The sequence below is a fragment of the Vombatus ursinus genome, unplaced genomic scaffold, assembly GCF_900497805.2.
Source record: "Vombatus ursinus unplaced genomic scaffold, bare-nosed wombat genome assembly UNPS02012156.1, whole genome shotgun sequence".
Lineage (NCBI taxonomy): Eukaryota > Metazoa > Chordata > Mammalia > Diprotodontia > Vombatidae > Vombatus > Vombatus ursinus.
The window spans coordinates 190085-262173 of NW_020951934.1; the positions used below are offsets into that span (position 1 = coordinate 190085).

Here is a 72089-nt window from a genome sequence, read left to right on the forward strand (position 1 = left end):
GAGAGTGAATCCTCACAATTCCAAAGCAGAAAAGAGTGCATGTGGTCACTCATAGAGCAGAGCACAGGCCAGGAAAGGAGTAAACACCTTGCCCCTTATCATACCACCTTGGAAGAACTGAAAATTTACAGGTCCGTAGAAGTAGCTCTGAAAGCAGCTGTACAAACCCCCGAAACTTGGGACAGTACACTCTTCACATTGGAAGCAGACTTTTACCTTAACAAAGAGTTTAAAACTCAAGTAATTGGCTGAGATCATGAGCAAGCAGTGCAAAAAGAGTCAGACTATATTATCTTACTTTGGTGACAAAGAAGATCAAAACATACAACCAGAAGAAGAAAACAAAGCCAAAGCTCCTACATCCAAAGCCTCCAAGAAAAATATGAATCAGTTCCAGGCCTTGGAAGAGCTCAAAAAGGATTTTGAGAAGCAAGTAAGAGAAGTAGAGGAAACTGAGAGTGATGCTAAAGGAGGCCCCCCAAAATACTGAAGAAAATAACACCTTAGAAATAGCCTAACCCAAATGGCAAAAGAGGTCCAAAAAGCCAATGAGGAGAAGAATGCCACATTAAAAAAAAGCAACATTAGCTAAATGGAAAAGGAAGTCCAAAAGCTTACTAAAGAAAATACTTCCTTAAAAATTAGAATGGAGAAATTGGAAGCCAGTCACAATTTGAGAAATCAAGGCACTGTAACACTAATCCAAAGGAATGAAAAAATGGAAGAGAATGTGAAATGTCTCATTGGAAAAACAACTGACCTGGAAAATAGATCCTGGAGAGAGAACTTAAAATTGTTGCACTATCTGAAAGCCATGATCAAAAAAAGAGCCTAGACATCATCTTTCAAGAAATTATCAAGGAAAATTGCCATGATGTTTTAGAACCAGAGGGCAAAATAGAAATGGAAAGAATTCACTGATCACTTCCTGAAAGAGATCCCCAAAGGAAAACTCCTAGGAATGTTGTAGCCAAATTCCAGAATTCCCAGGTCAAGGAGAAGATATTGCAAGTAGCCAGAAGGAAACAATTCAAGTATTGTGGAAACACAATCAGGATAACACAAGATGTAGCAGTTTCTACATTAAGGGTCCAGAGGGTATGGAGTATGATATTCCAGAGGGCAAAGGAAATAGGACTACAACCTAGAATCACCTACCTAGCAAAACTGAGTATAATCCTTCAGGGTAAAAAATGGTCATTCCATGAAGTAGGGGACTTTCAAACATTCCTGTGGAAAAGACCAGGGCTGAATAGAAAACTTGACCTTTAAATACAAGACTCAAGTGAAACATGGAAGAAGTAAACAGGAAAGAGAAATCATAAGAGACTTAGTAAAGTTGAACTGTTTACATTCCTGCAGGAAAAGATGATATTTGTAACTCATGAGTCCTTTGTCAGTATTAGGGTACTGTGAGGGAAAAAATTATATGTATGTTTAGATACATAGATAGAGGGCACAAGGTAAGTTGAAGATGAAGGGGTGATATCTGGAAAATAAAATTAAGGGGTGAGAGAGGATTATATTGGGAGAAAGAGAAAGGGAGAAGTAGAATGAGGTAAAATATCTCACATGAAACAGACAAGAAAAGACTTTTACAGTGGAGGGGAAATGGGGGAAGGTGAGAGGGAACGAGTGAATCTTATTCTCACAGGATTTAGCTTAAGGAGGGAATAACATACACAATGGGGTATGGAAATCTATCTTACCCTACAGGAAAATAAGGGGGGAAAGGGACAAGAGAGCAGGGGGTTAGTAGAGGGGAGGGCAGATTGGGGGAGGGGATAATCAAAAGCAAACACTTCTGAGGAGAGACAGGGTCAAAAGAGAGAATAGAATAAATGGGGGGTAGGATAGGATGAAGGGAAATATACTTAGTTTTTCACAACAGGACTACTGTGGAAGTGTTTTGCATGGCTACACATTGATAACCTGTATTGAGATGCTTGCCTTTTCAATGAGGGTGGGTGGGTAGGGAGGAAGGGAGAGAATTTGTAACCCAAAGTTTTAAAAACTTGTGTTAAAAATAAAAAATTAAAAATTAAAAAAACAAAAACAAAAACAAAAAACCCTGGAGCTTGGGACAATACATCCTCCACCCTGGAAGCAGACCCCTACCTTAACAAAAAGTTTAAAAGTCAAGTAATTGACTGGGAATGTGAGCCATTAGCGCAAAATAAAGTCAGACCATAGACTCTTACTTTTGGTGACAAAGAAGATCAAAACATACAACCAGAAGAAGACAACAAAGTCAAAATTCCTACATCCAAAGCCTCCAAGGAAAATATGAATCAGTCCCAGGCCATGGAAAAGCTCAAAAAGGATTTTGAGAAGCAAGTAAGAGAAGTAGAGGAAAATCTAGGAAGAGAAATGAGAGTGATGCAAGAAAATTATGAAAAACAAGTCAATAGCTTGCTAAAGGAGACTCCAAAAAAAAAATACTGAAGAAAATAACACCTTAACAAATAGACTAACCCAAATGGCAAAAGAGGTTCAAAAAGCCAATGAGGAGAAGAATGCAGAATTGGCAGAATTGGTCAAATGGAAAAGGAAGTCCAAAAGCTCACTGAAGAAAATAATTCCTTAAAAATTAGAATGGAGCAGATGGAAGCTAATGACTTTATGAGAAATCAAGAAATTATAAGACAAAACCAAAAGAATGAAAAAATAGAAGACAATGTGAACTATTTCATTGGAAAAACAACTGACCCAGAAAATAAATCCAGAAAAAATAAATTAAAAATTATTGGACTACCTGAAAGCCATGATAAAAAAAAAGGCCTAGACATCATCTTTCAAGAAATTATCAAGGAAAACTACCCTGATATTTTAGAACCAGAGGGTAAAACAGAAATTGAAAGAATCCACCAATCACTTCCTGAAAGAGATCCCCAAAAGAAAACTCCTAGGAATATTATAGCCAAATTCCAGAGATCCCAGGTCGAGGAGAAAATATTGCAAGCAGCCAGAAAGAAACAATTCAAGTATTGTGGAAACACAATCAAGATAACACAAGATTCAGCAGCCTCTACATTAAGGGATTGGAGAGCTTAGAATATAATATTCCAGAGGTCAAAGGAGCTAGGATTAAAACTAAGAATCACTTACCCAGCAAAACTGAGTATAATGCTTCAGGGGGGGAAAATTGACATTCAGTGAAATAGAGGACTTTCAAGCATTCTTGATGAAAATACCAGAGTTGAATAGAAAATTTGACTTTTGAATACAGGACTCAAGAGAAGCATGAAAAGATAAACAGGAAAAGAGAGATCATAAGGGACATATTAAAATTGACCTGTTTACATTCCTACATGGAAAGATGATGTTTATAACTCATGAGACCTTTCTCAGTATTAGAGTAGTTGGAGGGGAAAATATATATATATATATATATATATGTTTATGTATGTGTGTGTCTATATATAATCATATATATGTATGTATATATGTATGTGTGTGTTTGTATATATATCATATATATACATATATATGTGTCTGTATATATATATATATATATAGACAGAGGGCACAGGGTGAGCTGAAGATGAAGGGATGATATCTAAAAAATAAAATTAAGGGGTGAGAAAGGATTATACTGGGAGGAGAAAGGGAGAGATAGAATGGGGTAAATTATCTCACATAAAACAGACATGAAAAAGCTTTTATAGTGTAGGGAAAGTGGGGGAAGGTGAGAGGGAATGAGTGAATCTTACTCTCATCAGATTTGGCTTAAGGAGGGAATAACACACACTCAATTGGGTATGGAAATCTATCTTCCCTACAGGAAAATAGAGGGGAAGGGGATAAGAGAGAGGGGGATGATAGAAGGGAGAGCAGATTACAGGAGGGGATAAGCAGAAGCAAACACTTTTGAGGAGGGACAGGGTCAAAGGAGAGAATAGAATAAATGGGAGGTAGGATAGGATGAAGGGAAATATAGTTAGTTTTCACAACATGACTATTATGGAAGTGTTTTGCATGACTACATATGTATAACCTGTATCAAGTTGCTTGCCTTCTCAATGAGGGTGGGTTAGGAGGAAGGAAGGGAGAGAATTTGGAACCCAAAGTTTTAAAAACAAATGTAAAAATTGTTTTTCCATGCCACTGGGAAATAAGATATATAGGCAATGGAGTATAGAAATCTATCCTGCCCTACAGGAAAATAGAAGGTGAAGGGGATAAGAGAAGGCAGGGGGGTGATAGAAGGGAGGGCAGATTAGGGGAAGGAGTATTCAGAATGCATGCTGTCTTGGGATAAGGGGAGGGGAGAGATGGGGAGAAAATTTGGAACTCAAAATCTTGTGGAAGTGAATGTTGAAAACTAAAACATTAATTAATTAATTAAAAAATAATTTGCATTTCTCTAATCAAAAGTGATTTAGAACACTTATTCATATGCCTATAGATAGCTTTGATTTCTTCATCTGAAAACTGCCTGTTCATATGCTTTGACCATTTATCAATTGGGGAATGACTTGTATTCTTGTAAATTTGACTCAGTTTCCTATGTATTTGAGAAATGAGGCCTTTATCAGAGATACTTGCTATAAAGGTTGTTTCCCAGCTTTCTGCTTTTCCTTTAATCTTGATTGCATTGGTTTTGTTTGCACAAAAACTTTTCATTTATTTATTTATTTATTTATTTATTTATTTATTTATTTATTTATAGTTACATATTTAATTATATATATATGTATATAGTTATACAGGTATATATACAATTATATAACTGTATAAAGCCATGTAGACATAACATATTGATTATGCCCATATCCCTTCCATATCTTTTTCCTTGTGTGATACATGCAATAAGCATGTGTTAAGTGCTAAATACGTGTTAGGTGCCCTCAAGCTATGGTTTGCCCTCACGTATGGCACCAGAAAAATGGATGTAACAAGGATTTAGTCTCAGGAGTCTGAGCAGACCAGTGGGTGTCATTCCATTTAGTTAATATAGATAGTAGTGAGTGAGTCCTGAGAGTATTGGAAGTAACAGAATCAAAAATTTCAGGCCAAACTGGAGAACAGGGACAGCATTCATGGCACAAGAGCTAAGACAGGGTTAATACTTTGATAGCTAAGCCAAGAAGTGTGCCAAGGTAAAAATAAAAATTTAATTGTATAGGTAAGGATGGGCTCAGGAATCAAGCCAGAAAGGGAACAGAGACCACATAAATATACAAAAGCTTTTAAATTTAATATGATCAAAATTATATATTTTACATTTTGTAATGCTGTCCATCTCTTGTTTGGTCACAAATTCTTCCCTTCTCCATAGATCTGACAGGCAGACTATTCCTTACTCTTCTAATTTGCTTATGGAGTCACCTTTTATGTCTAAATTATACCAAAGGTCTGTCATATCTAACTTTTCTAGTATTCTATTTAACTCCTTAGTTTCTTTTCTTAGTTTCTTTTTTGTTTGGATTTATCCAGTTCTGAGAGGGGACAGTAGAGGTCCCACTGTAGTTTTGCTGTCTACTTCTGGTAACTCAATTAACTTCTCCTTTAAGAATATGGATGCTTTTACCACTTGGTATATATATGTTTAGTATTGCTATTGCTTCATTGTCTATGGTACCTATTAGTAAGATGTAGTTTCGTTCCTTATCTCTTTTAATTAGATCTATTCTTGCTTTTACTTTGTCTGAGATCAGGAGTGCTACCCCTGCTTTTCTATATCAGCTGAAGCACGATAGATTCTGCTCCAGCCCCTTTCCTCTACTCTGTACATCTCTCTGCTTCAGGTGTGTTTCTTGTAAACAACATACTGTAGTATTCTCATTTTTGATCCTCTCTGCTCCAGCTTATGGGAGAGTTCATCTCATTCACATTCACAGTTATGATTACTGCCTGTGTGCTTCCCTCCATACTATTCTTCCTCCTGTTTCTCTTCTCTATCCTTTCATCCTTTCCCTCCTCGACACTATTTGCTTCTGTCTGCCCCGTCTCCTGGTCTGCCCTCTCTTCTGTCAGTCCCTCCACTCACTCCCCCACCCCACGTTCCCACACACCACCTTTACTTAATTTCTTCTCTGTCCAGTAAGATAGATTTCTATATTCAACTGACTGTGTATATCATTTCCTCTTTGAGCCAATACTAATGAGCATAAGGTTCAAGCAATGCCCATCACCCACTCTCCCATCTTCCCCTCCACTTTTGAGCCTCTTCATATGAATAATTTACTCCATTCTACCTCTCCCTTCTTTCTGTACCCATTGTACTCATCTTTCTCATCCCTTAATTTTTTTATGTCATTCCCTGAAATAAACCTTATACCTGTACCCTCTGTCTATGTATATTCTTTCAGCTATATTATTAGTAATATAATTTTTAAGAATGACAAGTATCATCTTCTTGTGTAGGAATGTGTATAGTTTAGCTCTATTGAATTCCTTCTGTTTTATTTTCCCATTTTACCTGTTTATGCTTCTCTTGAGTCTTGATATTGGAGGTCAAATTTTTGGTTTAGTTCTAATCTTATCCTTATCAAAGCTTGAAATCCTTCTATTTCATTGAATGACTATTTTCCCCCTTGATGTTTTATGCTTAATTTTGCTGGGTAAATGACTCTTGATTGTAGTCCTAGCTCCTTTGCCTTCCAGAATATCATGTTCCATGACCCCTGATCCTTTAATGTTGCAGCTGCTAAGTCCTATGTAATCCTGATTGTGACTCCCTGATATTTGAATTGTTTCTTTCTAGCCACTTGTAGTATTTTTCCTCAATCTGATAGTTCTGAAATTTGGCTATAATGTTCCTTGGAGTTTTTATTTTGGAATCTCTTTCCTGAGTTGATTGATGATTCTTTCAATGCCTATTTTGCCCTCTGGTTCCAGGACATCAAGGAACTTTTTCTTGATAATTTCTTGAACAATGCTGTCCAGATCCTCATTGTGATTATGGCTTTCAGGTAGTCCTGTGATTCTGATATTGTCTCTACTGGATCTATTTTCCAGGTCACTTCTTTTTCTAATGGGGTATTTTATATTTTCTTCCATTTTTTTTATTCTCTTGAATTTGTTTGATTGATTCTTGATGTCTCATAGAGTCATGAGCTTCCACTTGCCCAATTCTAACTCTTACAAAGTAGTTTTCCTCAATTAGCATTCGTACTTTCTTTTCCATTTGGCCAGTTGTACTCTTTAAGGAGCTGTTTTCTTCAGTGGATTTTTCTCCTTTTCCATTTGGCCAGTTCTACTTTTCAAGCACTTTTCTAAGCTGTAGACTCTTTTTTTTTCATAATTCTCTTGCATTACTCTCATTTCTGTCTTCATTTTTCTTTCTACCTCTCTTATATGATTTTTAAGCTTTTTTTTCTCTTCCATGAGTTCTTCCTAGGGTTGAGATCATTTTTCATTTTTCTTTGGAGTTTTTCCCATAGGTGTTTTGACATTGTTGTCCTCTTCTGAGTTTGTGTCTTGGTCTTCCATGTCACCATAATAACTTTCTATGGTTAGATTCTTTGTTGTTTTTTGCTCATCTTTTTCTTTTTTTGCCTTTTTTCTTTCTTTTAAATTTGAACTCTATACCTGGGGTGGAAGGAGTACTGTCTCAAGCTCCTTGTGCCAGTGGGTATAGGCCATGGCTATTTACCTGGTGCTGTGCTGATGTTGTCCTGACACCCCCAGGGGACCTTTGTGTCTGATGCTGTGCTAAGGGGTGGGGGTGGGGTGGTGGGCCCTGCTGGAAGCCATAGGGTTCTGGCAGCTTACCTGGTGCTGAGCAGGGTCTTAGTGCTGGTGTTGGGGTGTGTGCTGAGGCTTGGTGAAGTGTTTCTGCATTTCCCTGGAGCTACATACATGGAGATCTGGCCTATGGAGGATGTCTGTTTCTCTGGGGCTATGCTGAAGTATGTGGTGATTCTTGGACCTGGAAACTGCTGGTTCCCCTGGCTATGCTAAGACATGTGGGGAGTCCTGGTGTTGTTGTTTGCATGCTCCACCACACTGGGCATCAGCTCTTCTGCTGATTTGCTAAGGTGAGGTTTGCTGCTGACTTGCTGGGACACTTCTTGTATTGGAATGTGCTCCCCTTTTACCCAAGTGAGATGGACCTTTCTTGATCATCTTCCAAGTTTCTTGGGCTAACATTGTTTCACCCCATCTTTTTGCTCATTCTGCTATTCCAGAATTTTTTGAGGTGGTATTTTATGGTTGCTTGGAGGTAAATATGGGAGAGTTACAATGATTTACTCTTACTCCAGAATCTTGGCTCCAGAACTCTTGTTCTTTGACTTTTCCATTATTATGGATTAAGTTATGTAGCCTGCAATTAATTTTTATTAATTTCTTACAGACCTTCTATTTCATTAAAGATTCAATTTCCCCTTGCAGGATTCTGCTTAGGTTTTCTGGATAAAGTGTTTTTGGTTGGCAGACTATGCCCTTTGTCTTTTGGAAGGTCATATTCCAAGTTCTCCATTTCTCTAAAGTAGTATCTACTAAATCTTGTTTAATTTTCACTGTGGCTCCTTAGTACTTGAATTTTTTCTTTATGACTGCCTATAGTACTTTTTCTTTGACCTACTACTTTGGTTATAATGTTCCTAGAAGTTTTCATTTTTGCATTTATTTCAGTAGGAAAGAACAGTGAATTCTTTCCATTTGTCTTGGTCCCTTGGTTCTAAGAAATCTGGTCAGATTTCTTTAATATGATATCTAGGCTTTTTTTTGGCCACGACTTTCAGGTTGTCCAATGATTCTCAAATTATCTCTCCTTGATTAGTTTTCCAGATCAGTTGTTTTTGATAACAAAATATGTATTATGTCCTTTTATCCAGTCTTTTGCTTTGTTTTAATATTTCTTGTTGTCTCATGGAGTCATTGACTTCTCTTTGTTCTTTCTAATTTTCAAAAATCTGTTGCTTGGGCAAGGTTTTATACCTCTTGGGCTAAGATGTTAATTCTCTTTCTAAGCCTTGCCCCCATAGCTTTTACTCTTTTCCATTTTTTTATGCTAGGACTTTCATTTCATTTGTAAAATCACAGTTGTTGCTTATGTTGCTACTTTTTGCTTATCACACAGTCTCAGGTTCTAACTGCTCCTCACCCACAGGTCCCCATGAAAAGCTTTGTCACTCCTAGGTCTGGGTCCCTTTCTCAGACGGCACTGGATCAGAGGCCCTGCTCTGGGCTATGGACAGCAGGAACTCATAGTTGGCACCTGTTCCTGAACATCATTAGGCCTTTCTATGCTGGATGACCTCTTTTTGCCCTAATGCAAAACTTCAGGCCTTCATTCATTTTTCTCTGTCAGGCTTCACACAGCCCCTCCCTCCATCCTTACCCTGTTACTTGATGTTTCTGTTTGTCTCCGTAGGCCACCTTGGGCTGGGAAAATAACTACTGTGAATTTTTTTCCCTTGGATTTCCTGATCATGGCTCAGTCTGGTACATTTTGTAGATCTTTGTAGAATAATTGTGAGAGGGAGCTGGGTTGTACTGGTCTCCAAAGATTGGATTTGAATCCTGGTCTTCTGACTCTAATCAGTGCCCTATATACTGCACCATGCTTCTTTTTGAGTTGAATGGAGACATCATGATATAATAGAAAGCATAGTGCACTTGAATTAGATAACTTGGACTCAAAGCCTGGCTCTGATGCTTGCTGTGTGATCTTAGGCAAGTCACTTACCCCTTTTCACCTTCAGTTTCTGTTTCCATATACATGGCAGGGCAGGAATGGTTGATCAGGGACATTTGAACAATTTCAAAACCCCCTCCTACCACTTGAAGAAATTAGAAAACATTAAGGGGCAAGTAACAGAAATAATGAAGTGCTAAGGTTTCACTCCTTGATTTGTTTTGCACACATCTTGTGAACCTAGGGAAATTTTATTGGCTCAGAACCCAAATGAATTGTTTGAAAATTTGTAAAGGGTATGGAATTGAGAATGGCTTATTTACAGATTGTAAAGCACGTATAAAGAAGTGTTTATACTTGGGTGTTCCTTTATGAGGTATGAAGAAATTCTTCCACCATTGTGATGAAATTCTAAGTGACTGGGTGGCTAAAGGATTAGGCATACAGGTGGTAGCCTTTGAAAAGTCAACCAGTTCTTTAACAGTCTCTAAGAACTCAGTCCTTACATGGTCCCTGTGTTAAAAGGACCTCACAGTAATTGCAGTACATACCTCACAGGATTGTTGTGAAGCTCAAATGAGGTAATGTATGTAAAGTGATTTGATAGCCTTAAAATCTTACATAAATGACAGTTATTTAGTGATGATGGAAAATAAATCAACACATCTTTGTGATTAAGATAAGGTTCTCCTTTTTAACTACATGCCCAAATGATTGATTACTATGTCATCATCATCTTCATCATCATCATCATCATCTTTCTGTCTCCCCCCCTTCTCTTATGTTCCTCCTGTCTCCCTCTCTCCCTTTCTCCTTTTCTCTTTTCTTTCTGTCTCCTCTACATCTCCATCTCTCTGCCTCTCTCTTTTCCTCTCATTCTTTCCATCTCTCCCTTCTCTCCTCTCTTTCCTCCTTCTCTCCCTTCTCTTTCCTCTCTCCTCTCTCTCTCCCTTGCCTCTCTCCTCTTCCTCCTCTATTCTCTTCCCCCTTTCCTCTTTCTCCTCCCCCTTTCTTTCTCCTTTTTCCCCTGGCTCCCTTTCTCTTTCCCTTTCTCCTCTTTCCTTTTCTCTTTCTCCCCTAACCCATCTCTCTTCCCTTCTCTCTTTATTTCTTAAATCTTTATTTTTAATTTCTCTCTTACACACAAAGCAAGTCATCCATGATGTCTGACTTTAAGCACAAATCAGGCAGTAAGAAGTTTAGAAAATAAAACAAAGAAAACTAGAAGAAGCAGTCAATTAGCCTTCAGTGTTTCAAATGAGATGTGGCCCTGTCGGCTGCTGGTGATTCAGGAAAGTTGCTTCTAGATGCACCCTGACATGGTGCTAATGTTTCCATCATTCAAAGATAGTCATGGACCATAAGCATTAGTAGATGAAAGCTTTTAGAGATGAGAGAATTTGAAAACCTTATCCTAAACTCTAAGCAGATAGTTCTTTGCAGAAAGTACATCTTCTGATTCATGCTTTATTATAGACTCAGTGAGCGATGGGGAGGCTCACTATTCTTGAGGCAGCTCATTCCAATGGGATAATACTTGTGAAGCGCTTAGCACAGTGCCTGGCACATAGTATGTATTTTTAAAATGCTTAATTAACATTTCCCTCCCATTCTACTTTTGGACAGCTTGAATTGTGAGGAAGATCATACATACATATATATATATATATATATATATATACATATATGTGTGTATGTATTACACATACACATACATACACATATGTGTATTATATATATCTCAATCCTAAATCTACTTTTTTCCAACTTCTCTCCATTGCTCCTGGTTATACTCTCTGGGGCCAACAGAACAAATCTCATCCATCCTCCACATGAAAGCCCTTCATATATTTGGAAGCAGCTATCATGTTCCCCCACCTCCCCACCTCCCTGAGTCATTTTTTTTCTTCAAACAAAACATCTCCCCAGTTCCTTCAAGCAATCCTTACATAACATGGATTCAAGATATTCTGCCATCCTGTTTGTCATCCTCTGGACACTCATTAACTTTTCCTTCTTTATTTGAGACGATCGGGTGACTTGCCCAAGGTCGCCCATCTAGTAAGTGTCTGAGGCTGCATTTGACTCAGGTCCTCCTGGCTCCAGGAATTGTGCTCTGTCCTCTGCACCACCTAACTGCCCCATCATTAGTATTTCAATGTGCTCCCAAACCCAGAACTGAACAAATAGTCCAGATGTGGCCAGAGGAGGGTAAAGAACAGAAGCATGCATGAGCTTTTTATTCCTGGAAACTACACCTCTCTTTATATAGCCCAAGACCTTGTTAGTTTCTTTGGCTACCACATCATATTGCTGATTCATATTGAGGTTGTAGTCCTGTAATACTATAGACCTTTTCAATATAAACTTCTAGTTTATTTAACCATGTCACGTCTACCTTGTATTTGCAGAGCTGAACCAAGGGAGAGCTATTATGAGCAAAAGAGAGGCATCAATATGGTGCTTCCCACCTCCCCCCACACCCATTTACCTAGAAGTAGACGACATTTTCTTTACTGCCATAGATACTGACAGTTGTAGAAACAGTAGCAAACTTGACCTTCCCTTTTCTCAATATCTTTCACTTTTCCACGCTTCCTCACTCCCAATGCTATAATAAAACAGCAAATACAATATCTATGTCTTCTCAAGGGAAGAGAGGTGGATAGTGTTGGATAGTTTAAAAAAAATCTCCTTTATGTGTTAATGTACTTTTATAGCCCCCTCCCTCATTCCTTCCAAATTAGTTTTTGGGAACAGGAGCTGACCACTGTATCCTAGTAATGACCCCTTTGGCATAGTCTCCTTGGGAGACATTCTGCCTGGAAGGCTCTCAGAGAACTCTGAGCTTCCTTTCTTTGTACAATCAGGACCATTTGGGTTTGGGGACCATCATATTAAAGCTAAAAAACCTAGCTTCTTCTTTGATAAAGTCATTTGACAGCCTCCCTGATTCTTAGCCCTCAGTTCCTCCTCCTCTTCTTGATGCTGGCCCCAGAGGTCTCTGGGAATGTTTCTCAGTTAATTGTTAATAGCTTATATTTCTGTAGTGCTTTAAATTTTACAAAAAACCTTTCTTTCACAACCTTGCTATCAGATAGAGAGAGCACACTTGAACTCCACTTTCTAAATGAGGAAACCGAGGCTCAGAAATATGAGATGACTTGCTCAAATTTTCATAGGTACTGAATTTTGGGAAGTAGGGATTTGAATCATGGTCTCCTGATGCCAAATCCAATGCTGTTACTTGGCCATACTGCTCTCTTCTGAGTGAGGACTGAAAAAAACAAAACATAACAGAACTTTCCCTGATACAGGAAATCACTAACCCAGGGATTCTTGAAATTTCTTTTATTTTGAGACTGAGTCTCCCTGTCTTTTCCAGCCTGCAAGTGCCACACTAACTCATAGTCCAATCCCACTACTGATCTGCATGGGAGCTTTGACCACCTCTATTTTTGGCCTGTGTATGGGAAGAAGAGTAAGTACCCTAAGGTAATGCTCACTGCTACTCCACATGTGTCTCCGAAAGAAGAAGCTAAGTTTTTTAAAGAGCTGCAAACATGGTGTTTATTGAGGAAGTCCTGGGGTAATTCAACTGGCATTTTTGGGGAGTGGTTAGTACCAAGTGTGTGTTGGGAGATAAGGCTAGGGCCAATTTTCTCAGATCTGGGGGAGATTGGGCCAGAAATAATGGAACACATCTTTCCACCCAATTCTATTAATACAGGTCATTTCAACCACAGGTTCCTTCACCTTTTCCTTTTGTTCTCCAATCACCCAGAGCTTTTAAACAAAGACTATTCACTCCTACCAAACACTCATTTCTATTTCTATAGGAATCAGCCAATTCTGGGCTAGAATAGATTGTTTTTTGTTTTTAGTTTGCTTATGCCTTTCTTTCTCTATCTCTCCTTTTGTAAAGTACTACATTTTCCTGGGCACAGGGAGATTAAAAAAGTATAAAATGGAATTCAAATTATCATTAAATTAGATGTGATGTGGTAGAAAGATGACCAGCCTGGGATTCAGGAGACCTGAGTTTTAGTAATAACTTTGGAATGATGTATTGTGTGATGTTGGGCAAATCCTTTCCCTTCTCTAGATCTTGGGAATCCTTGTGGGAGACAAAGAATGTTCCACACACTGACACTCTTGTACTCCCCTATAAGCATTAAGCATTCTCCTTGCATGATACAAGCAGCTCTGACTTTCTCCATTGGTGCATCCCCTGGCCAGCTTTACTCACCTATCCCATCACCTCTGAGAGATGATGATGCAGGGAAAGCCACAATGCTGTGCTCCATAATGGCCAAGACAGCTCCACCTTTTCCAGGCCTCTGAGTTGGGCCACCTCCCCACCCCCCAATTTAGATGTTGTCACTGGATAATTTACCTGTAGTGAGACTGACCTTCCTCGCCCAACTTGTATTAGCAAGTTGGGTTCCCAGAGAAAGGCTAACTACCTTTCTCTCTCTCAGGGTTCTAGGTGTATCCTTGGGGGTTAGGGATGATTCTCTAATGCTGTTCGTTATGTCATCTTCTAACCAAAATCAATTGCCAATGGTTAGCACTCCATCTGACAAATTAACATCGATTAACTACTTGCAAAAGAATATTTACTGAGAAAGTATAGTAAGAACAGAAGAGCAAACATTTCTTTCCAACACTTGGGGAGCACGCACTCCCCTATACCACCTAGATCCTTGAGACAGGTGAATTCAAACCTGAAGCAATTTCTACATCGCATTTATCCCACCAAGTTCACTTCTAAATTTAGCATAGCTGATGGATAAATCACGTAGTTCCCTCCTGGCTACATTTTATCTATGCCAGATCAAAGAGATTGCTCAGTATTTTGCTCCTCACTATCTTGGTTGATTTAAAAATCTGGCATAGACCGTTTCTCCCAGACTTCCGGTAGCTCATCATTCCATCCTTTCAAAGCTCACAGGGGTGTAGGTGTTTTTAAGGTTCTTTCACCTAAATAAATCCAGTGAAGAACAAATACAGAGAGACAAATAACAGGAGCCTATATTCACAGGTCACATGTAATCCCCAAGTGGAGAGAATCTGAGATCTTTCCTCATTCAGAGGCTAATAGCATGTTTCTCTTACTTGAACATACCCGGATAGGAAAGATCTGGTTCTGTCCTTTCAGTGATCCTCTTCCTTCTCCCAATTAGCTTTCCTTGTTGGTCTCAGCTCATTCTGAACCTTTAGCACTCTGATTCTATTTTAAAAGCATTGTGCTAGATATATAGATAGATAAGGCATTTATTCAGCATTTATTATGTCACAAGCACTGTGCTTGAGGATGGGAATACAAATACAAGCAGAAAAGATAGTTTCTACTCTCAGGGAGCTTACATTCTGATGGGAGAAGAATATATAAAAGTGAGCTGGAAAGGAGTATTAGGTGGAGAGTAAGGCTGCTGGTGATGATATAAAAAAGTTGGTAGAGTAAGGAATGGAACAAGGAGAGAAGTAAGCATGGATGTCCTAGGTACCTCTTGAAATGGTTTTGATTAGTACCATTTTGCAGTATTGTTTGAGACCTAGTACTTCTAGGCCCCCTTCCTAACCAGTTTTTTTTTTCATTATTTCCCTTGAGATTATTTACATTTTGTTTCTTCAGATGAATTTCATATTATTTTTTTCTAGTTCTATTATTTTCTAGTTTGGTATGGCACTGAATAAATTAATTTATGTATTATTGTAATTTTTATTATATTGGCATGACCTATCCATAAACAATTAAAATTTTCCTAATTATTTAGGTCCATCTTTATTTATGTAAAGAGTGCTTTGTGGGTATATTCATATAGTTTTTAACTTTGCAGAGAAAATAAGTCATATGAAACAGTGACCCTTGCCTACCTGGCAAACTCATAATACGACAGAAGCTTATCTCATTACCTCCAAAGAGACACATCATCCTGGACCAGGGTCCTTTGGGTTTTCTATATGCCCTCACCCATGAGGTAAGAGAAGGAAGAGGAATAGAGACAGCTTTCAGGAAGAGGTCAAACTCAGAGCCAGCAGAAATGGGTGGAGATAGGCATGGTCAGAGTCAGTTTTACCATCTCCCCAGAAGGGAAGGTGGAAAAACATTCCTCAGTCAATCTTCCTCCCACAATGACATCTGCTGGGTTATGATGGATTCATACTTATCCTTCCTCCAAACCCTTGAAAATCTGTTTTTAACAAACCTAGGGTTAATGTCAGACTATGCCTGGATTTCTTGTCTTTCTCCATCACAAAATCTAAGAGTATGCCGTCAGTTATCCCCAGCATTCCCATCATTTCTACTTCTGCAACCAGTTCCTTCCTTTTAGTGAGAATAAGATCTAGTATGTTTCCTCTGGTTGGTTCCTCCTTTTTTTGAATGATGAAATTATCATTAAGACAAGTCAATAAGTTGTTAGTAGCTATGCTTTTGACAGAAAGAGAGCTCCAACAGATGGCTGTATAATTGAAATCTTCCATCATCACTATATCATGCCACTATTTCAGGCTCATGATCTGTTTCCTAGACTTCTCATCTATTTTCTTGTTCTGTCCAGGTGTTCTATAATATGTTCTGATGACATAATTGCTTCTGTTTCTCTTTCCATTGATTTTCACCCAGATGCCCTCCAACATGCTTTCCCCACAGGGTTACTGGATTCCTTCACATAAGTATACCTTCTTAAATTACAATGATAGCCCTCTCTACCTTCTACATATTCTTTTTCTTTTGAATAAGGTGACCCATTCAGATTCATATTCTAGTCTGAGTTTAATCCCACCAAGTGTCAGTGGTAACTAAGAAGCTAAATTTATGTTCTCGAATTAAGATCTCAAGTTCCTCTTTGTGTGTTACTTAAACTCTGGGTATTTCAACACACACATATGAAGCCATGGGTTTGACTATTGGTGCCTGTTTTGGATTGCTTTGTCCTATGAATTACTATTTGTATTCTTTCATTACAGTTACCCTGTATCATTGCTAGCTTGGAATCTTTCTCCCTCGCTAATCCTTTTATTTTAAAGCTATTCTGATTATATTTGCATGACCCAAGGTAGTCTTTATGAGGTATACTCCATCTCTAATCAGTAGACTGATGTTATCCTTATATTTTATGACAAGGTGAAGAAATATAAAACTCATTCTCAGACATCACCTTCTTAGCCAGTGTTCATTTCTGAAATAAAATTTTTTCTTCTGCAACTTTTCTCTTTCTCTTTCCCTTGGCTTCAAAGGATAGTAGTGATAACAACACCACCAATTCTGCCATTGTCCTTGGCTTCTTGTCCATGATTTCATTGTCTTTGATAATATTTTCTAGGCTCCCTAACAGGTTGGCTTTTTGTCAAAGTGTGTACCTCCCTTGCTCATTCATACCTGCACCTGCACTATACCCATAGACATAGAGAACACCTAAGCTGAGAGATGCAGAGAAGAGGAACTTCAGAGATATATGGATTTGACCCACTAGAGAGGAAACCTTAATATATATGTGCCTCCTCCAAAGAACCCTGCATACCCAGAGATGACAGCATATAGAGGTAGTGGTGGAGAAGTGAGGAATGTCTGAGTTGAGGCAGGAGCTTCAGGTATGCAAGTTGGTCCAAAAGAAATGTGGTGGCAAAGTAATGCAGTTATTCCTGGACCAAGCTTGCTTTACCCATTTAAAAAATTTATGGACAAAGTGTGATTTGGTAGAAAAGGACAGAACCATGATGTGGGAGAGCCACTTGTACCTTGCTCTTCATGGGTACTATGAGTTATGTAGAATATTCAGTTCAGGTCAAAGGCAAAGAGTTTACCCTCCTGAATGCATTTCTTCAGAGGGAAGAAGGAGTATAAGCCCAGAACTTTGGTACCATGACATAAATTAGAAAACAATTAGAGTCAAAGGAAATAAAATGTTAACCGTATGATATCATGCTGAAATAATGGCCTGGAAGTTACTAAATACTAAGAAAGGAAGAATATAATTTGATTTGTTTTTGTTTTTTGGTGAGGCAGTTGGGGTTAAGTGACCTGCCCAGGGTCACACAGCTAGTAAGTGTCAAGTGTCAGAAGCTGGATTTGAATTCAGGTCCTCCTGACTCCAAGGTTAGAGCTCTATCCATTGCACTACCGAGCTGCCCCTTATAATTTGAGAACTTAAAAGAAATCTTTCAAGATTCTTAAGACTTTTTTTAAATTAGGGATAATAGAGAGGAATAGAGGGCATATCTTATGATTGTACTAGGTGAGGTCAAATAAATAGCTCATGGTTATAGAGTAAAGTTTGAAAATTTATGCTAAGGACCTTGGTGGCAACTAAGACCAGTAAAATGATGAATTCTGACCCAGAAAATGTGATGATACTATAACAAAGTTTTACCAATGCTTGTAAATATGTATAAAGAAGCTGAATGAAGGTGCCTTTAATTGCAATCCATTTCTGCCATGCAATGAAAATCCTGGTAGCTATTGTCTACAGATTCCTAGGTCATTACCTTTCCTTCCTCAATGCATTTAGTACATGACTCACATTTTTTCTCTCCTCCCCAACTCCTGTCCTCATACTAGAGAACTTCAACATGGCTCTCAAACACCTGAATCACTCAGTTCCTCAACCTACTCATTTCCCATGACTTACTCCTCTACCCCACCTTAGTCACACACAAAGATGGTTATACCCTCAATCTTGCTATCACTCACAAATATACCATCTTCATGTATAAGAATTTTGAAATCTCCTTCTCTGACCACAATATTTTGGCTTTTTATCTCACCCTCTGCTTTCCATTACCAAACTCTATTCTTCATCCACACTGTGACCTCTAATCTCCCAAATCATCCGTCCTTTCTTAAGTCATCTTCCCTGTACTAGCCACTCTCTTTCTTTTTCCCATAATGACCCTTTGGTGAACTTGTTCATTTGTCAGTACAGTGACCTCTTCTTTTGAGTCTCTGACCCCTCTTATTGCCAGTTGTACCTGTCAAACCTCAGTCTTGGATTATTTTCATCATCTGCTGCTTTTACTCCTAAACACATACTGCTGAAGGAAGGTAGAGAAAATCACACAACCATTCTGACTGGGTCCATTACAAATTTATGTTATACAACCTCAATGGGACCTCACTGCTGCTAGGCAATGTTTCTACATCTCTTTTATCACTATCCCATTTTCCACAGTGACTCTTCCAAACCTTTTCATCTTTACTCAAACCTTCCGTGGCTCCCCGTACCGTCTATCCTCTGAGCTGAGAAGCTTGCCTCATATTTTACAGAAAAATGGAGGCCATTCACCATGATCTCCCTCTTCTTTCTTCTTGCTCATCTCATTTCACTCAGGTGCCTTCTGTCATTCTCTCGTTGTTCACCCCTATCTCATATGATAAGGTGCTTTTACTCCTTGACAATGCTAGCTCCTCTACCTGCTCAAGTGATCCCGTTCCATCCCATCTCCTCTTTTAGTCCCACTCTATCACTTATCTTTAGTCTCTCCCTGTCTACCTACAAACAAGTCCATTACTCTCCCATTTAAAAAACTTCTTTGACTTTTTCCCGTTTACTTGAATGTTTAAGGATCTACTCTGTCATGGCCACTGAAAATTGAATTTGTAAGTCTACAGGCTCCTAAGAACAAAGACTAATGATCAGGAAGCACCTCAAATGAATTAGAAAATTCTCCCCTATATTCCAACCCAACAGAATCCTATTTAGATCTATTGAGATCCAAATTCTCTTAGCAGTCATAAGTTCTGGCATAAGTCAAGTCATTAAACCAGATGTGGGATTACAGATGAAGGGTGGAAATGATAAATTTTCAATTGGGAAAACCAATGTGATGAACAAATGGTTCATTTAAGAGATTAGTGTAAAACAAGTCTGGAAAGCTAGGTCTGGGCCAGATATTCTTGGACCTTAAATGGCAGAATAAGGTAAATGGACTTCAGCAGGCAAAGCACCATTGAAAACTTCTGAGCTTTGAAGCTTTGATAAGAACTAGACATTAGGAAGATTAATCTGGAAGCAATGTGACCACCAAATAGAGGAAGGAGAGTTAAAACTAAATTGCTTTCCTGTCATATTAATTCTTTTGCAAAGCTAATGGATCTGATGTTGATCAATTAATTGATGTCTCTATGTCATCTCATCATTCTGAACACAGGCTCCCTGTAGGAGTTTACACATTGCTTTCTGTGGTGGGGGTAGCATGGCAGGGGAAGTGCTTCTTTACACTTAATTCCCAGGAGTCTGCTTCAAAGTGTGTTTTGGCCATTGTGTTAAAATTATCTGAGGAATAAAATTTCTGAGTATAGTTTGGTTTAATTTGCAAAGCTAGCATTTGCATATCAAATCAGATCATCTGACTCCTCAGAGGTCAGAGAACCTGAATGATCTACAGAGTTGATTTTTGTAACAGAAAAGAGGAATTTAAAAAATAACAAAAACTTGTTTTGTACATAATTCAACTGGACAAGGCAGGTCACTTGACTAGTTATCTTTTCCCAGGCTTTCTTAATCCTGCCCAGAAGTCCTTGCCTTACAGATGGTTCCTTTTGTAACCCCTTTAATATAAAAATTTGACCATAACATTTCTTGGTGAGTTAAATATGGAATTTACTTCCATTGATGTTTGGTATATTCTGTTGACTTGTATTTTTCCATCTGAATCTAATAATTCTGGGTAATTTTTGTGTGTTAGATCCTGAAGTATTATGTGTAGATTTTTAGAAATCCTGTTTTTCTATAACAAATGTAATATTGAATTTGTCTTTTGCACTCTTACTTCATGTTCAATGTTCTCATTTAATGGAAAACCAGCGTTCTATACCTCAGCTGATAATGGAAGACTAGTAATGGTTTTCTATCACATTGACATGGCTTATAGCAATTGCTTATGAAGGTATATAGTATTCATTTGTAGCACAAACTACAGTTAGTTTCTTCCTCCCCTCCTCCACTTCCTTCTGGATAACATTATAAGAGAAGAAGAGGCGAGGAGGAAAAGAGAACTAATGTGGCTTCAGAGGACAACAAGAAGGTCTCTTCAAAGGAAGATTAATTGTGAGGATTCATTTCATAAAAGATAAGAACGATTGTCAAGCAAGAGACTGTGGTTGGGACCCTTGTTATTAATTCAATCAGGAAGAGCCCAAGGGATGCATTTACTGTAATTTAATCTTTTTGGGTAAGGAGCCTAATGTAAACTACAGAACAACAGAGAAATTGAAGAGTATTGGAGGGGGTTGTTTTTATTTTTATTTTTTTAAGATGGCATTATGCAACAAGGAGTGGTGATTCACTTAGGCCAAGACTAATGACTCTATTCATTCTCTTAATGAATGAAACAGGATATTGTGATGATTAAAAAGTTCTGAGAGACTGAGTTTCTGGGTAAATCAAAATCAGTTTTATTGACTATGTCTAGAAAGCAGTCAACAAAATAAACTAATTGACCCCTCAGTAACCAAAGAGAGAGAATTCCTTGAACCTTTGATATTTATAAAGTCTTTTGGAAAAGGGTCTCACCTGAGGGTGGAAATCAGCCCTGATTGATCAACAAGAGAGTGAACATTATAATGGGTATAAAATGAGGGTCTTGTGGTGCGTGATCTGTATCATCTAAATCTTGGTTAATAGGGACATCAATTTCCATATCACTTGTTGAGAGAGAAAGAGAGAATCAGCACTTCCCCATATCTGTCTGGATTAAAACACAATGAGCAGGATTAGCTAATTAGCCCATTAGCCCAAACGTAGAATTTTTTTTACAGTTTGTTAAGATCTTGGCCTGGGTAAATTTTCAAGAGAGATTTCCTACACTGGTTGGTTTCTGGATGAGGAAGTAGAAAAGTGGAAAAACTTCAGTCCTAATACAATAATTAGTTATTAAATATAACAGAGAAATATTTATTTCCCCACAATATGTGGGATATCAGCCTCTGGTTAAAGAAGTATTATGGCTAGTGACCCACACAGGGGGAGCCCCCTCTCACCAGAGGACATGTCTGTAGGATCTGGCTTCATCAAGAAGGGGCCTGACCCCTAAATGGTAGTGAAGAGTGTCATACTTTCACTCTCAGGCTTGTCATGTCCTGCATTATAGGGGACTGAGTCTTGTGCAGGGATAGTAACTCTGGAAGAGACAAAGTACACCCCATACAACCTCTGGTAATTATAGAGAAGTCACTGCTACTGAAAATTATAATCTCAGGGCCAACTAGGTGGCACAGTGGATAGAGTCAGGAGGACCTGAGTTCAAATGCGGCCTCAGACACTTGACACTTACTAGCTGTGTGACCCTGAGCAAGTCACTTAACCCCATTGCCTAGCCAAAAAAAAAAAAGAAAAGAAAAGAAAAGGAAATTTTAATCTCATCTGCCATGTATCTCTCTCTCTCTCTCTCTCTCTCACTCACACACACACACACACACACACACACACACACACACACAAAACACATATCCTAGTGAGATTCGTACCTAGAGTTGTGCTCTCTCAATCTGGGGTAGGGGATCTGAGAGTTTGAGTCAAAGAGAACAAATGATAAAAACGGGGCTCAGAATACAGAGGAGGAAATGGGGCAGATCAACCCTCAGATATTCAGAGATCACTGCCTATACAGCCATTTCCCAATCCTCTTGGCTCCATTTATTCAAAAGAGTATTTTAGTGCCTGCTGTATGCATAGTATTTTGGTACTTCCACTCTCCACTGCAGAAGAGAGCAGAGTTCACATGATAGCCAAATGGAGATATATATGAGAGAAATGATTATTAATAACCAATATCTTGGGGAGATTTAGTTCTCTTCCCTTTTTTCAAATACCTGATTGCAAAAAGTTCAGTCTCTGGGAGGACATTACTAATAACGAGATTAAATTAACTCTCCTCCATCTTGGTCAAACCCCTCCCAATCTTACAAGGAATTTATTCTAAGATGGGGAAGCCCATTGTGTTCTACTCAAGCTTAGGTAGAGACAGATCCTGTTGTCTTCTTGTAGGGCAGTGCCTGCATTTTCACCAATGAGCTTTGGAACAGGGGTTACATCTGTAGAAACCACTTTATTGCCTTGTCTGAGGTTACTACTCCTACATTTTTTTCTTTAGCTGAGGCATAATTGATTCTGCTCCAGTCTTTTATTTTAACTCTGTGTGAATCTCTATGTTTCATATGTGTTTCTTGTAAACAACATATTATTGGATTCTGCTTTTTATTCCATTCTGTACTGCTATACTCTTCCTTCTTTTGGGCTTAGTCCCCTCCATTAAAATACTTCACTGTAATTTGTGGTGACAATCCAGTACTCTTCCCAAACTTTTGTCTCTGTAGCCTGGGCCCTACTCAAGTAATGGCCATTTACCCAGTCACCACCAGATAACTCTGTGGTACAAGGTCCTCCAATTTTTAAAAACTCTCAAATTCTCCTGTTGGTCTATGCAAATGAGTGGCTGGGGAAAAGATGGGTAATCTATGCCTGGGGCTAGACTAGACCCCTGTAGCACCTGTGTAACAACAGATTAGCAGCCAGGGCCTGCAATCCCTGGCACAAGAAGCTTGGGACAGTGCCCCCTCCACCACAGGAGCAGAGCTCAACTTTAAAAGTATTGAAATAGACTGGAAAAAATGAGCAAAAAAAAAGGACCTGACCATAGAAAGCTATTATGGTGACAGGGAAGATTGAAATACAAACTCAGAAGATGACAACAATGTTAAAAAAAAAACCCTACATTCAAACCCTCAAAAAAAAAAAAAAAAAAAAAAGAGAATTGGTCTCAGGCCCCAGAAGGACTCCAGGAAGAATAGAGAACATTACAAAATGCAAAGTGAATAACTCTGATTACATTAAATTGAAAAGTTTTTGCACAAACAAAGCCAATGCAACCAAGATTAGAAGGAAACTAGAAAATTGGGAAAGAATTTTTACAACCAATGTCTCTGATAAGGGCCTCATTTCTAAAATATATAGAGAATTATGTCAGATTTATAAGAATACAAGTCATTCCCCAATTGATAAATGGTCAAAGGATATGAACAAACAGTTCTCAGATGAAGAAATTAAAACTATCTATAGGCATATGAATAAGTGCTCTAAATCACTATTGATTAGAGAAATGCAAATCAAAACAACTCTGAGGTAACACATCACGCCTATCAGATTGGCCAACATGACAAAACAGGAAAATGATAAATGTTGTAGAAGATGTGGGAAAATTGGAACATTAATGCATTGTTGATAGAGTTGTGAACTGATCTAACCATTCTAGAAGATAATTTGGAACTGTGCCCAAAGGGCTAAAAAAATGTGCATACCCTTTGTACTTCCAAGGCTGTATCCCAAAGAGATCATACAAATGGGTAAAGGACCCACATAGTACTTCTAGGGCTGTATCCCAAAGAAATCATACAAATGGGAAAAGGAGCCACATGCACAAAAACATTTATAGCAGCTCTTTTTGTGATGGCAAAGAATTGGAAATTGAGAAAATGCCCATCAATTGGGGAATGGCTGAACAAGTTGTGGTACATGAATGTAATGGAATACTATTGTGCTAGAAGAAATGATGAGCAAACAGACTTCAGAAAAACCTGGAAAGACTTGTATGGTCTGATGCTGAATGAGGTGAGCAGAACCAGGAGAACGTTGTACACAGTAACAGCCATGTTGTGTGATGACTAATATTGATAGACTTAGCCCTTCTCAGCAATGCAAGGATCTAAGATATCTCTAAAGGTGTCATGATGGGAAATGCTATCCACATCCAAAGAAAGAACTATGGAGTTTGAATGCAGATAGAAGCATACTCTTTGCTATTTTTTCTCCTGTTGTGTTTTGTTTCCTCTTTCTTGTGGTTCCTCCTTTTGGTTCTAATTCTTCCTTACAACATGACTAATGTGAAAATCTGTTTCATAGAAATGTATATGTAGAGCCTATAGCAGATTGCATGCCTTCTTGGGGAGGAAAGAGGGAAGAGAGGGGGAGAAAAATTTAAAGTTCAAAAGCTTATGGGAGTGATTGTTGATAAATAAAAATAAATTAATAAAAAAAAGAAAAAAAAAGAACTCCAGGAAGAGCTCGAAAAGGACTTTAAAAATCAAATAAGAGAGGTAGAAGAAAACAACTCCTTAAAAATTGGACAAATGGAAGCTAATGACTCCATAAGACATCAAGAATCAATTGAATAAAATCAAAAGAATGAAAAAGTTGAAGAAAATGTAAAATAGATCCAATAGAGATAATTTAAGAATTATTATATTACCTGAAAGCCATGATCAAAAAAGGGACCTGAACATCATTCTTCAAGAAATTATCAAAGAAAACTACCCTGATAGCCTAGAACCAGAGGGCAAAATAGACATTGAAAGAATCCATTAATCATTTCCTGAAAGAGATAACAAAATGAAAACCCCCAGGAATATTATAGCCAAATTCCAGAGCTTCAATGTTGCAAGCATCCAGAAAGAAACAATTCAAATGTTGTGGAGCCACAGTTAGGATTACACAGGATTTAGCTTCTACATTAAAGGATTGGAGGGCTAAGAATATGATATTATGGAAGACAAAGGAGCTAGGATTACAACCAAAAATCACTGTACTAAGCACTTTATTTTTTTAAAATAATATTTTATCCCTTCTAATTACATGTTAAAACAATTTTCAACTTGTTTTTTAAGGTTTTGAGTTCCAAATTCTATCCATGCCTTCTTTCCTTTCTTCCTCCCTGAGATGGTAAATAATTCCATATAGGCTATACATGTGTAATCATGTAAAACATGTCCATATTATTCATTTTGTACAATAACACTTGAATTAAAAAAAAAGGAAGAAGGTGAAAATTAGTATATTTGTGTTTATTCAGACAATATCAGTTCTTCCTCTGGAAGCATATAGCGTTTTTCATCATGTGTCCTTTGGGATTGTTTTGGATCATTGTATTGCTGATAATAGGTAAATCATTCACAATTCTTCATCATACAATATTGCTGTTTCTGTGTATAATGTTCTCCTGGTTCTGCTCACTTCACCTTGCATCAGTTCATGTAAGTCTTTCTAGGTTTTTCTGAAATCATTCTTCCTGTTATACCATAGCTATTCCCCAATTGATGGGCACCCCCTTGATTTCCAATTCTTAACTACCATAAAAAGAGCTATTATAAATATTTTTGCACAAATATTTCTTTGGGATACAAACCTAGCAGTGCTATTGCTGGATCAAAGAGTATGCACACAGTTTTATAGCCCTTTGGGCATAGTTCCAAATTGCTCTCCAGAATGGTTGGATCAGTTCACAACTCCACCAACAATGCATTAGTATCCAAATTTTCCCATATCCTCTCCCACATTTATCATTTTCCTTTTTTTTTTAATTAGCCAACCTGGTAAGTATGAGGTGGTACCTCAGAGTTGTTTTAATTTGCATGTCTCTAATCAATGGTAATTTAGAACATTTTCCATATGACTAGATAGCTTTCATTTCTTTGTCTGAAAATTGCCTGTTCATATCCTTTGATCACTTATCAATTGGGGAATGACTTGTAGTCTTATAAGTTTGACTCAGTTCTCTATATATATGAGAAATGAGGCCTTTATCAGAGATACTTGTTGCAAAAATTTTCCCTCAGTTTTCTGCTTTCATTCTAATTTTGGTTACATTGGTTTTGTTTGTGCAAAACCTTTTAAATTTAATATAGCATTTCATACTGCTTTCTGTGTCTTGTTTCATCCTCAATTCTTCCCTTTTTCATAGATCTGACAGGTAAACTATTTCATGTTCTCCTATTTTGCTTATAGCATCACCCTTTATGTCTAAATCATCTACCCATTTTGACCTTATCTTGGCATATGGTGTGAGATATTGATCTATACCTAGTTTCTGCCATACTGTTTTCCAGTTTTCCCAACAGCTTTTGTCAAATAATGTCACCCCATTAATTCTTAAACATTATTCCTAGACTTCTGGAAATTGTTTCATTTAGTGTATTTGCATCTTTAGTACCTAGCACAGTGTCTAATACATGGTAGGTATTTAATCCTTTATGTGTCTATGCTTAGTTAGATCTTCTCTTTAGCTAGGTGCTTAATTGCTAGCATTTTCCTCTCTCTTCTCTAGGAAGTCGTCTACTAATGTACCTTGAGCTGGTAACCTTGCCAACTTTCCCCTCTGCCCAAGAAATCTGTCTTTCTTCAGTTGTTTCCTATGTATTTTCTTTCTGAAGTAAAAATCCTGTCATAGGAAACAAACACTCCATAACTAACTTTTCTTGGTCAGAGTTTCATGAGAGAAAGAGAAAAAAATCAGTGTTGGGAGAAGTCAATAAGCTTTGTCCCTCCAATATTCTTTCTTAGACTACTTTTTGCCAATTTTGTAACCAATAATTAGTGTTTATCTATCTCTCTGATTTGATCAGTTATGACACAAAGTTTAAACACACACATTTTGTTGTTGTTGTTTAGTCATTTTCAGTCACGTCCAGCTCTTTGTGACCCCATTTGGGATTTTCTTGGCAAAGATACTGGAGTGGTTTCCATTTCCTTCTCCAGCTCATTTTATAGATGAGAAAACTGAGGCAAACTGTTAAATAACTTGCCTCGCTTAACTGTAAGTGACAAGGTCACACAGCTAGTAAGTATCTGAGGCCAGATTTGAACTCAGGAAGATGAGTCTTCCTACCTCCAGGCCTGGTACTCTATCTACTACTCTACCTAACTGCCCCATACATATATTTTTGAATATTTGGGAAGTTGTCATATAAACTTTAAAATACAAAGATTCCTAAAAGTTAACTCCCCCCCACAAAAGAAACCCTCAATACAGAAAATTAAATAGTTTTAACTAGTTTCCTCACACTTCTTTCTTAATCTTTGCCTTTTTAAAAAAAATGATTTCTGGTTTCATTTAGAGTGATAATGCTTATGTATATGATTAATTTCTTCCAGAAATATGTGAAATCTTTGATTATTGAAAAGAGGTTACACAGAGAGTATGAATGAACAGTGAAGGTTTGGGGAATATGGCAGTGTGCTGTGATCTAGAGGAGTCCCAATCCCCTGCAAACACTCTTGTAAAGTTTGAAAATGCACCAGTTTTAAAAAATGATAATTACCTATAGAATTCTCCATATAACCCAGAGACACAGAGAAAGACTGTCAGAATCATGCAGAAATGATGAAGTACACAAAGTGGGGCAGATGGAAAGTCTTGTGCAAAGCAACCCTAGGGCAACTAGAGAAGAGGATCAATGGAGTTCAGTTAGACCAGAGCAGCAAATAAGGGGAAGAGCCCAGTAACAGGAGAAAGGCCTTAGGCAAAAACTAACTGGAGGAGACCTTGAAGCCCTTGTGGTGAGAACCCAGCATGGAGGCAGACCTGGAGTCTAGTAGCAGGGAGGAAAAGCCTTAGACAGAGCCTAACACAGGGAGCAGTTAGTAGACCTAGGAATGAGAAAGGCCCAAGGGAGGGCTCAGCAGGGGCAGCTCCTGAATTCAGCATCAAAGAGAAACACCCCAGGCAGAGATACTCCTCATGAGGCAACCTAGTACAGTGGAAAAGAACTGGCTCCAGAGTCAGATTACTGAGTTCAGATCCTGTCTCTGATGCTTATTACCTGTGACCTTGGGAAAGTCACCTATGTGACCCTGGCCTTCAGCTTCCTGATCTTTAAGATGAAAGATTTGGACTAGATGACCTCTGAAGTTCCTTCCAATTTTAAATAGATACTCTTACAATCTGATGATCCTCATTCCAAGAAGACCTCTAAATTCCAATGAAGTTCTAAATCTATCATCCTAGGAATATTGAACTAAATCTAATTAGATAACATTGAAAGGAATCGATGAGAAGTCTTACACTCAAGTTAAAAAACACAGCATCACAATTACAAGATGGCAGAAACAATTGGATTTTTTTAGGGGACTCTAAGTTCAGTATGAGTCAATGGTGTGATACGGTAGCCACAAAAAGCTAATACAAGCTTAGATTATGTTGAGAGACATAATATCCAGGACTAGAGAGGTAATTATCCAGTTTTAGTCTGAACATATTGGGATTATTTTGTTCAGTTCTGAGTGCCATGTGTTAAGAAAGATAAGTTGAAGAACATCCAGAAGGTGACCAGGATGTTGAAGGGATTTGACATGATACCATTTCAGGATCAGTAAAAAGAGCCTGAAGAAGAGAAGAATTGAGTAATGTTTAATAATTGCATTCAATATTTGAAGGCCCATTGAAAGAGAGATTAGACTTCTTTTGCTTGGCACCAAAGGGCAGAAGTAGGAGCCATGGGTGGAAGTTGCAGAGAGATAGAGTTAGGTTTGACATAAAGAAAAGCTTCTGGATAATCAGAGTAATCTAAAAATGGAATGGTCTGCCTCGAAAGGTGGCGGTTTTGACTTCCCTAAGTGATCTTTAAGTAAAGAGTGGATGATTTCTTGTTGGAGATGTTGCAGAGGCTATTTTTGTACTGGTATGCATTGGCCATGAGAGTGTCAGTGGCAAAGTAGCAAAAGAGGGGACAGGAGGTACCAAGAATTACAGTTTTCAGACTGACTATAAATTTGAACTTTGACTTGGCTATTGGTACTTTCCCAGTGACCAACGAGTTGCCATACAGCTGGAGGAATAGAATTTTATTACTCTTGACATTCCTGTTATAACTGATACCAGAAAAAAGGAGACAGCTGCAGATAAATGGAAGGATGGCTTACAGGTCCTCTTTGAGAAGGGGGTTGGGAGAATTGATTTTATTGTATATCCAAAACCAGTAAAGAATATTATTTCATGGGAATTTGGTTATCTCATATTTCAGTACCCATGATAAGCACTTGCAAAAAGACCATCATGAAAGTAATTTCAACTTATGCATGATATCAATTGTTAAGAATGAAAAGGTAGAGAAATCTATTGTATTCTATTGTAACCTTGAGAAGATCCTCCAAATTAATTGACATACACTCTGATACTTAGTGACTTTAAAGGAGAGGATGGCGTTAGATGAAGATGGTAAGAAATATGTCAGAAAGCATGGGTCAGGAAAAAGGAACAATAGAAGCCAAAGATTTGTTAATACAGAAGTCTCATGTGTTTACATAATGAATAATTTGTACAAAAAAAGAATTGGTAGGTAATGTACATGATAAGAACCACGTAACAATGGAACCACAAAAATGAATTTGGTTACATTCAGCTGCCTGTATACAGTCAGACCACCAACTTGTCAGAACAAACTATCAGAATTACTAAAAAGCTGTAAAAAGACTTCTGAGTCACAGATTAACAAGATGACAGACTACATATATTTTCTGGTCTCAATAACCTCTCACATTTCTCCAAAACAGAAATTATGTGCCAAAGATAAAGCAACTTCTACTGTCCCCATGGTTTAGGACATCCATAATCCAAAAGAAGGTTAAAAAAATAATAAAACCCATGCACTGACACCAACTCTTAGCTTACTCAGCACTCCTCCCCCACCTTCCATGCCACTGATGGTGAGGCTACACACTATCTGAGCCAAAGACCTGACATGTGGACTTTCAACAAAACCCTCTGGTTTTTTTGGGAAGTGGAATATGGCAGTGTGCAGGGATCTAAAGTACCCCTCAGTTGTTTAAAAAAAACACTCTGTGCCTCCTTCTTTCAAATATTGTGGAGATCTGGTTCCAAGTGATGGAAATTTGCTTAGATGCAATAGTGAGCCAGTGTAGCAGCTGTTGCTCTAGGGCAGATACTTGCTAGGTTCACTGTAGATAGTCAATGCTGGGGCAACACTCCAGGGCAAGCAGCTTGCTGGAGTCAACACCACTGTGGGCAGTGGTTTGTGCTGCAAAAGATCTTTGCAGGAGAACAGAAGGGCAGACAGAAAGGGGCAGAACACATACTGGCTTGAAATAGAGCTCAACCTCACCCTTCCCTCTTCTAGAGCCTCAATGACCCAAACTACAGAAATCATACACAAAACATCAGTGTAGAAAATTTTTGAATTGCTGATGCTGGGCCAGAGAATTGAGGATCAGAAAGAGCAGAACATACACTAGAACAGCTTAGTGTGTGTGTGTATGTGTGTGTGTGTGTGTGTGTGTGTGTGTGTGTGTGTGTGTGTATGGAGTACTGTGTGGCATTCCACTAAGCCTGATGAAAAGAGCTTGGCATCCAGCTGACTCCAGTTCTGTCTATTCAAAAGTCACTTGGGGCAGAGGCATAGGCTGGTGAACCATAAATTATCCAGCATGGTAAGAAACTAAGATGATTTGAGATCCTGCCTGGAAGGAAACCATCATTAGAGGGAAAGGAGTCAGAAAGCAAACAACAGGGGAAAGTAAGAAGGGGAGGAGGGAGACTGAAATTACCAAAGACCTCAGGAAAAAGGAAATGGAAAGATTTTGAACAAAAGGAGATAAATTAACAGGTAAAACATTAACAGTAGAAGGAAACGTGGTCTCCAGGTCTAGTAAACAAGTTTAGGCATCTACGAATAAATACTGAAAACAAAAGAAAATGATTGAACATTTTGATAAGACATAGGGGTCTGTGAAATGTGAGAAGAACGTGGAATCATAACACACTGTTTCTTAGTGGTTCAAAAGAGAAATGAGAATTGTGAGAGCAAAATTTAAGTCCTACACAGCAAAAATCATGGGCAGAATAAAAAAACTGTTATATGCAATATCAAGCTTCACTAAAGAACAAAAGAGGGAACAATTTATGAGCAGTGCAAATACACAGAAATGAAGGACAATCTAGTAGAAGAGAAGCAAAAACCAATAATGCTTGAAGAAAATATGGTCACTATGCAAGCAAAACATACTAATCTTGAAAATAAAATGAGTTAAGACAACCTAAGGATCTTAGGTCTCCCAGAAGGAGATCACAAGATGAAAAACCTAAACACCATAATAAAAGAAAAAATACAAGAGAAATGGCCAGAACTTCTGAACACAGAAAATGAAAAACCAATTTAAAGAATTTATAGATTGCCTCTAGAAAAATAAAGCAACCCAATCAACCAACCAACCAACCAACCAACCAAAAAAAAAAACCAACAACACAAAAAAACAAATCTCAAGATTACAAACTCCGAGACACACAATGCCTCCAGTGCTTAGCACAATACTTGGCACACAGTAGACACTTAATAATTGATTGATTCATTAAATTTAGTAATTCAACTCAGAAATAATAGGTTCTGAAAGCAATCAGGAGAAAGACCTTCGAATACAATGAAAAGGAAATTAAAATAACATAAAATAACATTCTGCAACTCCAAGAAAATGCAAGAGATAATGAAATGATATGTTTCAAAGAGCAATGGAGCTCAGGATGTAGACCAAGGTAACCTACCCTTCAAATCTAAGCTTACCCATAAATGAAAAAAAAATGTTCAATAATAAAGAAGCACTTGAAACATCCTTAGGAAGAAAGCCAGAACTGAAGAGATTATTTGCTTCTCAAATACCTCAGACAACAGAAATATAGGAGGAGTAGTGAATAAATGCAGCAGCCAAGGACATCAACAACAATAGAGTGACAGCAGAAAAACCAGCATGAGACTTCTTTCTAAATGTAAACAAGGAGGAGTGGAGGCAGATGTTCAGTAGAGGTAACAGGGAAAAGGTGGGCATAGGCATTGTGGACTTAACCTGGTGATACACTGCCTACAAGTGAATCAGTGTTTTTTTTTGGGGTGGGGGGAACTATATTAGAGGAGAAAGAAACAGGAGGATAGAGAGGAATATGTGTTGTCCTGGGGTCAAATTGAAAACTAGCAATGAAGGGAAGGCAACTTTTATGGTGTCAGGAAGAAACGAGCCTGCAGCAGACTGGATGAGGAGAAGGGGGAAAGTATTGAAATGAAGAGGAAAGGCAGGAGGCTTTGCTTTAGTGGCAGGAGGGAGTTCCACTGATGAATGCTTCTATGAGTAAAGAGATATTCTGTGAAAGGAGATGGTGGCCTTACATTAGGCTTGGTCTAGGGAATTCGATGCTTAAAAAAACTACCTGTCCTACCTTGGGAGAGGGGAGTTGAAATTTCTGGGGGCAACTGGCACCTGGGGAAGTAGGAGGGCCTGGTTTTAAGGAGATTTTGAAGTAAATAGGAAAAAAGGTAACCAGGGTATAGATCAGTGATGGGCTGCATAATCAGGGACATGGTGGTGGTATTGATGGGGCCCTACCAAATAGCAGTGTTCTCTCTGACACCTGTAAGAATTGGCACTGTTCTGGGAGTGAGGTACAGTGGAAAAGGGGAATCTATGGGGCAAGCTCTACAAAGTAGTGGTAGAAACTGCCTAGAGGGGAGATCCCAGAATGGATACCTTGAAAGTTTTGATTGCATGAGGAATATACAGAATAGAGAGAATTTAGATAATTAAAAGAGTCATGAAGCAGAGAATGAGGGTCTAGAGTAGTCAGAAAGAAGATGAAATATGAAGAGAGTGAGACAACTCTGGAAAGGTATATAAAAATTAATATATAACAAAACCTAATGAATAAGACTAGTTGAAGGGGAAAAGAGGAAGGGGAAATCTATTTGACTGAGAGGATAAAAAAGGGAAGAGGGGAAAAAGAATTATATAATCAGATAAAAGCAGGAGAGAAAATGAAAATAATAAGCAAAAGCCCAAAGGAAAAGGGGGTAACAAATGAGAGGGGGGATTCAGATGTGAGAGGAAGAGAGCCAATAGGAATAGGACCACCTTAAAAAAGACTAAGCTAAAGTAACCAAGGAACATAAAATCGTAACGTGAAAAGATAATAGAGAAAATGGAGGAAAAATAAACCTAACTCTCACAACTTCAAATATGAATGGATTAAACAAGCCAATAAAATGAGAAAGAATGATAGAATGGATAAGAAAACAATATCCAACAATTTGTTGCTTGTAAGAAATACATTTAAAAATAAAGACATGCACAAAATAAAACTGTGGGGATGGAAAAAAAGTTTACTATGTATCAAGTGAATTAAAAAAAAGCAGTAGTTGCCCTCATTCTACCTGACAAAGCAAAAACATTCAAAAAATGAAAAGAGATAAACAAAGAAACTACATTATACTTAATGGAATCATAGAAAGCAAGTCAATTTAGGAATAACTCATGTGTTCTAAATGTCTTATCATCCAATATCATAAAGGAAACATCTGATCTACAAGAAGACATAATAACACAGTACTTATGACAGGAGACTTCAATATCCCTCTCTCAATTTTGGCTAAATCTAACCAAAAGAAAAACAAAAGGGAAAACATAGAACTGAACAAATTGCTGAAGAAACTGGAATTAAAAGACATATGGCATCTTCCAAATGGATCTGCAAAAGAATGTACATATTTCTCAGCACCACATAGAACTTTTATAAAAATTGACCAAGTACTGCAGCACAGAGATATCACAAAGAAATGTAAAAAGGTAGAAATAGTTAACACAACCTTACAAATCATAATGCAATAAAAATAATAATTGGTTCAGGGACCACAAACAAAAGACAGAAACCCAAATGGAGACTTAACAATGAAATCTTAAATAATGAGCAGGTCAAAAAACAAATCATAAAGATAATTATGAAAGAGAAAATGATAACAAGGAAACACTATAAACAACAAATTTCTGAGATACAGCTAAAGCTATCTTCAGGGGGAAAATTGTATCTCTATAACTATATGTTAACAAAGTAGAAAAATAAAAGATTGATGAACTGAATATACATTAAAAAAATTGGGCCAACAAATAAACCTAAAAGAAGTACAAAAAAGAATATTTTAAAAACTAGAGGAAAAATGTATAAATTGGAAACAGAAAATCAAAGAAATGATAAAGCTAAAAATGGATTCCTTGAAAAGACTAATAAGGTTGATAAACCTTTATCTAATCTGATTAAAAAGAAGAGGGCAGAAAAAAATCAGCAAAATAGCAAATAAGCAAGGTAAAATCACAACAAAGCTAGAAGAAATAAAAAATATAATCAGACATATTATGCACAGTTATATGCTAACATAACCAAGGACATAAAAGAAATAGAGAAATACTTTCAAAAACATAAAATACTTTCAAAAACATAAAATACCCAAACTATCAGAATACTGGAAATATTAAATAAACCAATCTCAAAAAAGGAAATAGATCTAGCTGTAAAGGAGCTACAGGGTGGGGTAGGGGTAGAGATGAAGAACGCTCCTTGTCCTTAAAACTTTTGAAGAATAATTGGTACCCATACTTCACAAGTTATTTTCAGAAATCAAGAAAGACTACCAAAATCCTTTTTTTGAGACAAATATATTTTTAATATTTAAGCCAAGGAAAGATAAATACAGAAAGAAAACTATAGGCCAATATCATTATTGAACATTGACTCAAAAGTCTTAAACATAATCCTGTCAAACATATCTACTTGAACTGATGCAGAATGAAGTAAGCAGAGCTAAGAAAGTAATATACATGTTAACTATAGCAATGTAAATGGAAAGAACGAATACACACCAAAAAATCAAAAGTGAATGTAACAAAATTGTAAAGATCAAGTAAGATTCAAATGACGATATATGAGAAGACACTACTAACCCATCCCTTCACGGAGGTGGGAAGTCCACAGCTGTTACATACTGCACATGTTTTTGGACTTTTTCAATACATCAGTCACTTGTGCTGATTTTCCTTCCTCATTAAAAAATGCTATTTGTTTTATGAGATGATTCACTGCAGGGGGATGGGGAAGGATATTTGGAATAACTATGATTATGGAAGAAGCAGAATATATCAACAAAACTTACTATAAGAAAGAAAAAGTTAAAAGAAAAGATAAAAATATGGCATGTAATGGAAACAAATTAATCCTGAATTATTCAAAGAAGTAAATTATAAGTTATAATGAAAAATATGTATTGGACAGCAGAAATGATATTGACACTGCCTATAATAATTTACCATGAAAAGATACCAAAAGTGTCCCCAAAGACACTTAGTTGGCAAATATTTGACTTTGTATCTGCCAAGTGAAGATAGATGATATTTAAAGACAACTTTGGTTTAGATAAAATCATACAAAGATGGATAATGAATGATTGTGAGCAGAATTTCTTCACAAAACAAAGAGATAGAGTGGAGGATAGTAACAATTTATAGAAAACTTGGCAAGAGAGCCATCTAAGCCCAATATCATCCCAAGAGTGTTTCAGGATGAAAAATGGAAGGGTAACGAACACAAGAACAAAGATGGGAAAGATCTGCAATGTTGTTGCTGCTGTTGTTTTTAATAATAAAGTGTTTCCACCACAAAGGACAAATGATTTCTAACACTAGTCCTGAATGGGCTTATAGCAGTGGTAGAAATGACATTAAAGAGGCTAAAGACAGCATTGAACCAAATGTACATAAAAGAGATCTATACTGGAGATGACACAATTGTGAAGGCATGGAAAAATTGATTTCTAAGGTATCTGAAGGAGGGAAAGATACCAAAGGTATTGAAAAAACTTGGCACCTTATTAACACAGAAAAAAGGTGATTGAGAATACTTTCCCATCTATACAAAATCTTCATGACTTATCTATATTTGAGAACATCGGACGATGTTAATAGAAGGTTTTTGCCTACCTACAGTGATCACATTCTTATCATCTTTTTTTTTGGTCATTTTAAGTTGTGTCCAACACTTTGTGACCTTTTTTCAGTTTTTCTTGGCAATGAAAGTGGAATGGTTTGCCATTTCCTTCTCCTTGCCATTTTATAAATGACTAAAAGATGCAGAGAATACAAGATTTCATTGTGCTTACTGATGGTCAATTATGAAGAACAGTTGATTCACTAGCCTTCAGTTAAAGGCCTTCTTCCATCAAGGAGTCTCTCATACATACATTAAATCATTCATGAATAATTGAAACATGTAACAACAAAAAGAGAACTATTCACTGATCATAAACATCAGGCAAGGCACAACAATGTTTATTGTTCCAATTATAGCATACAACTATATTCCTATACAACTTATCAATCAGTATGTATTTGCAGGAAAAAAACAGTACAAATGGACAATGAGTTGGACCCATAATTAAATAGTAGGAGGAGAAAGGGCTGGATTGCTTTTAGAAAAATTACAAAGCTGTGTTAATGACTGCAAACTTCTCCTGGAAAGAAAAGCCCATTTTTTCTAAACCAGTATTCTACTGGTGGTGTTGTATGACTGTGAGGCATGAAAGGCCACAGTTTTTAAATAAGTATCACACAGAAGAAAATAGTGAGGTGTATGGCAGGTTTGATCAGGCTGTAGCATATAACCACAAGGAATTTAAAAGAAGAATAGATGTAAAAGAAGTCATCAGGGGCACCTGTGATAAGAAGAGAAGATGGGTCAGCCATATGGCAAGGATGAAAGATGAGAGATGGACAGCATGAATATTCAACTTCATTCTCATGATGTCAGGAGAAAGCAAAGAAGTCCTTTAACATGTTGGGAACTTGTGGAAAGACATGTACAAGAATTGCACCAGATGGGCTGCATGGATGGGCTTGGTTTGTGTTGTTGGAGGAAACATTTAAATTAATGGGATAAAAGATCTATTTGAATATTTAAGTATGTGTTAGACTAAATAGCTTCTGTAGGTGCTTCCAACTCCGATGTTCTGTAATTCTATGAATAGAGTTGTAGAATTGAAGGAAGTTAAAACATTTTTTTTAAGAATTGGAGAGATCTGAACATATTTGTAGGGAGGTAGGAAGGAGCCATTGGAGAGAGAGAATTGAAGATGCATGAGTTAAGTAACTTGACCAAGGGCATGCAATTACTTAGTGGCAGAATGTATCTTTACACTCTCATGGATCTTGATTCCCATTTCTGGTTTCCATATAAACATATTTAGCCTCTTCATGTCTTAGAAGAGATGGTAGTATGTGGAATCAAAGAATTAGCTAGAGAAATTAGCTTTGGCAAAAAGTGGAGATATCTGATCCTCTGAGATAGGAGGGGAAAAGGAGAGAATGGATGAAGGTATTGAAGTTTTTAATCCCAGGAGCTGAGGGAGAGCTCTTATATTGCCTCAATGTTCTCAGTGAAGTATGAAGGTAGGTCAATTGCTCTGTGCGTGTGCGTGTGTGCATGTGTGCATGCGAGCATGTGTGCATGCATATAGATGCTATTTTAGGATCTGAATAAAGAGAAAAGGGTTTGGAACAATTAATGTTGGGAATAAGATAACTCAAAGGAATCAGTGACCATGATGGTGTTTCTGGTAATGTGATAAGCTAAGGCAAAGGGGAGAAATTCAGAGAATGACACATAAGTAAGTAATCTCGTAATTGCTTTGACTCACAAGGTAGCCAGAGACATTTGACATCTTGAGCACTTTTTTTCGCTTTTGGTAGATAACATTCTTGCTCCTAGAAAACAGATTAATTGTATTCACTAACCAGAACCATATTTATTGACCACTTTCCTAGGACATTTCTACCCTATTTAGGGAGGCATAGCAAGTCCTGAAGAAGTGTCCAGTCTGTTTCATTTGTTTGCATCAAACATAGATGTCTTAAATTCAGTTCATCCAATATTTATGAAGTATCTATTGGGTACAGAGTCCTGTGCTAGCCCCTGGAGAAGATAGAAAGATTAAGCAGAATCCTAGTTAGAAGAGAACTTAGAGATAATCTTTTTGGACAATTCTCATTTCATAGAAGAGGAAATTGAAGGTCAAAGAATCTTGAGCAAGGATAAGCAGTAAGAGTTACACAGAGAATACTAAACCATAGGTCTCTCTACTCCCAGGCCAATTAACAATTTAACAAACAATAGTATCATAATTTTATAGGTGGAAGGGACCTCAGGGGTTATTTAGTTGAACCCCCTCATTTTATAGAGGAGGAAACTGATGCCCAAAAAAGTGGCAATTTGCATGTAATAAGAGCTGAGTTTTGAACTTAGGTTGTCTAACTCCAAATGTCATTCATTCTACTTTACCATGCTGCCTCTCAGTGGACTCTCAATGAATACCTATGGTTTGCTTGATGTTGTTTAAAATCATATTATATTTGTGTTGACAGACCAAAAGACACCAGTGGCAGAGAGATACAAGCTTGAGATGAAGTCCTCTATCCCTGATGGATACTTCTGGAAGAACACATGGAATCTGGTCTCCTGCAATTTGTCCCAGTTCCAGACTGAGACCCAAATAAAAGATTGTCTGAAGGGGAAGCTCATTTATATAATAGAAGACTCCACAACCCATCAGTGGATGATGTACTTTACAGCATTAAGCTAATCTTGGAAACTTTTTCAGAAACTGTTTCTTTGTGTTCGGGGTAGAAGGTGAAATAGGGCATGAATACCTTTGCTCTATTGTCAATCTTTTAATCAGAAACTTTTCAGTATTGTTTTTCTAGGATGTCAGCCAATTAGTCAGTCAGTGAGTATTTATTAAGCACCTGCCATGTTCAGGCATTGTTCTAAATGCTGAGGTTACAAAGAAAGGCTAAAACAGGTCTCTGCTCTCAAGAAGGTCATAGTTTAATGGGGGAGACTACACGCAAGCAGCTATGTACAAACAAGATAGATACGGGATGTTTGGAGCAATCTCAGAGGGAAGGCATTAAGACTTAAGGAGGACTGGCAAAGGCTTCTTACAGAGGTGAGACTTTGAGTGACACTTGAAGGAGGCTAGGGAAGCCAGGAGGTAGAAATGAAGATGCAGAGTGTTCTAGCCATGGGGGACAATTAATGAAAATGCTCAAATTGCGAGATGGAGTGGCATCAGTGAGAAACAGTGAGGAGGCCAGTGTCTCTGGATCACAGAGTATGTGGAGGGGAGTAAGGTCTAAGAATACTGGAGAGGTAGAAAGGGGCCAGGTCATGGAAAGTTTTAAAGGCCAAAAAGAGGGACTTGTATTTGATCCTAGAGTCAATAAGGAATCACTGTAGTTTATTGAATGGGGAGTGGTATGATCAGAGCTATATTTTGGGAAGACCCATTCGTGGCAGATGAATTTGAGTGGGGAGAGGCTTGTGGCAGGAAAACCAAAGAGGAGACCATTGCAACAGTCCAGGAATGAAGAGATGACGGCCTGCACCACAGTAGCGGCAGTGTCAGAGGAGAGAAGAGGGTGTGTACAAGAAATGTTATGAAAGTGAAATCAAATGACTTGACAACAGATATGATAGACAGTGAGGAGTCAAAGATAACACTGGAATTGTGAGCCTGGGTGCCTGGGAAGATGGTGATACCCTACACTTTAATAGGGAAGTTTGGAAAGGGGGAAATTTGGGGAAAATATGATGAATTCAGTTTTGGACATGTTGAGTCAATGAGACATCCAATTTGGAATATTTAGTAGGTAGTTAGAAATGTGAGACTGGAGGTTGGAAGAGAGGTTTGAGCTATTGAGAGTTATTTGCATAATAATAATAATAATAATAACTAACATTTATATTACACTTGCTATGTGCCAGGCACTGTATTAAGCACTTTATGTTATCACATTTGATCCTCACAACAACATGAGGGATAGGTTCTATCATTATCCCCATTTTACAAATGAGGAAACTGAGGCAGAGAGAGGTTAAGTGACTTGCTCAAGGTCATATAGCTAGTCTCTGAGGTTAGATTTACATTCAGATCTTCCTGGCTCCAGGACTACGGCTCTAAACACTGCACTGCCTAGCTGCTCCCATATAGAAGATAAGTGAAAACATGAGAGATGATAAGATCACCAAATGATGTTATTACCCTCCCTCTGAATATACACATTTCACCAATTGAAAGCAATTCTGCTTTATTTAATGATTCACATGGAATTACTTTAATATTCATAAATACATACATTAAAATTTCAAACATTTGTATAGTATCCTGTAGATGAACTGCTAGGGACCATCAGGAACTTTGGATAGTTAATTGGCTTTGTAAACAGTTGAGTAGGCATCATGGTGTAATGGCAAGAGTATTGGATGAGACAGAGCTGCATATTACTATTAATGTATAATCTTGGAGGAATCAATTAACCTGTGAGGTTTCCTTTCCTTAAAGATGAAGGGGCTTGAATGCTTTGCCTCTAAGGTTTTGTCTAGCTCTAACACAATCCCTCCATTTTTCCGTCTTCATTTCTGTAGATTGTTAAATGATTGTATCTGTATGTCTTGAGTGTGTCTCAGTAGATTGACTTCCAGATATTTTATGCATTTTGAAGCTACTTTGAAGGAGCTTTCTTTTTTTTTCAAATATCAATTCCTCTTTCAAAATAGAAATGCTAATGAATTTTGCAGATTTATTTTGTGTCCTGCCACTTTTCTAAAGCTATTTTCATCTCAGTTTATTTATTGGTCCTCTGGGGGTATTCTAAGTAAAACATCAAATTGCTTGCAAATAGATGGTGAAGCAACATGGTATGCCTGATAGAGAAAAGAACTCAGTGTCAGGAAACCTGGAATCATGTCCTTCCTTTGACATATATTAGCTGTGTGACTTTGGGCAAGTCACTTAATTTCTTTGATGTCCTAAGCAACTCTCTAATAATGATAATATTAATAATAATAATAATAATAATAATAATAGCTAAGATTCATATAGCACCTACTATGTGTCAGGCCCTGTGCTAAGCACTTTACAAATATTGTCTAATTTGATCCTCATAACAAATTTGCAAAGTTGGTATTTATTATCATCTTTACCCCATTTTACAGTTGAGGAAATTGGGGTAAACAAGAGTTAAATGACTTGCTTAGAGTCACATAGCTAGTGAATGGCTGAGGCCGGATTTGAACTGGCTCTAGGTTCAGGTCTCTCTCCATGGTGCCACCTAACTGCCCTTTGTAGAGCACATACATTTGCATTGGCAGAGGGAGTTTTTTCCTTGGGAGTTCCCTATAGCAAGGAAACCATAATTTCACATAATCATGAAGTCAAAAGTGTTAAATAGTGGGTATAAGAGTATTCTTTTTTACCCTATGTTTATAGAGTACCCTGTGCTTATAGAGACTACATCTAATGTTTCCCCATTGCAAGTAATACTGATTTTTGTTTTTAAATTTGTGTTTTTGATCATTGGAAATAGCCTTGATATGCCTTATATGCCTGGGCTATTTAGATCTCTCTCTCTCTGTCTCTCTCTCTCCACCCTCTCCCCCATAAAAGAGTATCATGTTTTTTTAATGGCTTTCACTACATCTATGGATAAAATAGATTGGTTTTTATTATTTTGGTTTTCAGTAGGATTAATTATGTTAATTGTTTTCCTAATATTGAACTATCCTTGCATCCTTATTATTAATCTAACTTGGTCATACTGAATTACTATTTGGACATATTACTGTAGTCTTTTCTCTAGGATTTTATTTATACATTTTGTACAAATAATCATTGGTGATATTTATTTATAGTTCTCATTCTCTGCTCTATCCTGCCTGGATTAACTATTAGAATTATGGAATAGAATCATAGAATGAGGGTGAGAGAAAGATTTCTTTCTCAAATATAGAGAGTGTTTTTTGTAGCATAGGTAACTGGAGTCTGGTACATAAGCTGATCCTATTAATTACTCAACTAATGCAACTTTCCCACATGAAGAACTTGGAAGTCTGCTTCTGGGAGAGTCATGGTGACGTGTAAAGGAAGTTCCTTGGAAAGCCTGTGGAGTACATGTGGACATTCTGTAATTGACCTTGGATAAGCCCCCATGTGTAATACCCTCTTGAGGCTCACTTGTCTAAATCATACAACCCACTGGCTGGTTGGGTGTTACTTGCTGTTACTACTCCCAGGGTTCTAAGTGTAGCCTTGTGGATGGCTCTCCTCTCAAACACAAACTCATGTACCCTCACAGGTGCATGTACTCACACTGAGTCTAGGAAGGAAAAAAGAGTGGGTGGAAACACAAAGTACAATGGTAGTGAGAGAAATATGTAGGAGTGACACAGGGTCAAGGCAACTCACAACTTTGGACCTTTGAAGAGCTTCAGTATCCTTTCTTTTTCCTGAGACACCTTATTAAGGGACTAGAAGTAGATAAATAGAACTGGAAATCATCTGCCTGTTAATTGCAGAGGTGTTAGTTGAACCCAAGGGATCTAAGGAGACTACCAAGTGAGAAAAGAGAAGAGAGTATAGGAGAGAGCTTTGGAGGATACTGTAAAATAAAATTTGCTTATAAATCCTTTGAGTCCTATTATATATTTTTTTAAATTTGGGAGTTTGTTTTTTGGCTTGTTCAGTATTGTTTTATGAAACTTGTCTTTTAATTCTATATTTCTTTTCCCATAAGTCAATGTTTTATACTTTTGTCAACATTTGCCAGTTTTATTCACATAGTTAGGTAAAAAAGTTTCTAATAATAACTTCTATTTTTTCTTCACTAGTTGTGAATTCTCCTTGTTCATTTTTTATTTTGGTAATTTGGTTTTCTTCTTGCTTTTTAAAATTTATTTTATTTTTTTAAAAAACAACTCAGTTTTATTTATTGTTTCAATGAACTTTTTCTTTTAAATTTTATTAATCTTTTCTTTGATTATCAATATTTCTATTATGGTGTTTAATGAAATTTTTTTTATTGTTTTCCTGTTTGTTTTTGTTTTTAGTTTTATGCCCAATTAATTGATCTATTCTTTCTCTCTGTGTTGATGAGTGTTTAGAGATACAGATTTTCCCCTAAGCACTGCCTTGGCTGCATCTCCAAAATGTCAGTCTTTTTTATCATTGTTGTATTTTTTCTTAATGTAATTATCTATCCTTTCTGTTGTTCATTGGTTTACTGACTAATTCCTTCATATTAAGTTATTTTGTTTCCAGTTAGTTTTTAATTCTTTCTTTAATGGCTCTATGTTTAATATAATTTTTATTACATTGTGGTCAGCAAAAGATGTGTTTAATATTTTTGTCTTACCGTATTTGTGAGGTTTTATGGCCTAATACCTGGTTAATTTTTGTCAAGATGCAATTTGCAGCAGAGAAATAGGCATATTCTTTTCTATCACAATCCTATAATTGCCAGAAATCAATTATATTTAACTTAACATTCCTTCCTTCCTTCTTCCCTTCTTCCCTTCTTTCCTTTCTTGTTAGATTTGTCTGGCTCTGAAAGTGCTATATTGATGTCCCCAATCATTATAGTTTTACTGTCTATATCTCCCTGTAACTTTTTTAGTTTTCTCTTTAAGTGTCTAGATGCTATGCCATTTGGTGCATATGTGTTAAGTATGGCATTCATTGTTTATGAATTGTCTGAGATCATTTCTGCTATACCTACCTCTTTAAGTTAATATAATTAAAATATAATTGAAACATATTTCATTCCAGCATCTTATTTTAACTTTTTGTGCATCTTTATGTTTTATTATTTTTTTTCCTAATCCATCATGGTATCCTTTTATTTTATGTGTAAGTTCATTTCATTTGTATTTACAATGGTGATAGTTAATTGTGTATTTTCCTTAATACTTTTATCTTTTCTTTCCTTTTTGTTCCTCGCTACCTCCTTACAAGGGAGAGGGTAGTCAGAAAGGAATGTGCTTAGTGCTAGTGTTCTATGCCTGATACAATTAGCTTTTAGTTTCCTGACTTTCTTCTCTTTCCATTGTCCAGATCTTAACTCATAAATTATTACTTTCTTTTTTTCCTTTTAAGCCCCCTGTCACAATTTGCCCTCTGAGGTTAGAGTTATTTTTGCTTATTATTAATCCATTCCTGAATCTGTCATCCCCTCCTGTTTTCTGCTTGAATGAAATAGATTTCCATACCCAAATCTTTCTGTGTGCACTTTACCTTCTTCTGACTAGTTCATGAAAGTGAGATTCAAGTGTGCTTGTTCTACCTCTCCCACTTTCCTTTTTGTTTGTATTGTCTTCTACTCACCCATCCCAATTATGGGCAACACTCCATTCCCCTCACTCCTCCTTCTATAATAATATAACTTTTCTTCTTCCTTTTCTTTCTTCTTTTAAGATCATCAGAACAGCTGTCACTATGAAGTTCCCCCTCTCATTTAATTCCCTCTGTTTCCCTTGATATATTACAGTAGTGAAAGGACACTTGTAGCATCTCCCCCATAAAATGTAAACATTTCCATCTTTTTTTAGTCTCTTTTGATTGTTCGCTCATATTTACCAATTTATGTTTCTTTTGCTATCTTTATTTGTATCTCAAGGTTTCTGCCTCATGCTAGTCTTTTTTTAATCAGGAGTGATTAGAAGTTTTCCATTTCTTTAAAGGCCCATTTTTCCTCCTGTACTCAGCTTTGCTGGATGTTATTCTCATTTGTAAGCCTTTATCTTTTGCCTTTTTGAATACTAAATTCCAAGCTCTTGACTCTCTTAGTTTGTTAGTTGCCAAATTTTGTTTTATCCTGATGATGGCTTTTCAGTATTTGAAATATTTCTTTCTGGCTGTCTGCAATATTTTCTCTTTGACCTGAAAGTTCTGGATTTTGGCTATGACATTCCTGAGAATGTCCATTTTGGGCTTTTTTTTTGGTGAGGCAATCGGGATTAAGTGACTTGCCCAGAGTCACACAGCTAATGAGTGGGCTTTCTTTTAAGGAGATTGTTGGATACCTTCTATTTTCACTTTGCTCTGATTCTAATATATTTGGGCAGTTTTCTTTTATAATTCCTTGAAATATGATACCCAGGCTCTTTTTTTGGTCATGATTTTAAGGTAATTTAATGATTCTTAAATTGCTTCTCATTAATCTGTTTTCCAAGTCTATTTTTTAAAATATAAGATATCTTTAATTTTTTTCTGTTTTTTTTTAATCTTTTAACTTTGTTGCAATATTTCTTGTGTCACTGTATGGAAATTGGTCATTTATTTTTGTGTTTTATATATAAATTTGATAAGTATGTTTTGACTCCATTCAATTATTGATATAAATTTTAATTGTGCAAAGCCGATAATACATTGCCAGTACACATTATTTGAGACTGTTCTCCAAGTAGGAAATGAATCATTAATCATCTACTGCGTTTAATCCTACTCACATGCTGCTGAACAAAGCTGGAAAAAAATAACAAAACTGTGCTGACTGGGTATACATATAAATTTATGCTATTTAATGTCACATAGGCAGTTGTTATAGCTGTCTTTTATACCTCCCCAATAAATTCCTTATCCTACTCACCACAGCAGCTTTTCTAAGCCTTTTCATCCTTCCTGAAAACTCTGATGACTTTCCTTCCCCCCACCTTCTCAGCTGAGAACTTTGCCTCATTTTTCACTGAAAAAGTTGAGTCCATTCACCAAGAGCTCCCTCTGCTATCTTCCTCCTCATCTCACACCACAGAGATGCCTTCAACCATCCTTCCTCATCCTTCCTCCCTGTCTCATATTAAGAGGTGGTCTTTCTCCTTGCCAAGACAAACCCCTCAACATATATAAGCGATGCCATTCTACTCCATCTTCTCTAGCAGATTGCCTCCTCAGTCTTTACCACTGTCACAAGTCTCCAGTCTTTCCTTATCTGTTGCCTGCTTCCCAACTGCTTACAAATATGCCCATGTCTCCCCCATCTTCCAAAAACCTTCATTTGATCTGTCCATCTATGCTAGCTATCATCCCATATTTCTCCTTTCTTTTGTGACTAAACTCCTTAAGAAGGTTTTTGTTCCTGCCATTCTCTTAACTTTTTGAGGTCTGACTTCCCATCTCATCATTCAACGGAAACTTCTTTCTCCAAAATTACCGATGAACTCTTAATTTTCAAATTTAATGGCCTTTTCTCAGTCCTCATTCTTCTTGACCTCTCTGTAGCCTTTGACTCTGCCAGTCATACTCTTCTCTTCCTTTCTAGGTTTTCTTAACACTGTTTTCTTCTGGTTCTCCTGCTCCCTGTCTGACCACTCCTTAGTCTCCTTTGCTGGATCTTCATGCAGGTCACACCAACCCAGCAGTTCTGTTTTGGTTCCTCTTCTCTTCAGCCTTTTTACTATTTCACCTGGTGATTTCATCAGCTCCCATGGCTTTAATCATCATCTCTAAGCAGATGATTATCAGGTGTCTTTATATCCAGCCTTAACCTTTCTCCTGACCTCTAATTGTCCACTGAACATGTCAAACTGGATATCCCGTAGATGTTATAAAGTCAGCATGTCCAAAGTTGAACTCACAATCTCACTCCCAAACTCTTATCTCTTCCCGCCTTCTCTGTTACTGTTGAGGGTGCTACCATCCTTCCAGTCACCCATTATAATCTAGATGTCCATCTTTGACTCTGCACTGTCTCTCATCTCTCATATCCAATCTGTTGCCAAGTCCTATTATTTTAACCTTTGTAACATCTTTTGCATATTTTCTCTTCTCTGTTCTGACATGCTGACTGCTACTGCCATGGAACAGGCCCTCATCATCTTATTCCTAGACAACTGAATAACTTGCTGGTTTTTTTCTCCCTGCCACAAGTATTTCCCCACTCCACTCTATTATCCACTAAGCCAGGGCTGGGGAACCTGTGGCCTGGAGGCCACAGGTTTTACAGAACAAATCCTTAATAAAAGGGGATTTGTTCTGTGAAGTTTGGATTCAGTCAAATGGCTGCACTTGAGGACCTAGAGGGCCACATGTGTCCTTGAGGCTGCAGGTTCTCCACCCCTGCACTAAGGTCAAAATGATCTCTCATGTTCAGGTCAGATCATATCCACCTCCTTCCTCCAACTCAACAAATAACAGTGATTCTCTGTCACCTTTAGGATCAAACACGAAATACTCAGTTTGGTGTTCAAAGCCCTTTGTAACCTGGACCCTTTCTACATTTCCAGTCTTGTTTCCCTCTACACACTCTGTGATCCAGTGACACTGGACTCCTTGCTTTTCCTCACATATACCAATCCATCTCTCACCTCAGACATTTTCATTGGCAGACCCCTATGCCTAGAACACTCTCCTTTATCTCTGCCTTCTGGTTTTTCTGGATTCCTTTAAGTATCACATAAAGTCTCATTTTCCTCAAGAAACTTTTCCCACTCCTTAATATTCATGCCTTCTCTCTGAGATTACTTTCAATTTATCTTCTCCAAACTGTGTTTGTACATAATTGTTCGCACATTATCTCTCCCATTGGACAGTGAGTTCCTTGAGAGCAGGGGCTGTTTTTTTTTTTTTAACCTTACTCTGTATCCCTAGCACTCAATACAGTAACTGGCACATTGTTGTTGTTCAGTTGTTTTCAGTTATGTCTGACTCTTCATGACCCCTTTGAAGTTTTCTTGGCAAAGATACTGGAGTGGTTTACCATTTCTTTCTCCAGCTCAGCTCATTTTACAGATAAGGAAACTGAGGCAAACAAGGTTAAGTGACTTTCCCACAGTCACAAAGCTAGTAAGTATCTGAGGCCAGATTTGAATTTAGGAAGATGAATCTTCCTGACTCCAGTTCTGACACTCTATCCGATGCTCTGCCTAGCTTCCTTACTGATATATAAGTGCTTAATAAATGTTTATCAACAGACTTACTGACATATTTTTGGCTTCTCTTTGTATTAATAGTGCTCAGCACAGTGCCTGGCACATGGTGCTTGATAAATCTTTATTGACTTGACTTGATTTTGACAGTGTTACATGATCTCTCTGATTCAATAAATCAGAATGCTTTGATATTTTACCTATTTCAAACAATCAATAAGCCTTTATGAAATGCCTACTATGTGCCAGGCCCTCTGCTGGACCCTAGGGATACAACACAATCAATGAAACACTTCTTGCAAGTTTATATTCTAATGGAGACAAGTACATAAATAAATATAAATAGAATAAATAAAAATGACTACTAAATAAATTAACCGCAAGATAGGTTGGGAAGGAGGCACTAGCAGTTGGGTGCATAGGACAAATGTCATGTAGAAGGTGGTGCTTGAAGGTGGAGATGAGGAGGAAGAGCATTCCAGGTAAAGAGGATGGCTGGCACAAAGCCATAGAGTTCAGAGACAGTGTCACATGTGAGGAACAGAGAAAAGTCAAGTTTGGCTGGATTTTAGCCTGAAGGAGAGAGACAGAGCAGCCAGAATCAAGGAACAGGAGGAAAACACTGAAATCTACCTTACTTTTCTGTCTCTAGAGGACCAGATACTTGCCAGTGTTGTCCTTGTTCTGGAAATGCCCCAGAGAGCTGTTTACTTGCACCTAACAAGGAGTTTTCTGAGTATTTCCTTGGGGCCTCAGAATCCTGGCTTTGTCTGTGCTTTATTTAGGGGTATAGAGTAAAGAGGTAGGATTATTCACCATACCACATTGTGCTCTGATTCATGGTTCTGAGTACCAGATTTGCTCTTTCCTAAATGGAGTTTCATTCATTTTGAGACAATAGGAAATTATTGAGGCTAAGCCCTTTGGTAGTCAAGGTGTGTGATTAAAGAAAGTAGAAGACATAGTTCTTGTCCTTTGGGAGCTTACAATCTACTTGGGGAAATGAGTCTGCTACAAGGAGTAGTTGGAAAATGTTATGAGACAGTGTGTAAATAAGTACCAAAGTGAGTTATACAAACACTAACCAAACACATAACACTGTCCATTTGTATATGACTTTAAATCATTCAATTCATTTATGTTTCTCTTCTCACATGGGATCCTGCTGTTGGCCACATGTGGTTGTGTCATATTCAATTTGTCATTCAATAGGATATTTATTTGTTTTATTTAATGTGTAACTTTACTTTTTCCTTTTGACATCAGCACTGAACTTCATTGACCTCCTAAGGTCCATTGACCTCCATGGATTTGGGAAACTCCGTCATCAACTCGTTGTGGACTTGGAAAGGAACATCTGCATTCAGTGGCAAAGACGTGGCTACCCCTTGGGTGGCTCACATAGCTATTCAGCAAAAGAGAATGAGTACTTGGCCTATGCCATTGACAGGACGGCTGGGGACAGAAACACCATTATTGTCTTTTCTCTGGGCCAGCACTTTAGGTTTTTCCCCATTGATATCTTCATCTGACGGGCCATCAATGTCCTTAATGCAATTAAATGTCTATTCCAGAGAAGCCCAGAGACAAGAGTGATCCTCAAGGGTGAACATGCAAGGGAAATTAATAATGATCCTGAGCAACTTAGTGACTTTCATGGCTATATTCAGTCTCTGGTTTTGAGAGACATCTTCCAGCATCTTGCCATGGGTGTCATTGATGCCTGGGACATGACCATTGCCTATGGCATTAATGATGTCCATCCACCTGAATATGTAGTTGAGAATCAGATTAACATGTTCTTAAGCTATATTTGCTAGGAAAGATGGATCATGCCAAATGCCAATTATTCATGAACAGATTATCATTACTGTGGAGTCACTAATATAATGATAAACCTACCAGTATCCTGCCTCTTTGGAAGATACTTAAAATCCATCATATCCAATTGAAAAGAAGAAAGTTAAAATATCCAAAATTAGGACCTAAGCCTACGTAAATACAGTTATATTCTTTTTCATGATAAAAAAAACCAACAAAACCCTTCAGTGACTATCATGTGATGAATAATCATAGTAGATTAAAAGCTTCTAGAAAGCAGGGAGTATTTCATATTACCCCTTGTAGATCTCTCAGTACCTTTCACAATGTTTTATACGTAGTGGGCACTTACATGTAACTAATCAAAAATTGTAATTATAATTAATCTGTATGATAAATCTTATCTTGTTAAATAAAATTCACCCTCTTCTTGTATTGATTGAAAGCTTCTTGGAACCTGAAAACTAACCTGAAACCACACAGAAAACCCAATTTAATCATGCTAATATCTCTCAGGAAATAGCTTGGGCTGAGCTGAATTTAAATACCTAAATAAAAGGAGGAGCAGGAAGGTTGATATTAGGGGAGAAAGGTGGTTTAAAAAAAAAGAAAGGAGATAAATAGTTAAAAAAAAAAGAGACATAAGGAATTGAATGTAATTAATCCAGTGTCTTATAAAGAAATAGAAAACAAGTGGGCCTAGGGAGGAGAATCAAAGAATATGGAAAGTGGGAAGATGAAGGAAAAAGATTGAAAAAGGAAGCTTTTGAAAATATAGCAAAGCATTGTAAATGATCCTATGAAAGTAAACTGTATATGGGGACAGCTAGGTGGCACAGTGAATAGAGCACTGGCCCTGGATGCAGGAGGACCTGAGTTCAAATTCAGCCTCAGACACATAACACTTACTATCTGTGTGACCCTGGGCAAGTCACTTAACCCCATTGCCTAATACCCAAAAAAACCAAAACAAGTAAGCAAACTGTGTGGGAATAGAGATTTTTTTTTTTAATACCAATTACCCTTTTACTGGCTCAGTTGTTCCAGATCTGGAGTAAATATAGGAATTTAATAATCCCATGGACAAATATTTCATATTCTTTGGCTCATTTTTATGGCCTAGCCAATCTTAGTAGTTCAGACAGAATTGCAGAGGTTTTAGAGTTCTATAGATAAATCTAAAACCCTCATTAGCCAATTCTTTCAAAATCCCTTCTCACCAAGCAATTCTGCACAATTTACTAACATAGACTAAATTAAGATTCTCCTCTTTTACTTATCCCAACAAAGAAACCTAAACAGCTGTTTTGTTCCCAGAGTGAATTGTAAGTTCTATTCCTAGTTTGGGTACTGAGCCATATGCTAAAAACAAGAAACAAGACAAAAAACCCAACCCATCCCAGACAGAAAAGGTGGCAGCATAGATTTAGGGTTTCAAGGGACTATAGAGTCATCTTCTCCATCCTGCTTATTTTACAGATGAAGAAATCTGTGCCCAAAGATGTTAAATGATCTGCTAAAAGGTTACACTAATAAACCCTTGTGCCAGGATTCAAAGCTCGGCCCTCTAAGGCTCAATCTATTCTTTTCCCCACCATATGTGCCATCTTAATCTTGAAGCCAACTAGCCAGAGCTAGTCCTATCTGATGTTTTCTTTACTCTTTCACTTAGACCACATTATTATACTATGTTATGGAAATGCTTGTTTTATTCCATAAATTCAAAAAAAATCTTTCACTTATAGACCACAGGCCAGGGCTGTTGGAGAAGCAACTCGACTTCCTCTCTCCCACTACCTCCAGTCCCTTCATACCTAGGGTCTTTTCTTTATTTGATTTTTAAAGGGCTTGCACTTTCAAGATGTTGGGAGCAGGCCCTATTAGTGAAAGAGTGAGAAAATTTCAGAGAGGTTGCATCTAGGGTGCTGAGATGGGCTTTCCCTCTTCCTGCCAGGAGCCATTTCTTTATGTGACTAATATCCCTTGCTCTGTTACTCTTTGCCCTGGCATGCCTGAGTGTGTGAGCCTGTGGCAGTGAAGGAGGCAGCTAGAATGTTGAGTAGGAAGGAAAATAATGTTGGATATTACAGATGCATGAGCTACGGAAGACAGGGCAAGGTCAAAGAAGGTAAAAAGAGGCAGTGGCATCAGGGTGCCAATATGAGTTCTGTCCCTTCCCCCATTCTTTTTAAACAGGATTAAGATGCCTGGGCTGACCATACCCTATAGGGACCTGCATTCCCTGAAGTTTTTGATGTAAAGGAGAATAGTATGCAGAAAAAATAGCAGCAAGGGGAGTAGGACCTAAGGTTCCTAGACAAATGGGAGCAGAGCTGAGAGGCTAACACTGTAGCCTCTTTGCGGCAGGAAGGGTGAAGTTTGAATTCAAGTACTTGAAATGTTAATCAAATTAATTAATTATTCATAGTAATGAATTACAATTAAACTTCTGTATTCCGTGAGCTTATTTATTTATTTTTAGGCAATTGGGGTTAAGTGACTTGCCCAGGGTCATACAGCTAGTAAGTGTCAAGTGTTTGGTCTGAGGTCAGATTTGAACTCAGATCCTCCCGATTTCAGGGCTGGTGCTCTATCCACTGTGCCACCTAGCTGCCCCTTCCCTGAGCTTAAATACAAACATTTTGGGGTTCTTGGAATATATCTTTTAGTTTTAAATTTCTATTTAGTTTTAAATTTCTTTTCTTTTTATGGTTATGAGTAGAAAGAGCTAAATATAGTTATTTCATGTTATTGTGGTTGACCAAATTTTTCCTCGGGTATGATTGGAGTTCTTTAAACTCAGTATGAAAAAGGAGATTGGGGGAGTCTCCTATTGGTTGGGGACATGAGAGTTAAGAGTCTCACCCCTAGACAAAAGAGAAGAAAGCTGCCACCCACAAAAAAGACTGGTTCTAAGATAAGATGGTAACCAGCTTCTTAGTGTAACAGGAGAGCAGCCAGTGGGACACAGTCCTTCACACATGTGCCTCTTGCTCTGCCAAGTGCTAAGCCATTGGAAGATGTGAGAAACCTGCTCCCAGAAATGCATGAGGGTGTGTAATCAAGTACCTTACCCTTTCACTTCAGAGCATGTGCAGCTACTCTGTAACTTCCTTATCCTCTTGCTGTGTGGTGAAGAAAAGCCTTTTAATTGCCTGCTGAGACAGAACTGAGTCTAAGTATGGAAGCCCCCAAGAAAGGAACTCATCCTGTCTCTTTTCCAGTGGTGATGGACGAAAACACTGCTGTAAGTCTCTGAGTACTTTCCCCACCAGGGCCGATGCTTGGCTGTGAACACATGATGTCCCCTCCGCCATTTTGTGTTTGTTCTTTCCTGTTCTAAGGTGAATGAATGAGTATCAAGACAAAGTGATCTAGAGGCGACTAGATGGTGCAGTGGATAGACTACTGGGCTTGGAGTCAGGAAAAGCTGAGTTAAAATCAGGCCTGAGACACTGACTTGTTGTGTGACCTTAGGCAAGTCACTGTTTGCTCAGTTTGATTAACTGTAAAATTGGGATAATAATAACACTTATTTTACAGGGTTGTTGTGAGGATCAAATGAGATAATATTTGTAAAGTGCTGAGCGTAGTGCCTGGAACACAGTTTTGTTGCTGTTGTTCAATTGTGTCCAACTCTTCATGACCCCATTTGGGGCTTTGTTGGTAAAAATACTGGAGTGGTTTGCCATTTCCTTCTCTAGCTCATTTTATAGATAAGGAAACTGAGGCAAACAGGGTTAAATGACTTACCCAGGGTCACACAGCTAGTGAGTATCTGAGGCTGGATTTGAACTCATGGAGATGAGTCTTCCTGATTCTAAGCCCAGTGCTCTATCCACCAAGCCACCAAACTGCCCCTCTGGTACATAGTAGATACTATATAAATGCTTGTTGTTATTATTATGAGTTTTGAAAGGTCAGAGGAACCACCAGAGGTCCAGTGATGGGGGCACAAGGCTATGATTGCCATAGCCATCAAAATTGACCCAAGTGAGGAGTCAGTGAAGCCTTAGGTGTGTGCCCCAGCCTAGCAAATGAACCTTACCCAGCAACTGTGACCAGTGGGGCGATTAACATTCTGGGGAGTTCATGGGCTTTATCAGATTGCCAAAGAGTTAAGAACTTTTGAACTCTCCTGTGACACTATCAACCTCTAACCCTTACCAATAAATAGGGTTAGATAATTGGGTAACAGGGCACTAGGGTAGTTCAATTTACAGCTGAGTTTATCTTTGGCATACTGAGTTCAATGATGCCATCCTAATTATCCCTTGTGCCTTACACTTCCAGATAGGTGTTTTGTGCTGAGTTAATATGGTTGGCAGCGCTATTTGTTGACATTTGAAGGTTCACAGTGATATTGCCACAGTCAATGATGATTGCAAAATAAGCCTATTTTGGGGAATAAACGAGTTTCATGTCTTTAATTCTTTTCTCCAAAATAAATACATGCTTAATGTCACAAACAGGGAATAAAGTGTCCCATAATGTAATCAACCAGAGGGCAACGTCGTAAGTAGTGCCTCATATTCATATACACACATGTATGTATGTATGTATGTATGTACATATATATATATATAATATTTGCCATTCTTAACCTTTTTCTTATTCAAATCTTCCCTCTTCTATTCTTTTAGCACCCTTTTAGGAGTTAATCTGATCAACTAATTTCTGTTAATTTGCTAAGAAATGTTCCCTTATAATCCAAGGTGAAAGTGATCTTTTTAGACTTGCATTCTTCATAGTATTTATCTAGACTTCTCCTGTATCTCTGGAATCTTTCTTATTTTTTAAAATTTTTTAAAAAATTTATGCAATAAAACAAGCGTTTCCATAACATAGTATAAAAAAGGTGATTATACATGAAACTGCAAAAATATTATGTATAACTTACTATTCCCTTTAAATATATAATAAAGATATATAAATCCCCTTCCCCTTTTTTCTGCCCCCCCATGGCTACCATAAGAAAGATTGTCTTTCATAGAGAAGACAATTAGTAAATGCTGAATTGAATAGAATTATCTCTTCCTGCCTTTGCTGTAGAGGTGAACATAGCTGATGCAATGGTAAAATAAAGAGGTATTTGAATAATTGTGGTTTATTGGCCATACTTGGGAAGTTTGGACGCTTGCTGTAATTACTATAAGCTTAAATTCAAATAAAAAAGAATAGACTTATTTCCTACAAGTCTTTTGAGGGGAGCAAATCCAATTGAAGATATGGGAGGTCTTTACATCCCAACAGCAATGAAAGAGATTGGATTTTGGTTTTCCAAATTAGACTTTAGGAGGAAAAACACAAGCCTGAATGGATCGTCGGTAACCAGGAGCCTCTCTGTATTGCCAAAGTCTAACCTATGCTCCTTCATCCAAATGTTGAATTACATGGGAATTGATAATATGGTCAGAAGAAATTGGGAAAGGACTTTTAGGGACTTTGAATTACCAGTTAGGAAATTAAATAACTTAGAGAGATGAGTGGTACGTATTCATTTTTCCTTTCTACGGATGGTTGTGTCTTTGAAAGAAAAAAGTGGCTTCATCTGTATAGATGGAAAGGTCTACATGGGCTGGAGCTAATTATTTCAATACAAAAAAGCTCCAGTCAATGAAAGATCGGGAAAAATGTGTATGGTAGGATGCTACACAATCTGTTTATAGGACGTTTAAACTGATAGTTGAGGGAAAAGGATGCAATAGCAGAGCTATAATCTAAAATGTAATTGAGGTAATAAGAGAAGCCCTGGACTTGGAGCTGGAACAGTCGGGTTATGGTCACAGCTCTAGTTCTAACTCTCTGAATGACTTTACTGTCTCCAGGTTTCAATTTCCTCATCTGTGTAGTGACTATTATCCAAATTTTGTCTAGGAATTGAAATCAAGCTTATTGGACTATAGGTTTGGTTTTTTTTGTGAGGCAATTGGGGTTTAAGTGACTTGCCCTGAGTCACACAGCTAGTAAGTGTTATGTGTCTAAGGCCAGATTTGAACTCAGGTCCTCCTGACTTCAAGGCTGGTGCTCTATGGACTATAGTTTTCAGACGCCATCTTATTCTTTCTTTGAAAGCAGGACAAATATGTGTTCTCCAGTACTGTGGCTCCTCTCTTCCATGATTTTGCTTTTTTGTTACATCTTTTTCACTTGTGTCTAACTCTTCATGACCCTATTTGGGGTTTTCTTGGCAAAGATACTGGAATGCCATTTCCTTCAGCTCATTTTACAGATGAAGAAATGGAGACAAACAAGATCAAGTGACTTCCCAGGGTCCCACAGCTAGTAAATGTCTGAAGTTGGATTTGAACTCATGTCTTCCTGACTACAGTGCTGTTATTCTATCCACTGTGCCACTCGGCTGCCCCATAATTTTGCTATGATCACTGAAAAAAGCTAACCACACCGATTCTTCCGGAAATCTGAAATATAGTATAGCCTGACCTCTATATTGGTGATCTAAATGTATGGAGTAGTTAGATTTTCTCTTATGATCTCCTCACTTACCTTCAATTTCACCAGCCTGATCACTATTCTTATCTATCTTTCCCCTTACCATTCATTTTGCAGAGAATGCAGAAAGAAATTGAATTGAATAATTCTATGTACTCTCCACTATTTTTCATCATCTCATGTCTGTTGAGCAACGTTCCTGTGCTTTCTTTGATCATCTTCTTGTCCTAGACAGCTTTAAAAAATACAAGCTCTTTTTTTCTTGCTCTTAGTATTCATCTCCAGCCTCGGCTGATTTTTAATATTATCTCCTGGATAGTACCACTCTTTTGCATTAATCTTCAGTTGCTCTTGTGTCTACCTTATATACATATACATTTACATACGTATATATATATATATACATACATATGTAAAACTTGTGTTAGAGATCTCTTCAGAAATGAAGGCACTGAAGATACTTTTTACTACTTTTGATTTTTCGCTTTCTCACTTATTCTTTATCACAAAAGATGATTCTCAGGGGTGAAGGAGGACATATATTCAGAAATGAATGTAATGTAAAAATAAAATACCAATAAAAACTGAAAACAAAAGAAGAGAATTCATAGTCTTTCATTATTTCTACCAAAAATCTCATTTTCTTGCTTGGAAATAGGGAGTCAAGTGAATTCTTTTTATTCCTTTAATGAAATTCATTTCAAAATTAATGACACATAAACATTTCCATCCAACACCATCTTAGAAACTTGATTGTCTTCTCTGTTGAATACATTTTCCATTTGGCAAAACTTCAGCATGGCTTTATATGGGGTATCTGAGTATTAGAAAGAATATTGTTTATCAAAATGATTCTATATTTATGGAAAGAGTTTGAACATAAATATGCATGTATATGTGGATAGGTATATAGTACTCATATTTTTTCTATACACAAATATACGTGGAAATAACACTATAAATTCTGTTGCCATTATTTGCCAGAGGTTGCATCATAGATAAAAGGTGGAGTAGGACTCACCAGAAAGATAGTAGGTTTGGAATAAATAAGCCTACATGTAGCAATATCTCCTGAGTCTATTTAATTTTTCCCCAGTTGGATCAGAAAAAAGAAGTACATGAGAGGAATAGTTCTAGTCAGTTGCATTAATGTGTACATATACAAATGTTTTGGTATTTATGTACTGAGAAAGAAAGAAAAGCCTTGTTAAAATGCACTTCTCTCTCTAGTACATCTGAGATACTGGACTTAATTGTCAGGACAAAACTGAAATCCAATGATAATGACTCCAGAGTAAACAACTCAAAATCTAGAAGTCTTTTTTCTCTGATGTCTACAGGTCATCTGAGGACTGACCAGCTGAATTAGCTTTGAGGAATTGAAAATACGGGGGATGGCCATGGATGCATCTGCCTAGAGTCTAATTTTATGCAGATAGGTAAACTTGAATAATTTTCACATCATCAACAGGTTTGTACTGAGCATTGGCACTATCATTCTCACATTGTTTATCATCCCTAAGGTCTGGCACAGATGGCCAAAAATGGCACACTTTCTATCATGGATGGGGGCCAGGGTGACAAAGAAGTAGCTGCCATTGATGTCTGGCCCTACATTGGCTATTGCAAGAATTCTAGTCCTTGTGAATTTCAACTTTGGATGAAATTCATCTTCAAATTGCTTGCCCTAGACAGATGCACTACTTTAGTTTACTTTTTTTTTACCTTTTTTAATTAGTATTTTATTTTTCCCCAGTTGCATGTAAAAAACAGTTTTAGAATTAGTTTTAAAAACTTTGAGGTCCAAATTCTCTCCCTTCTTCCCTCCTTGCCCACCCTCAGTGAGAAGGCAAGCAGTTAGACAGGTTATATGTGCGTAGTCATGCAAAACATTTCTGTAATAGTCATGTTGTCAAAGAAAACATAGACAAAAAATAGTAAAGAAAGTAGAAAAAAGTATGCTTTAATCTGTATTCAGACACTATCAGTTTTTCTCTGGGGATGAATAGCATTTTTCATCATAAATCCTTCAGAGGTATCTTGGATCACTGTATTGCTGAGAATAGCTAAGTCATTCACAGCTTCTCATTTTACAATATTGCTGTTACTCTGTGCACAGTGCATTTCACTTTGCATCAGCCCATGCAAATCTTTTCAGGTTTTTCTGAGAGCATCTTGCTCATCATTTCTTATAGTATAATAGTATTCCATCATAATCACATACCACAACTTGTTCAGCCATGCCCCAATTGATGGGCATCCCCTCAATTTCTAATTCTTTGCCCCAAGAGAAGAGCCTCTATGAATATTTTTGTATATGTAGGTCCTTTTCCTTTTTTTTAAAATCTCTTTTGGGATAAAGACCTAGTATTGGTATTGCTAGGTTAAAAAGATATGCATGGTTCTATAGCCCTTTCAGCATAGTTCCAAATTGCTCTCCAGAATGGTTGAATCAGTTCACAACTCCACCAACAATGCATTAATGTCTCATCTTTCCCACATTTCCTCCAACATTTGTCATTTACCTTTTCTGTCCTATTAGCCAATTTAATAGGCATGAGGTAGCACCTCAGAGTTGTTTTAATTTGCATTTCTCTAATCAATAGTGAGTTAGAGTATTTTTTTATGTGGCTATAGATAGCTTTGATTACTTCATCTGAAAACTTATCATATCTTTTGGTCACTTATCAATTGAAGAATGGCTCTTGTTTTTATAAATTTGACTCAGGTCTCTATATGTTTGAGAAATGAGGCCTTTATCAGAGAAACTTGCTTCAAAATTTTTTTTTCATGGTTACTATTGCTAACTGTATTTCCCTCCATCCTATTCCCCCTTTCCCATTTATTCTATTTTCTCTCTCCTTTCACCCTGTCCCTCCTCAAAAGTGTTTTGCTTCTGGCTACCCCCACCCCCAATCTGCCCTTCCTTTTATCATTCCCTCCCTTTTCTTGTGTCCTCCCTCTCCTATCTTCCTGTAGGGTGAGAAAGATTTCTATACTCTATTGAGTGCGTATGTTATTCCCTCTGTGAGCCAATTCTGGAGAGTAAGGTTGCTCACTCCCCTCTCACCTCCCTGCTCTTCCCCTTCACTGTGAAAGCTTTTTCTTACTTCTTTTATGTGAGATAATTTACCCCAGGGGAGGGGAACCTGAGGCCTTGAGGCCACATTTGACCTTCTAGGTCCTTGGTGCAGCCTTTTAACTGAGTCCAAGTCTTACAGAACAAATCCTTTTATTAAGGGGATTTGTTCTGTGAAGTTTGGATTCAAAGGGCTGCAGTTGAGGACCTAGAGGGTCCCATGTAGCTTTGAGGCCACAGGTTCCCTACCCCTGATTTACCCCATTCTACCTCTCCCTTTGTCTTTCAGTACATTCCTTTCTCACCACTTAATTTTGTTTTTCAGATTTAATCCCTTCATATTCAACTTACCCCTATGCCCTCTGTGTGTGTGTGTATGTATATTCCTTCTAACTACCCCAATAATAAGAAAGGTCTTATGAGCTACAAATGTCATCTTCCCATGTAGGAATATAAAAATTTAACTTTATTAAGTCTCTTATGCTTTCCCTTTCCTGATTACCTTTTTATGCTTCTCTTGAGACTTGTATCTGGAAGTCAAATTTTCTATTCAGCTCTGATTTTTTCATCAAGAATGCTTGAAAGTTTTCTCTCTCATTGAATATCCATTTTTTCCCCTGAAGGACTATACTCAGTTTTCCTGGGTAGGTGATTCTTGGTTGTAATCCCAATTCTTTTGCCCTCTGGAATATCATATTCCAGGTCCTCAGATCCCTAAATGTAGAAGCTGCTAAATCTTGTGTTTTTCTGACTGTGGCTCCTTGATACTTGAATTGTTTCTTTCTGGTCACTTGTAATATTTCCTCCTTGACCTGGGAACTATGGAATTTCGCTATAATATTCCTGGCAGTTTTCATTTTAGGATCTCTTTAAGGAGGTGATCAGTGGATTCTTTCCATTTCTATTTTACCCTCTGGTTCTAGAATGTCAGGACAGTTTTCCTTGACAATTTCTTGAAAGATGATGCTTAGACTCTTTTTTTTTCATGGCTTTCAGGAAGTCCAATAACTTTTAAATTATATTTCCTGGATCTATTTTCCGGGTCAGTTGTTTTTCCAATGAGATATTTCACATTGTCTTCTAGTTTTCATTTGTTTGGTTTTGTTTTATTGTTTCTTGATTTCTCATAAAGTTATTAGCTTCCATTTGCTCCATTCTAATTTTTAAGGAATTATTTTCTTTAGGGAGCTTTTAGACTTCCTTTTCCATTTGTCCAATTCTGCTTTTTAAGGCATTCTCCTCCTCATTGGTTTTTTGGAACTCTTTTACCATTTGTCTTAGTCTGTTGTTTAAGGTGTTATTTTCTTCAGTATTTTTTTGTGTTTCCTTTACCAAGCTGTTGACTTGTTTTTCGTGATTTTCCTTTTTCACTCTCATTTTTCTTCCAAATTCCTCCTGTACTTCTCTTACTTGATTTTCAAAATCCTTTTTTAATTTTTCCATGGCTTGAGACCAATTCATATTTTTCTTAGAGGCTTTAGATGTAGAACTTTGACTTTGTTGTCTTCTTCTGAGTGTGTGTTTTGATCTTCCTTGTCACTATAGTAACTTTCTATAGTCAAGAGTTTTTCCACTGTTTGCTCATTTTCCCAGCCTATTACTTGGCTTTTAACACTTTGTTAAAGTAGGGCTCTGCTTCCAGGGTGGAAGATGCACTGTCCCAAGCTTCAGGGGTTTTGTGAAGCTGTTGTCAAAGATACTTCTAAGGACTTGTAAATCAATTTTTCCTAGGTGGTATGATCTAAGGAGAAGTGTTTAATACTCTCCTGGACTGTGCTCTTGTCTGGGAGTGACTACAAGCACTCCCTTCTGTCCTGGACCTGTGAGGAAGGGTCCCTCCTTCACTGTGCCTGCAAACTCTGCTATGCTAGTGCTCCTCTTTGCCCTGGAATTGACACCCAGGACTGTGACCTGGATCTGAGTATGGGCAAAGCAGCAGAGTCCTTCCTCAGTGCTAGAAAAAAAGACCCCTGTCATCTCTCAACCAGTTGTTTAACCCCATTACCTGAGAGCTGAGAGCTTCAGAAGTAGCCACTGCTGCTGCTGATTCAATCACTCCTGGGCCTGCTCCTGGTTTGCTGGGGCTGGGACTATGTTAGTGCAGCCTGCACTGGAATGCCCTCCTCTCTCACCCAGGTGCGACAGACATTTCCCGCTGACCTTCTTGTGGTCTTTGGTGTCTGTGGGCTGAGAGGCTTGGAATCTGTCACTGCTGCCAGTGATTCTCTTGCCCAGAGGCCTGCTCCAGCTTTGCTGGGGCCTGGTCTGCACTGGTGTGGCCTGCACTAGACTGCTCCTCTCACACCTTGGTGCAACAGGTCTTTCCTTCCAGCCTTCCAAGTTGTCTTGGGTTGGAAATTTGTTTCAGTCTATCTTTTTGTGGGTTCTGCTGCTCTAGAATTCGTTAGAGACATTTTTAAAGGTATTTTTCAGGGTTTGGGGGAGAGCTCAGTTGAGTCTCTGCCTTTGCTTGGCTTCACTTCCTTAGTTTCCCTTTTGTCCTGGAAAATTCATTTTTAATTCAGTCCCAAAGGATTTTGGGTGTATCTGAGAGTATCTAGCCCTCAGTTAGATAGTTATCTGTAACAGAAGACTTTGATCTTCCCTCAGAATTAAAGCTTAGAAAATAAAAACCTAATTTAGCCTAGGGGTGCACTGCCTGGCTTTTGTTAGAGGAGTGAATAGGCCTGGCTCTATTAGAGTTGTGCCTTAGCCAGCTCAAACCTTTACACCTCAGAAATCTGCAAATACTACAAATTGTTGATTGTCTAGACCAGAAGTATCAAAAGTGTCCTTTTAATCTGGAACTAGATTAAAATGCAATTGAAAAATATTTGACAAAATAAATGAAAAATACAGCAGGATATAGACAATATTAATGTGTGGTTTTCTAAGTCAATATGCAACTCATAGGGATCCATAGGTATTGTTTAGTGGCCCCCTTTCTATTTGAGTTTAACACAACTCATCTAGATTTAAGAAAGTGATGGAGAAAATATTAAAAATGCAGATTCAGTTTAAAAGTGTGTCATGGGTATAGGTTCCCACTCCCCTCCCTGAGCCAGTTGTTAAATATCTACAAGCACACCACAGCCTACATAATCTGAGATTGCATGGATTACCCTGAAAAGATAACTCTCAGGATGACAGTAGCATGGAGCAAGGCCCAACAGAGTTGAACAGCTACCAGAACACAATGCAGGGACTAGCAGAGGGATGAGTCCGACAGACACTGAGAACAGCAGAGCAGCATACCAGCAGAGACTGTGACCACAACAGTGATCATGAGCACAGATGAAACTATATGGGAATACCAGCAGAATTCAGCAGCGCTTCGGGCATTGGATCATGTAGTATTACAATACTCGTGATAAGTATTTGAAAAATAAAGCCCTAAAATAACCCTCAAAAACTATGAAAATAATTGCAACATATGTACCAACAATGTTTACAGAGAATGAACAGGCAGAAAATTTTGATAACTCAATAGGACACCCATAAGTAAATTATCATTTGTTTTTATACTTTGTAACTTTACTACGAAGTGGGGAATAAGTGAGGATAGTGAGAAACATGAAAGAGCATGGTTCAGAAAGGAGATATGAGAGAGGCTAAAGATTTGTACAGAACTCAGAAGCTTCTTGTTTTTACATCATAAGCCTTTTTTCCTTCCTCTTTCCTTCCTTCTTTCCTTCCTTCCTTCCTTTTTCTTTCTTTCTTTCTTTCTTTCTTTCTTTCTTTCTTTCTTTCTTTCTTTCTTTCTTTCTTTCTTTCTTTCTTTCTTTTTCTTTCTTTCTTTCTTTTCCTTTCTTTCTTGCTAGAATCTACAAAATTAAGCTTGAGATATCAACTCTAGCTCCGATGTTAACTAGTTAGTTTTCTCTTTTACCCTTCTGCTATCTGTTCTTTGGTCTACAAATCATTATCTTCCTTTATTTGTTCTTTGAAATTTCATCATGTCCATTCTGCTTACATAACCAAAACCTGATACTTGGAACTCACTGACTCCTTTTTTATATGTTCAGTGCAGCTTGTTGTTCTGAGCACAATAAACTGAAGTCCCTATCTCTGCATTGTTGGCCTCCCTCCCTTATTTCTCTCTCTCTCTCTCTCTCTCTCAGTGTGGTAGCTATGTGAGAAGAGAGGAGTCTGATGCTAGAGATGTTTTGGTGGTAGGAGCTGTAAGATTCAGCTGATTGGATATGTGGAGTAAGGAAAAGTGAGGAGCTGAGGATAATGCTGAGGTTAGGAACCTGGTAGGGTGGGAAAATGGTAGCGCTTTTGACAGAAATAGGAAAGTTTGGAAGAATGGTGGGTTGTAGTGGAGAGAATTAGTGAAATGTGCTTTGGACATGTTGAATCTGCAAAGTCTTTAGGGCATTCAGTTTGAAATGTCCATTATGTAATTGGTGATGTAGGACTAAAACTCAGGGAAGAGGATTTTCATTTCAAAGATGTTGTACAGCGTATTTGTACTTCAGGAATTAGTTGGTATAGTAACTGATTTTTTGCAGTGTTATGAATCTATGATTATCTGGTTGTTGCAAGATCAACATTGATGGAATATTTTTGATCTGTATTTTCATCTTCTTTTCAGGAATTTGAATTCTTATACTAGAAGGTTTATCCATGCCCAGTGGAATGGATGCACAAATATGCTAATGAATGTTAAAAAGATGACTTATTCCAGGGCAGTGAAAACTGAATATGTAATAATGAGGCAAAAAAGAAAAGATTCAGAGAATACACATGTAGTGGTTTTTATTATTGTGGGTTTTATTGGAGTAGAGGGCAAAGAGTGATCTTTAAAAGAGAAAACCAGCAGCCTGGTGTGATGCTCATGCACCAGTGCTTGTCACACCTGATAGGGCTAGTTTCCAGGTTTGTTCTTTTAGCCTCTTCAACCCTTGGGTTTGTAATTTCACCAAGACTTGCACATAAGGCTTCACTTTATGAGTTCAGTGGACAATAAAAACTACTTAAAAGAGTTCTCATTGTTTACAAGGTTTCATTTCATTGAAAAAGGTGGCGTAATTACAGGAGGCTCACAATATATATGAGGAAACTGGAGAGATAAACTGAATTATATTTATTCTCTCCTTTGTCAATATCCAAGACTCCTGACTTCCTTTTCTCTCTCTTTCCAAATCATTGCTCCCTCCCACCTCCAATACAGAGATGAATACAGCTCTTATGACAATAAAATAAAGTTTTGTAGAAATGTATTGACATGTATGATACCAGTTCTATCCAAGGTACAGTCATTGAACTTTGGCTGTCCCCATACCCAAACCTTTGACAAAGCTATGACACCAATTTTACCCTGTGGTTCTGAGGAGAGGACAGTTGTATGAAACAAGGAAGGCTTTGCATTCAAACTTGGAGGTTCAGATTTTGATTGGCACTTACAGCCTTTGTCTTGTGTAAAGCTACAGAAGAATAGACCACCAAAAGAAAATATTGAACAAGAAGTCACTGGTTAACTCAACATCCTTATAGACTAGTGCAGTTCTCATGGACAGATGAGACAATAGCTAAAGGAGAATGAGATATGGCAGAAAATGATTCTGCTCCTAGGAACAGTAACTCATGGTTCCTATCTCAAATCTGGGGAGATAAGCTGGGAGGTAGCCCAAAGTAAAATGTAGAGAATGTGTTGTAGAGGGGCTGAAAAGGAAAATTTCAAAGAATTTCTGACCTCCACATAAAATCTTAGAGTCTAAAATTAAGGCATTGTGAATGAAAAGAAAAAAAGGATTTGAGTATGAAATGATTTCTCCAGGTGGGAAAAGGGGGACAAAAGAGGAAGAAATGTGCAGATCTATAAAAAGGGGGGGGTCAGTCAGATTATGAAGGACATTAGCAATTAGAGTTCTCTATGTGAAGATCTCCTTAACCTTATCACATTTGTTGGATTCTTAATTGTTTAAAATGGTAAATTTATTGGGTAGCTAGAAGGTGAAAAAAAGTGCATTTACTAAGTAGTTTTGTCATTGAATCATTGTGGAACCTCAGGCAGCTTCTGTCTGATTTTTCTCTTCTGTAGGAAGTACTAACGACACTGTTTTTGTGGTTCAGTCATTTTCAGTTGTGTCTGACTCTTCATGACCTCATTTTGGGTTTTCTTGGCAGAATTACTGGAGTGGTTTGCCATTTCCTTCTCCAGCTCGTCTTATGAATAAGGAACTGAGGCAAACAGTGCTAAGAGACTTGCCCAGGGTCAAACAGCTAGTAAGTGTCTGAGGGCCATATTTGAACTCAGGAAGATGAGTCTTCCTGACTCCTGGCCTTAACTGTAGCCACTGCTCCACCTAGCTGAATTAATGACACATTAGTAGGGCCAAAGAGAAGGGCTTTAGGAAGGATTTAGAGTATCTCCACCTGGGTCATCATCTCCACCTCTTTTATCCTAGAAAATTGTACTGGAACCACCCTGGACCTTGATAAATCACCTTTAGCCACCCCAAGTACATTATTTAACACCTCCTCCACTCTAACATTTTCATCATGTTTGACCTAGGAAAAACAACAACAACAACAACGACGACGACAACCATTAGAATGCAAATTCTTTGAGGACGGGTATTATTTTGCTTGCTTGTATTTGTATCTCCAGATTTTAGCACAGTGCCTGGCATATATTAAAAGCTTCAAAACCCTCTATCTATCTATGAAGAGCAGAGTCTTTTTGTAAAATACATTATTATTATTATTATTAGTTTTATATATATCCATCTCTGTTTTCCAATGTATCCCTCCCAGAGGGATCATCATGCTAGATCATGCAGTGGATAGAGCACTGGACTTATAGTCACAAAGACCCCAGTTCAAATCCAGCTTTAGATGCTTAGTAGCCACATGCCCCTGACCCTGGGCAAATCACTTAACTTCTATCTGTTTCAGTTTCCTCAGCTGTAAAATGGGGATGATAATAGCACCTATCTCCCAGGGTTGTGAGGATCAAATGAGATAATGATTATGAAGTCCTTAGCATAGTGCCCAGCACATAGTAAGTGATATATGTGTATATATATATATATATATATATATATATATATCTATTATACTAGCTATTGTTGTTGTTGCTGCTGCTGTTGTGGTTACTTATATGAAGAGCAAAAACAAGGGAAAAAACCCAATTCGGTAAAACTACATCAAAGTGCATCAAAAAACTCTGTTATCAAATGAAGTCTCATAACCATACTTCTGTTCATTTGCAAAGAAGGCTTTGTTGTTCAGTGGTTTTTGTAGTTGTGTCTTTGTGACCCCATTTGGGGTTTTCTTGGCAATGATACTTGAGTGGTTTGCCATTTCTTTTCCCTGTTTTCCTGAAGGGTAAGGTAGATTTCAATCCCCATCTGAGAGTATATGAGCCAATTCTGATGAGAATAAGGTCCAAGCATCCCCCTACTCCACTCCCTTCATCTTTCTCTTCACTCCCCTCTTTCATGCCTCTTTCAGGTAGTACAATAATTCTTAAGTTATCTATTTTCCAGGTTAGTTGTTTTTCTAATGAGATATTTCACATTTTCTTCTCTTATTTTTTCATTATTTTGATTTTGTTTTATTGTTTCTTAATGCTTATGGAGTCATTAGCTTCCACTTGCCCAATTCTAATTTTTTTTGGGGGGGCAAGGCATTTGGGGTTAAGTGACTTGCTAGGGTCACACAGCTAATAAGTGTCAAGTGTCTGGTCTGAGGCAGGACTCAGGTCTTCCTGACTCCAGGCCTGGTGCTCTATCCATTGTGCCACCTAGCTGTCCCACAATTCTAATTTTTAAGGAATTATTTTCTTCATTGAGCTTTTGTACTTCCTTTTCCATTTGGTCAATTCTACTTTTTAAGGAGTTCTTTTCTTTTTTTTTTCTTTCATTATTTTTCTTACATCACTCTCATTTCTTTCCCCACTTTTCTCTTTACCTCTCTCATTTGATTTTTAAAATCCTTTTTGAGCTCTTTCATGACCTGAGACCAATTCACATTTTTGTTTGAGGCTTTGGATGTAACAGCTTTGACTTTGTCTGAGTTTGTATTTTGAACTTCCCTGTCACCACAGTAACTTTCTATGGTCAGAATCTTTTTTTGTTGTTTGCTCATTTCCTGGCCTATTTCTTGACTTTAACTTTATATTAAAGTTGGGCTCTGCTTCCAGAGTGGAGGGGGCACTGTCCCAAGCTTCAGGTTTTTGTGCAGCTGTTTATAGAGCTAGTTCTGTAAGCTTTCACTTCTTCCAAGGCAATATGATCTAAAGAGTTGTGTATTGGCCTGTGTCCTGGTTTGTGAGTGACTACTAACCTGGAACTGTGACCAGGGTCCCCATTCCCCTGCCATAGCAAGTTCTGGTGTGCTTATGTTCTTCATCACCCTGGGACTGCAATCTAAGATTGCAACCTGGATCTCAGTATGGGCAATGCAACAGAGTCCTGCCTCCATTGCTAGCAAATGGACTTCTGTAATTTCCTTCTGACCAGTTGCCTAACCCCCTTTCCATCTTGGCTGAGAGCTCCAGAAGCAGCTGCTGCCACTGCTGCTTCAGTCACTCCCAGAGCCTACTCTTGGTTTCATGGGCACTGCCTGTGCCAGCATAGCTTATGCTCTATTCTCACCCAGGTGTGATAGACCTTTCCTGCCAACCTTCTAAGTTGTCTTGGGATGGAAAATTGTTTCACTCTATCCTTTTGGGTTCTGCCAGTCCATAATTTGTTTTGAGGCATTATTTAAAGTGTTTTGGAAGGGAAATTGGGAGGGTGAATCCCTGCCTTTTCTCTGCTGTCTTGGCTCCACCTTTTCTATTCATTTTCTTTGACTAGTTATCCAATGGGAAATTAATATTGGTCTTATGTAATTGTGTTAGACCTCTATATAGCTTTATCATCAGTATTTGATGCCAAGTTTTTTTTCCTCCAATCAATTTATTTTGTTTTTGCAAAAAGCTTTTCAACTGTATGTAATTGGGAGAGCATGAATATAGAGATAAGATTTTGAGGAAGATGTTGAAAAAAGGTAACAAAGGAAGGTATAGATGGTGGGCTACATAATCAGGCATTGTTCTGGGGGTAAGTCATAAAAAGAAGAATCTATGGAGCAAGTCCTTCAAGACAGTGGCAGAAAGCACCTGGAGAGGAGAGCCTAGAATGAATGCCTTGGCAGCTTTTATTACATGAGAAATATAGAGAAAAAAGAGAGAAAGAGAGACCAGATAATTATAGGGGTTATGAATTAGAGAATGAAAGTCTATAGTAGACAGAAAGAGAGGATAGATAATGAAGAGGATGAGAGAAATCCTTTTTGGAAAGGGGCATAGAAAACAACAACAACAACAACCAATAAACAGGACCAGTTGAAGGTGAGGAGAGGAAGAGGGAATCTATTTGACTGAGAGGAGAAAAGAAATGTGTGTGTGTGTGGGGGGGTAGAATTACATAACCAGATAAAAGCAAGAGAAAAGAGGAACTAATAAAACTTCAAAGGGAAAAAGATAACAAATGAGAAGAAGGGATCAGGTCAGGGTGAGAGGAAGAGAGAGAGAGACAATGGAAGCAGGGCAACTTAAAAAAAGATTAAAGTAAGTAACTGAAGGAACAAAATACTGTATTTATAACAGAAGAAGGTAAAAAATCTAACTTGACAAAACTTCAATATTAGAGACAGATGGACAAAAAGTAAACCTAACTCTTATAGCTTCAAATGTGAATGGATTGAACAATCCAATAAAATGAAAAAAGGATGACAGATTGGATTAGAAAACAAAACTCTATAATCTGTTTCTTACAAGAAACAGATTTAAGAAACAATGACATACACACACACAATCCTAAGGGGATGGAAAAAATTTAGCTTATATCAAGTGAATCCCTCCCCCCCTCAAAAAAATGGGAGTTGCAATCATGCTATCTGATAAAGCAAAAACAAATATTTAAAAAAACAAAAAGGGATAAACAAGAAAACTATTATCTTTGTTTTTTTTTTTTTTTTTGGTTAGGCAATGGGGTTAAGTGACTTGCCCATGGTCACACAGCTAGTAAGTGTTATGTGTGTGAGGCCAGATTTGAACTCAGGCCCTCCTGACTCCAGGGCTGGTGCCCTCTCCACTGCTCCATCTAGCTGCCCCGAAAACTATATTATCTTGAAAGACAACATGGACACCAAACCAATAGTCAACACACCATACCATGGACCACAAATTAATACTAGTAATAAGCTTATGGGTCCAAATGTATTAGCACCAAATTCATAAAGGAAACATTATCTGAACTTTAAGAAGTCATAGACAGTAACATAATAGTGAAAGGAGACTTCAGTATCCCTTTCTCAGTTTTGGATAAATCTAACACAGAGATAAACAAAAGGGAAACTATGGAACTGAACAAATTGCTGGAGAAACTAGAGTTAAAAGATTTAAGGAATCTTCTAGATGGGCCTACAAAAGAATATGCATATTTCTTAGCACCACAGGAACTTTTCCATAATTGACCATGTTCTAGGGCACAGAGATATTGTAAACAAACACAAAAAGATAGAAATAATTGAAAGGTAGACAATAGTTAATATCTATCCTTTAGAGACAACAATTCATTAAGAATAGAAATTGGTGCAAGGACTGCAAACAAAACATACAGACCCAAATGGAAACTTAACAATGATAATGAAATCTTAAATAATAGGTGAGAGTAGGTCAAAGAACAAAACATAGAAACAATAGCTATGTAAAAGAAAATGTTATCTAAGAAACAATATATGAAAATTGCTAGGATGCAGCTAAAGCAATTCTCAGGGAAGAAGTCATATCCTTATAATCGTACATCAAAAAATAGTAAAAGAGAGGATTAATGAAATGAAAATGCATTTAAAAATTGAAAAGTAACAAGCAAACCTAAAATAAACACAAAGGAGTAGATATTAAAAATTTGAAAGGACTAATAAAATTGATAAACCTTTAGCTAACCTGATTAAAAAGAAGAGATCAGAAAATCAAATCAAAGTAAGAATAACAAGTGAGCAAGGTGAAATCTCAGCAAAGACCAAAGAAATAAAAAGAATAATCAGAATATATTATACACAGTTATATGCTAACAAAACTGAGAACACATAAAATAATAGAGGAATACCAAACTATCAGAAGACCAGATAGAGATCTTAAATAACTCAGTCTCAGAAAACAAAATACATTTAACTGTAAAGAAACTACCAAATGGGAAAAAAAATTGCTGTTCGTAATGGAGGCACGGAAAAATTCGATCAAACTTTTAAGGAATAGTTATATCCCATATTTCAAAATTTATTCTCAAAAAATTATTTCAGTTCAATTTAGTAAGCAGAGTGATAGACAAACATTTGTTGGGGATATCTAGGAGGTATTTTTGTTCAGGTATAACTTGGAATACGTAGCCTCTGAAATCCCTTATAGCTCTTAACTTTTGTGACATTCTAAAATGATAGAATTTTAGATCAATGAAGAATAACAGCAATTCAACCCCTTCCTTTACAGATGGGTAAACCAAGATTTAGTGTTTTTAAATCTCTTTTCAAGATTATTCTTAAGTTAGCCTCTAGGACTAGAAGCCAATTCTTGGCCCTTTTAAGGATGAAGGGACCAAAAGTCAGGTCTGGTACATGGCCCTGGTTACCAGGTATGACAGGCTGTGACACTTTAACCTCACCCTAGTAAATGGGGACAACTAAGACAAACGTACTATCTTTGCATTCAAGTTAGGTGCCTACCTAACAGTTTTTAGCTCACTCAATTCTTATTGTCTGTGTTTTGGATAAAACATTGGATTTAGAGTCAGAAAGACCTGAAACCTGCCTTAGACCCTAACTATGGAAGTCTTAACAAATCACATATAACTCTGCTAAAACCTCAGTTTCCTCATTGTCAAAATGGGCATAACAGTTAACACCTACCTTTTAAGGTTCAAATAAGATAATATATGCAAAGTATTTTGCAAACCTTTAAGTGCTACATAAATGTTAGTTATTATCATTGCTTCTCACTGCTCAAAAGAGGGCCTGAATTTTATAAACCACCACCAGTATGTTGCTCATCACTTGGATTAGCAGACAATCCAGATTTATATCATTTGGAGAAAGATAACGGTCCCCAATCTCCAAGCAGATTTACTCCATGTTTTCACAAAAGGCCATTTGTGTGAAGTGTAGAAGGAAAAGATTTGGGGATCATAGTGGGCCACCATTGGGTCAAATGACACTTTGCTTTAATTATTCAACAGGGAAACATAGGAGAGTAGTCAATAAAAGCATGCTACAGGTAAGATTTAAATAAGTAAATGGTGTATCTGACATATAGTCGGTACATAATAAATGTTAATTGAATTGAATTGAGTCTCATTCTAGGTCAAGGTCCTTTGACCTTTTCAGTGTCCTTTAACCCTTGACTAGGGCCAACCATGAGATGGTCTAGAACTTGCTGTCAGGACTCAGTCTTTATTGACTTTGTGACACAGAGTCTGTACAGACAAAGTTCTTTGGTGCTTTCCATACCAAAGATTATCGACAGTTCTTTAGCTTTGCCTGGTACATCAGACCCATTGAAGAAACATTAACGAAACATGGGAAGTACATCTATAGATACAAAACCAGAAACATCTAGAGGCATCCTATATCTGTGCTGCCCTACTGTAAGAAGGTTCGACCTTTTTGCTTCATTCTTATCCCCTCAGGGGCCAGTTTGTTTTGTAAAGGCTAGTTGGTTTTGATGAGGACCAAGTTCAAAACATTAGCATTGAAAGCCATCCTTTCTGCTTATACAGTTATCCCTTCTACACCACAGAGACCAGAGGTGTG

At 37.6% G+C, this 72089-nt stretch overlaps 1 pseudogene; it reads left to right on the top strand.

Annotated features, from left to right (window-relative positions):
- The first annotated feature begins 38611 nt into the window (after positions 1-38611).
- Positions 38612-49752, top strand: LOC114039639 (annotated as a pseudogene).
- Positions 49753-72089: the final 22337 nt, after the last annotated feature.